At 42.1% G+C, this 65,527-nt stretch overlaps 6 protein-coding genes across 10 annotated transcripts; 4 read left to right on the top strand and 2 right to left on the bottom strand.

Annotated features, from left to right (window-relative positions):
* Window positions 1-5,160: 5,160 nt before the first annotated feature.
* On the bottom strand, window positions 5,161-17,284 carry trim46a (tripartite motif containing 46a). Its single transcript, XM_086218416.1, has 13 exons — window positions 17,088-17,284; window positions 16,578-16,801; window positions 15,489-15,747; window positions 14,697-14,847; window positions 13,818-14,016; window positions 13,596-13,742; window positions 13,411-13,506; window positions 12,612-12,865; window positions 12,402-12,523; window positions 11,974-12,303; window positions 10,727-10,956; window positions 10,373-10,440; window positions 5,161-9,848 (listed from the first exon to the last, which is right to left on the bottom strand). Exons 2-13 carry the CDS (start codon window positions 16,635-16,637, stop codon window positions 9,401-9,403), a joined length of 2,364 nt encoding a protein of 787 aa, XP_086074542.1. The 5' UTR covers window positions 16,638-16,801; window positions 17,088-17,284; the 3' UTR covers window positions 5,161-9,400.
* Window positions 16,942-19,808, top strand: LOC147253308 (transmembrane protein 107-like). 2 transcript variants are annotated; one of them, XM_086218418.1, is made up of 5 exons: window positions 16,942-17,843; window positions 17,954-18,021; window positions 18,159-18,259; window positions 18,934-19,030; window positions 19,149-19,808. In XM_086218418.1, the coding sequence occupies exons 1-5, from the start codon at window positions 17,757-17,759 to the stop codon at window positions 19,216-19,218; spliced, it is 423 nt and encodes a 140-aa protein (XP_086074544.1). In that variant the 5' UTR covers window positions 16,942-17,756; the 3' UTR covers window positions 19,219-19,808. The 2 variants fall into 2 exon arrangements, with proteins under 2 accessions (XP_086074544.1, XP_086074543.1); XM_086218417.1 differs by lacking the exon at window positions 18,934-19,030 and adding an exon at window positions 18,784-18,880 and having other exon boundaries at window positions 16,947-17,843.
* A 169-nt stretch (window positions 19,809-19,977) lies between these two features.
* Window positions 19,978-21,939, top strand: krtcap2 (keratinocyte associated protein 2). Its single transcript, XM_086218419.1, has 5 exons — window positions 19,978-20,130; window positions 20,828-20,982; window positions 21,172-21,235; window positions 21,332-21,398; window positions 21,497-21,939. Exons 1-5 carry the CDS (start codon window positions 20,127-20,129, stop codon window positions 21,615-21,617), a joined length of 411 nt encoding a protein of 136 aa, XP_086074545.1. The 5' UTR covers window positions 19,978-20,126; the 3' UTR covers window positions 21,618-21,939.
* Window positions 21,940-22,809: 870 nt separating this feature from the next.
* Window positions 22,810-32,078, top strand: LOC147253306 (uncharacterized). The gene is made up of 7 exons (XM_086218780.1): window positions 22,810-22,964; window positions 23,648-23,803; window positions 23,896-24,051; window positions 30,404-30,491; window positions 31,121-31,203; window positions 31,441-31,596; window positions 31,700-32,078. Exons 2-7 carry the CDS (start codon window positions 23,666-23,668, stop codon window positions 31,886-31,888), a joined length of 810 nt encoding a protein of 269 aa, XP_086074906.1. The 5' UTR covers window positions 22,810-22,964; window positions 23,648-23,665; the 3' UTR covers window positions 31,889-32,078.
* Window positions 32,079-42,895: 10,817 nt separating this feature from the next.
* Window positions 42,896-56,242, top strand: snx27b (sorting nexin 27b). Of its 4 annotated transcripts, none has more exons than XM_086218413.1 (13): window positions 42,899-43,596; window positions 48,292-48,523; window positions 48,629-48,821; window positions 48,947-49,011; window positions 49,167-49,271; window positions 49,355-49,433; window positions 50,133-50,296; window positions 51,907-51,996; window positions 52,588-52,737; window positions 52,930-53,058; window positions 53,316-53,375; window positions 53,460-53,487; window positions 53,599-56,242. In XM_086218413.1, the coding sequence occupies exons 1-13, from the start codon at window positions 43,265-43,267 to the stop codon at window positions 53,664-53,666; spliced, it is 1,695 nt and encodes a 564-aa protein (XP_086074539.1). In that variant the 5' UTR covers window positions 42,899-43,264; the 3' UTR covers window positions 53,667-56,242. The 4 variants fall into 4 exon arrangements, with proteins under 4 accessions (XP_086074537.1, XP_086074536.1, XP_086074539.1 ...); XM_086218412.1 differs by having other exon boundaries at window positions 42,959-43,596; window positions 53,460-53,501; XM_086218411.1 differs by having other exon boundaries at window positions 42,896-43,596; window positions 53,316-53,487.
* A 2,319-nt stretch (window positions 56,243-58,561) lies between these two features.
* LOC147253304 (neuronal acetylcholine receptor subunit alpha-7-like) lies at window positions 58,562-64,955 on the bottom strand. Its single transcript, XM_086218414.1, has 10 exons — window positions 64,775-64,955; window positions 63,615-63,754; window positions 63,113-63,157; window positions 62,826-62,935; window positions 62,652-62,731; window positions 62,234-62,401; window positions 61,370-61,564; window positions 60,892-60,978; window positions 60,710-60,819; window positions 58,562-60,632 (listed from the first exon to the last, which is right to left on the bottom strand). The coding sequence occupies exons 1-10, from the start codon at window positions 64,824-64,826 to the stop codon at window positions 59,793-59,795; spliced, it is 1,827 nt and encodes a 608-aa protein (XP_086074540.1). The 5' UTR covers window positions 64,827-64,955; the 3' UTR covers window positions 58,562-59,792.
* Window positions 64,956-65,527: the final 572 nt, after the last annotated feature.

Raw genomic sequence — 65,527 nt, 5'->3', positions numbered from 1 at the left:
AATAATAAGTATGTAAACATATATACCACATAATTCTTAGTTCTGAAAGGGGAACGTGCCATTTCCCAGTTAGTCCAGTCATCTCGAACTAAAATCATCTCGGCCCACTAGAATAAATTTCATCTTCACCAACTACATAGACGGTTCTGCTGTGCTTCCTCTATCAACTGCTGTTCTACAACAGCTTAGATTAATTTGTTTCTGGTCAAGTCAGGTCAGTCTTATTTGTCTAAAGCCAAATCACAACAAAAGTGATCTCATGAATCTTCACAAGTGGAGCAGGTCCAGCACCACAATCCTTCAATGAATTTACACCCAACAATTCTCCATTAGCAAGCACATCCTGCAACAGCGGCGACGGAAACCTTCCTTTTAACAGGCAGGACCGTGGAGCAGATCCAGGCTCAATGGGGACGGCCTTCTGCTTTGACCGGTTTGACGGAAAGAGAGCAGTGGCAGAGATGAAGACAGAAAATGGAGAAACACTGATATACAGAAGGAAAGAGAAGGACAGACATAAAGAGGAGAGAATGATGGACAGACGGGGACGTGAGCATGTGATGCTGAGGGTGGCAGCTTGAGCCTCTTTAGGTCTGTAGCCTCCTCCAGCAGCAGCATCAGTCAGGGATCTGGGAAGTGGGGAAGCCCAAAGGTTTCAGAAAAGAAGACGAGTTAAGTCTGGGGCATATGGGGCCAGGGTTATGCCTTCCAGGGTACCTATCTCATTAGATAGGGTGTATCTAAGGTGTTTTGGGCCCAGCACAATAACTTCAGTTTTATCAGAGTTTAATAAAAGAAAATTGTGGGTCAACCATGTTTTTATTTCCTTTAGACAGGCCTCCAGTTTAGTCAGCTGATTTGTTTCATGTGGATGCATTGATAAGTACAGCTTCTTATCATCTGCATAACAGTGAAAATGTTTCCTCATAATGTGACCTGGAGGAGGCAGGTATAGTGTGAAGAGGACTGGTCCAAGCACAGACCCTTGTGGAACACCATAACTGACTGTAGGGGTTTCAGAAGAATTATTGTTAGCAAGTACAAACTGAGATTGACCGAATCAATTTGACCTAAACCAGTCCAGTGTGGTTTCTTTAATGCCGATGACATGCTCCAGTCTCTTCAGAAGGATATGGTGGTCAATGGTATCAAACGCTGCACTCAGATCTAATAAGACCAGCACAGAGACCAGTCCCTCATCTGATGCTAGTAGGAGGTCATTGGTAACTTTGACTAGTGCTGTTTCTGTGCTATGATGAACCCTGAAACATGACTGGAAATCCTGTAATAGGCTGTTGCTGTGGAGAAAGTCACAGAGCTGTTCAGCAACTGCTTTCTCCAGAATTTTGGAGAGAAAAGGAAGATCTGATATTGGTCTGTAGTTGGCCAAAACTTCTGGATCCAGGGCTGCTTTTTTGAGAAGAGTTTTAATTACTGCTACTTTAAAGGACTGTGGCACGTAACCAGATAACAGTGACACATTGATCATATCTAAGAGAGAGGGGCTGACTAGGGCTAGAGAGTCTTTAAGCAGCTTAGTTGGGATGGGGTCTAGAAGACAGGTGGATTGTTGAAAAAAATCATTGTACCAGGTATATCCAGGTATATGTCTGGGCCTACAGCTGCCTCGAAGGCTTCTGAGATTATAGATGACTGTGGTGTGAAACAGTAGTTGAATGGAGCTGGTGAAATGTCAGCAACTTGATCATGCCTTACATGGTAAAATCCAAATATAAAACGATATCTGAGGTGGTGGATTAAAAGGCAAATGTCCAAGTTAAAGATAAAACAGTGTTCTAAGACTTCATGGTGCGCGTGTGTGTTTGTTCATGTTTTACAACCTGAGCCAGTTCACACAACAATCTTGACATCAATACAGATTTCATGTAAATGCGTTCAAAACCACAAAGGTGAAACTCATTGTGACGCTAGAAGAATGAATGTGCAAACTTTAAAGTACTCAAACCTTTTTCGGTCCTTTTAATGAGGAGGTAAAGTCACTACACTTGCTCGTACATATTCATTCAACATAAATGTGAAAATTCCATTCATGTTTACATCTAGGGAGGCATGGTGGTGCAGTGGTCAGCACTGTCGCCTCACAGCAAGAAGGTTCCAGGTTTGAGTCCCGGCTCCATCACAGGATCTTTCTGTGTGAGTCTCCATGTTCTCCCTGTTCCTGTGTGGGTTCTCTCTGGTACTCCAGCTTCCTCCCACAGTCCAAAGACATCAAGAGGGGACGAGGCTGATTGATACTCTAAATTGACTGTAGGTGTGACTGTGAGTGTGAATGGTTGTCTGTCTCTATGTGTTGGCCCTGTGATGGACTGGTGACCTGTCCAGGGTGAACCCCGCCTCTCGCCCAAAGCCATTGGGATAAGCTCCAGCCCCCCGCGACCCTTAACAGGATAAGCGGAAGAAAATGGAAATAGAAATGTTTACATCTGTCAATCTGGACCAGTGTGAAGATCTTGACTCCCATTACCAACTCTGCAGCTACACTGCAGGCTAAAAAAATCAATTAAAAAAACTTGATACCGGATAGTAGAAGAAATGTAGGCCAGTATGTTCTGATAAACAACCCAGTTTCAGTCAGTGAAAAGGCTCAAATTGAGTCATTAAGGAGGAAAAGAACATTCTGTGTGTGTGTGTGGGGGGGGGGGGGGGGGGTGTGTGGCAGTGTTGCAGCTGTAAGAAAAATGAGTAAGTGATGAGTCGTGGTGAAGATGAGGGAGGATTGGGTGTTATCCGTTCTTCTGGTGAAGGGAGACAGACATCAATAAGGTTCGGAGGAACAATACGTGGAGTCAGACTGGCTGGACGCACCCCTCATTAGAAGCCCCTGCTTGTATTGTGAAGAGACAAACGTGCTAAGTGTTGGACAGGAAAATCAAAGTCCTTACGCTGATTTGTACAATTCTTTGGTCCACAGCCAAATAGTAACATGAGGCCTGTGTTTTGTGTACGAGTGTGTGAGTAGAGTTGATGATGGGGGGGCAGCTGAACAATGAATTCAACTCACAAACAGGATCCCTCTGTTTCCTGGCGTAGAGTCTCCCTCCTTAAACAGCACACATGCGTGCTGACTTTTAAAATCACAGGCATATGCTGAGTGTGTGTGTGTGTGTGTGTGTACTTAGTGCTGTCTCTTACAAACACATACTCCCACAATTCCACCTCCCAAAACACCATGTGTGGATTCAGATGTCTATTTTTATCATTATGGGCAAATTCTGAACTATGGGTTTTGTTACCCCGTAATTACACACAACAAAGTCTCTGCTAACGTGCAGTGTGCTGCCAGAGTAGTGTGCACACTCAGCGTATAAACACACACACACACACACACACACACACACACACACACACACACGCTCCACCATCAGTAAAAGCACACCTGTCCCAGCTGCTGTTTTGAAGAGAACAAGAGGGAAAGAAGGAATGTGCTTCTCTCAGTTTTCCTGTCGGCCCTTCACCCTCTCCAGACGCCTCTAGTGTCCACCTCCCTCGTTCATCTCATTATGGTCATTATGGTCATTATTCTTCCTCCTCTTCTTCTTTTCCATGTCTAACTCTTCTCTTCTCTTCTATTTGTATCATTTCCAAAATCTTGTCCTTAAATCTTCTTCCATCTCACTCGCAGTTGAAAAGGTTAACAGTCCTTATAGCAGCCCATACCATGATAGCTACTCTTTTCTCTTCAATTTTCAATGTAATGATAGCTGATAATAGAATAAACGAAACATATTTATGAATCAATAATAAAACAGTTTAATTTGTTCATACATTGTTAGCTGGCTGCATTATTGGCTGGGTAAAGACGCAGTGGATGACAACATAATCTTTTTTTCTGTTTTTGTTAAAATCTTGATTCAATTATAGTTAAAAATGTAATGAGTAACCAAAAGTTATGAACCTAAATCATGATATTAAGGAGTCAATTATGTATTAAGGGATTATTGGTGAGGAAAAAAACCTAGCTGCCAATAGCTGCCGTGTTTCAGGCCCTCGGTGATCACCATATCTGTGAAACTGAAACTTCCAAGATTTACACAGATTTTATTTCCAGTGAACAGAGGAGTGCAGACGCTTCGTCACCCACAGACACACCCAGTGCTTTTTCATATGCAGCTGATTTCTGATTGGCAGAACTCATAAAAATCAGCAGTCATACTGAAGCTTCCTGTCCAAGCTTTTTATTGCTGCACATGTAAACACGTGCATTCCCTTGTTCGTGCGAGAGGTCCATGCTGCAGGCATTTACGGGCGACCTTTTGCGGAGAGTAGCAAGTGGCATTCTATTCCAGTTTTACCAGTTTCTCCACCTTAGTTTTGGTTTGTAATCAGCATTTTTCTCCACGTGGGTCTGCACAGCTGAGTAGCAAACACACCAACTTAATGCATGCACCGTAGGTGACACACAATGGCCCCACACACACACATACACACAAGCAAAAATGTGATTCTTCAGCTTTTTCACGCTCTCCAGTTGGCGCCGTGAGACCTTTTCTCAACTCTTCTGCCATGGAAATAGATTAGCAGGCAGAACCTCCAGAGTGCCCTCAGGGTTTGAGAGAGTGTGTGCTGCTTCACCCTCCTTGCGGATTGTTTTACTCTCTCATGATTCCTCCTCATCCTCTTCTTCCTCGGCACTCTGCTTCTGCTGCTGCCCTTCAAAATGGGAACAGTGAGACAAGTGATATGCGGACAGCTACTCATTAGGCTGTCATAGGGCAGTCTTCAGAGCAAAACACTGTCAGCATGGATGAATACACACATTTCATCTTTAATATAAATCATTTGTCAGGTATCTCACTGACAACACAGCATGCAACAAAAGCAGCTTTTGCACAAAACTCATTTCAATAAAGTTGCATCTGTGTTTGCTAGCAGGATGATTTATTTAAATAATTGCCTTTAACTCGGTTTATTCACGGTGTTCTACATATTTTCACTTGTGCAGTGCAGCAGATGATGTGACAAACACATTTAAGAGAGAAACAGGTGGTGCAATAAGGATTTTATGGAGAGCTAATGTTTTTCCAGACAAAAAAAATGACACACACGCAGACATCTTTGGTCCTGTCGTAGCATGCTTGTTCACCCAGGCATTCATGCAACACACACAAACACACACACTCAACAGATCTGTGTGCATGTCAGTGTGGACTTAGAAGTGGTTTTGAATAACCTTATAAAGTGTCTATGTGTTTGATTTTGTGTGTGTGTGTGTGTGTGTGTGTGTGTGCGTGTGTGAGAGAGAGATTTGATGCAGTGACAGACAAAAATGTTTTCTGTTCACAAACCTCTGCCTGCGGCGCAGATCCATTTTGCTTGACAGCTTTACTGATTCCCTTTTTTTTCTGTGGGAAGAAGTATTGAGCACATTTTGAACACGTAGAGTTACTCAGGGGTTGTTATTTTGGGGAAGAATGTGTTTGTGTGTGCGCGTGTGTGTGTGGGACATACACCACTGCTGTGATGTGCAGAGGTACTGGGGAACGACAGGAGAAACAGCTGTTCAGGCTGTGCTTGCAGCAGCAAAACATTTCTGCAGCTTCTTGCACTGTTTGCACATTTGAGGCTGCATGTGAAATTTACTCTGCATGGCACTTTATCTTCAGCCAACTCAACACAAAACCGACTTTTATTAGCTTTCAAACGCTTTCATCAAACACAAACATAGGGATGCGTGATAATATCATCACATCATTGGTATCTGCATATATTTGTCTTTCTCATATATTGGCCCAGTTTTGCTCAAGTCCTTTGCTCATCATCTGTTTTTTATTATGAGGAAACAATGTTTGCAAATGTTTTACAAATAAATTGCAAGTATATTGCTTCTACCCACTGAAGAGTTATATCTACATTATAATGACTCATTATCCAAAAATCCTTTTGTGTTTATACATGGATATATTTGGTCAAAAATAACATTTTATCACCCAGACCCACTGCGGGGGAATATGTTTCGTCTTTCACAGTTCCAGTAGAACGTGTTCCAAAGAACACAGCCAAATTCAACATTCCTACAGACGTATATATTAGGTTCCACTCGTGTATTATTACTACTCCTGTTTTTGTGGGTGTGTTATGCCACCTTTGTATGTTTGCTAAGAATGCAGGTGTGTTCTCTCAGACAGATGAAAATGAGTCAACCATTTCTGTTTGAGCCGTGGAAGGATATTGTGACACAATGAAAAGACTGTTTGAGAACAAACAATCTGAAGCTAAAAGCTGTGGAACTGTAATATCTGACATGTCACCGCAGATTTGTTAGTCAGCGTTGACTCGAGGTGCACCTGTTGCTGAATCCTTTCACAGGACGGAGCAAATCTGGAACCAAGAGGCAATGTCGCCTCCTAGTGGTGGATTTGTAATGTTGTACAGCAGGACACAGTTACAAAGAGCTGCCTATTCACATGATAAGACAAATATTACGCAATGTGTGTTTTCCTCACCTCTTCTGGGTGGTAACAGCTTATTAAGACAACCTTCTAAGTACCAGTCCAACTGGCTGAACTGTCCCTCGTCTTATCCTGTAGTTGACCTCTCTCTCTCTCTTTCTCTCTCTCTCTCTGCTGCTGCTGCTGGGGAGTGAGGTGAGTCCCGACGCTCCACAGAATAGGATTATTAGCACTGTAGCTGTGGCACACTTGAGTAATTACAGGCACGCTTGTCTTTACACGCAGGAGGGAACTACACACTCATGAAGACATGAGTTCTCCCGAATCCCTGCTTACGTACGACTCTGCTGTCAATCACAACTCTGTAGCACATTACAATTCTAGCGCCGGTTGCATCTGGCCAGAAAAACAGAACATTTTTGCTTGGGGGGCATGACAGGTGACAAAGACAAATGTGTTTCACAAGAGGAGGAAGGTGATGATTGATATCAGTTATACATGATGATAATAATAATAATAATAATAATAATAATAATAATAATAATAATAATAATAATAATAAAAAGAGGCTTTAAATTTATTGCTTTACTGTCATGTTTACTGCATCTATACAAGAATTGCATATTTCCTCCTCATGACTTTAGCTTGTTGTTTGACACAAATGTACTCCACGTTACACTCAATATTTATTTACCGTTTTATTTTTTTCCATGATATGATAGAAACATTCTGCCAGCAAGGCAAAATCTAAAGAGGGAGGTTGTGTTTTCGGAGATGCTACAATCTAAAATCATTCAAGTGCTGTGCTGAAGACGTCATTCAGAGAGATATGATACGCACAACAAAGCAGAAAGGACTCACAACCTTCCTGCTAACGCACAAACTCACCAAAAAAGTCATATACCAAAATACTACCAGGCCATTTGAAACTATATTACAATATAGACAATCTCTTGCATTGAAGTACTGACATAACTGAGCTGTTACATTCCTCAAATATACATTTATTAGTTGCACAAAAAAAAAAAATTCAAACTTTATAAAATTGAGAGCTAATAAAATAAATAAGCAGCTTATGCTTCAACTGGGTAGCTTCTCATCATTTCTCTCCTATCACGTCGTCACGCATAAACCTAAAACACACCACAGTTTAACAAAGAACGCCATCTACATTTCACCCAAATATAAAACATCAAGATGTACCCGCATGTTTCCAGAAGTCGCCCGGTATAGTAAGAACATTACTTTTTACTTTGCTGTCACTTTCGCAAAACACTGTGAGCATGTTTGTGACAGCGTAACGACACGCGAGTTCTTCTGAAATGCAGAACGAATTCCTACTGAGACACAAAAACCTGTGATCCTGCGAGAAGTCAACTCCAAGTGTACGCGCACGTCTCTAATTCAGCTTTACTCCTCATCTGGTATCGTTATTCCAGTATAGAAATGAATCCAAGTTAAACCTGCATGCGACGTTGGTCCGACTGCTGGATAAAGAGTAGTGTCAAGGGTAGAATTGTCATACGTTGCGAACAGATTTTCTTTACAGGTAGTTAAGGTGTTTGACGTTCCCTGTTATTTATGCATAGTCTTAATTCACTTCAGCCATGATGTCCGTAAGAGAGAAGGAAAACAGGAAAAGAAACAGAAAGAAATAAACAGCTCGGAGACGTTATATATCGTGCAAATACACCTCGTACACAGCAGCGCTCCTCTCCTGGGCGCCAGCTGGTTGAGGGTAAATTGAAGTAAATCGAAAAAACAATCTTCTAGTGCACAACAGGGAACTCTGATTGACACTTTCTTACTGTTGCATTAAAAACAAAAGGAGCGAAGGACAAGTTCGGTACACGGCTCACTCAGGATTGCCATCAGGTGAACCTGTAATATCATCAGGTGCTGACTGTTCTGCAGAACTGGGCTTTCTGTCTTATTCCATTTCTTCAGACTGCTTTGTATTCAGTTATTGTCAACTTCAGATTGTGGGCCAGACGGCTCTGCTGCCTGGAATTAAAACATCAATCAAATCAGTTATTGATGAGGGAGCATATTGGATATGGACAGCCATCAGGTGGGCTGAGGCCATCACACTGAGTACTTGTTTAAAACAGGTTTGATTGTCTGACTGTGACCTGCTCTGTAAGGACAACCCGACACCCTCCTGGCACAGCTCTGCCCCCACCTGCGAAGAGGAGGTATTACACCTAATATCTTCTCCGTAATAGCAATTACCTTCTATGATTTTTAAATGTATGTCATTTATAGCTTCTTTTTTCTTACAAATATTTTCCCAATATGATGAGTGTATTTTTTTTTACATTTTGTGGAAATGAGCGCCCCCTACAATCAGTCATACTGTTCATCATATGAAAATGCTTCTTGTTTGGATCGTCTTTAAACTCCTATACTGGACACTTACAGGCATCAGTGTCTTTTATTTTTTTGTCTTTTTGAGATGTTGCTCTACCGTGAGCTTTTATTGCTTTTGCCAAATCCTGATGAAGAACAAAGTTGAAGCCGTGTGATCACCTGGGTTGGTTTGTCTGTTAGCAGGATTATTCAAAAATCTTGGAAAAGACATTGATGAAATTTGTTGTTTGAAGGAGAAAATGTTAGGGAAACAATTGATCCCGTTTTAAAATTGATCTGCATCTGATGAGGGCGTGTTGCCTCGGCGGGGGTTTGCAGTCTCAAGGTGTCCTCTGGTTCTGAACACATCCTGGTGTGCACTTAAAGATTGTTGTTTGATTTGATTGAGACATTTTATATCATCGGGCCCAGAATGGCTGCAGGAGAGAACACATCAAATATTTGCAGTGAGATCGAAAAAATATGACATCAAAATGAAGATTATTACTATGTTAGCAGATGTTCAAGGCAATTCATTGCTAGAGTAGCATCCGTCTGGTTTCTCTCATTACTGTGAATGAGACAAGAGACCCACTTTGATTACCCTGTCAACTGCACTGACATATTATTCCTCCCTTAATTCATTTACTTCGATTTGTTGCTCGTGTTTGGATGGTTACCCTCCGTGGCGGGGGCTCCTCGACGCTCCGATTGGCCACTAGATCCTGCAGCTGCAAGGCCCCTCCTCCGATGAAGCAAAAGGCTGGACACACAGGAGCGGAACAATCCACAAGTCCCTCCCACAGGATACGCAACGAGTGGGCATCGTAGAAGGTGACCCGTCCTTTATCGCAGTCCAGACACACTCCTAGTCTGGGTGGTAGCGGAGCCGTGTGAGCGTGTGGCAGGTTGCTGTGGCTGCTACTGTGGGAGTGCATCCCCCCCTGGCTCTGACTGTCCCCGTGGCTCTGGCTGTGTCCATGTCCTTGGGGAAGCAGGATCTTACCCATGCCCATGGTGAGGAAACAGAAGGGAGGGGAGTCCTGGCCGTCCTCGCCTCCGCTGTCATGCCCGCTGTCTGGGTCACAACTGGTGGAGGCAGATGGGAAGAAGGGAAAATTTGGCTGAATAGGAGAAATGCTAATGTTTTGGACTACAAATATGAATACCAATGTGAAAAACTACATAAAGTGGCCCATTTCTCTTGGATATCTGTGATTTGATTTCTACGAACTGAAAAGTATTCCAAACTATAATAAAACACCATACTACCTTTTTATATTTACAGTCGCAAACACTGTAGCACTGTGATTAACAACGATTACTGTAAGTGCAAATTAGTGATGCACGATTTGGGATTTTTTTTTCTTTTGCCAATATCTGAAAAGCCAATATTTTACCTCAAACACAAGAATGCCACAAAATCAATAAATACTGCTTTACACTATGTAAAGTACCAATTCTGATTGGGCCACAAATGTTTTAATATCACAGTAAAATCAATTCTATCAAGGTAAATCACTTTGTTTTCCAGATTGATGGCGGTGCATATTTGACAACAGATTTGCTGGCGATAATCTCAAGACTATATTAGAACAGAGGGAGTTACTTACCGAGGACTGGCCATGTCCTGGGGGAGATGGAACCATTCCTGAAGTTTAACCTCCTGTCCTACTCCAACCTGCATCAGGGGGAAACAAAACAGAAAGACAGAAAGCAACAGCTGTGAGGAATTCCAGTCAGAGTCTATCAACTATTTTATTAAACAGTAGGTTACAAAACCTGATCAAATTTGATCTCTTTCAACCATTGCACATACACTCAAGAAACTGGATTGAATTGTGTGTACAACATGTCCAGAAAAATACTGCTAATATCTAAATCTTGAGTCTTTGTTCAATGTGATATTACCCTTCTTGTTATCATATGTCATCCAAATCTGTCAAAACCAACAGTATCCCTCTCACCTTGACCAGGTAGGAGCCGGGCTCCACCGAGCATGCCCAGTAATGTCTCCCTTGAGTGACAGCCAAGTCAGCCACCAGCAGGTCAGATGTCAGGTGGCAGGAAGTAAGGGTGCGGTCGGCGGCCTGCAGGAGGGAGAGGCCTGGCACGCTGCGGGCATAAGTCTGGCCTCTACCTAGAGCGAGCCTGTCAGCATGCAACCCCCAACGAGAGTCCAAGGAGAAACTCAAGACTGGGAGGGGAGGACAGGAGAGGAGAGACGGCATAACAGGAGGGAAAAATTCAGGTAAAGAGGGACAGAGGGAGCAAAGCAAAGGAAAGGAGTCGAGAGGGAGGAAGAGGGTTAGATTCTGCAGCTGAGACAAAGAAACGCTAGTGTGAAGATCTAAAGCTGAGAAAAACAAAGACTGAGGTAGACACATAGAAAGAAAAAACATCTTTGGCAGACAAATCCACATTGATTCAATTAATATGAAAATTATGAGCATATGAATTTGAGAAAATAGTGAATGACAGACCTGTAGCAAGAAAGAGAAAGGCAGAAATAGTCTGACTGGGATGAAACTGGAATCCAGAACAAATAAAAGTAGAGGATTTGATGCAGAATGTGAAATTAAAAAGGTGGGAATGGAGAAAATCAGGGGATGGAAGAGAAAAAAAATAACATTAGTCAACCAATTAAAATGAAATCACTACAAAAATAAGCATTTTAAGACATCTGAAAAAAAAAATTCACTTGGGCTGGGAATTAGCAAGGACCTCAAGCTTCGATTTCAATACTTTTGGGTTCACTATTGATTCTACACTTTCAAAAGTCAATATTCTTAGACGTGGCTGACAGATATACTCATAGAGTGTACAATAGCGCCTTATAAGATTTACACTATTTCTCAGTTAAAGACTTTTTTTTATTGAGCAAAGAATGAACAAGTCAAAATATGCTGTTTTATGGAGGTCGCAGGATTTTACGCATGCAAAACAACAAATAATGTCATCAAAATTGTCTAAATCCATATTGAATCGCAAAAATGTATATTTCACTAGTGATTAACACATTTTTAACCCATCAGCCCTAGTTTTACCTTACTTCCAAATCAAAATCATTTGTTTAAATCAAATAGACAACATACAATACTGTTTTCTTAATTCATGAGGAAAAAATACATATAAAAAAAGATTCTACTTGTTTTTAAAAGAATGGAACATGTATGATATGTGAAAATTCCATACATGGTGTTGACAGTCTCACCGGGTGCTGGTGGAGTGTGGAGGTAAATCTCTTCACTGTAATCTCCAAACCCAGCCTTGTTGCAGCCTCTCACCCGGAGCACATAGACGCTGTCCATGTGCAGCTGGTTGATCACCGCACTGGTTCCTCTCACGTCATCCACGCGCTGCCATGCCGTCATGGTAGTTGGGGATCTGGTGCCGCCCCACGTGGCTCCGGCTACGCCTGCTCGTCGTTGGTATTCTACAGAGAAGTGCCAAGCTGGGGCTGAGTCCTGAGGGAGGCGCCAGCACAAAAACAGCTGGTCGTACGCTAGCGTTTTCTGGGTGTCGATGACTGGCGCCAGTGGTGCTGTGAAAAAGGTAAAGCCAGGGAGATGCACTGTCCATTAATGTGTCTCAAAAATGGAACTCTTATCTGGTTTGCTTCAGGAAAGAAAATGTCCTCACCTTGTATAAAATCCAAGCTGCTGATGAGCTTGACCTCTTTTGATGCATCAAGGTGAAAGTGTCTGAAGGAGGGATCAGCAGACAGAGAGAAACACTGGAGGTGTTCGATTGCCTTCACCAGCCTTAAAATGAGAAAGAGTCATAGTCAAAGTCTGAATAAAGCATTCAAATAAGAAGAAAGACGGGCCAAAAGGCATCTGCGAAAGCTACCTGTTGTGAGTAACCCTGGCAGCCTGCACAAAACAGGGTGGGTCTGTCTCCTTGAGCAGCTCTTGAGTGTAAGTCATCATGCCAGCCTGGTCCAGCAGGCTTTGCCTCTCTGAGACCTGTCCAGACAGGGCCTCTTCCCTCCTGCTGCGGGATCCCTCCAGCGCAAGAGCCAAAGTTCCTTGACGCTCTGCTACAGCCGCTCCGAGCTCCCGAATACAGTGAGTCAGCTGCCGTAGAGCTACGGCGCTGTTAGCCTGCAGAGACAGAAGGAGGAGAAAGCAGAAGAAATGATGCAGGGGTGGAGAAGCTGTTGGTCCTGGGGTCTGAGATGACAGTCAGGATGACGGACTGAGATGACAGTTAATTTGGTGCTGTCAATCTGTAGGTCATATTGTGGTAGGCTGGCTGGTGACAAGGACTTAATAAAAACAGACAGATGCACAGATATTTTGGGCTCTTTCCTGACTGAGACGAGAGTCAGAATGACCAAGATCAAAGTCAGAGATAACAGCTAGAATTCAAAGACCAAGGTGAGATGCTTATGTCACACAACCCGTGGCCCCACCCAACAGGAGGTGCTTCACTCGTTCAATCAAAGGAAATTAATAATCATTGTTTTGTTAACTACAGCATATTGTCAGTAACAGAATGTTAGTTTACCACGAGGGATCAGACATCCAAACATTTGACACCCAACAACAATCAAATGACAGGGGGCCCTAACAGGCATTACTACACATGAAGGCCAATATTTCCGCACATTTCCATGAGGAAGATGAGCAAAGCAAAAACAGTGCACCTCCATTTGTTTGATGGCAGCTTCCACTTGAGTGATCTGACTCTGTATCATCTCCTGGTTGGCCAGAATGTAGTTGACTTCCTTGGTGACCTTGTCCTGTGGAGCACCAAGGACAAGATTCATTGTCATTATTTTATTTCAAGAGAATAAATGCAGTGATCCTGACAGTCAGCACAGTCAGTCACCTTGAGGGCCTGGTAGGCCTGTGTTATGGGTAACACTTTGTGTCCATGGTGGACACGGCGGAGCTTACAGAGCGGGCATAGTAACCTCTGGCAGCTCCGGCAGTACCACTGGAGCCTCTCCTGGTCATGCTCTGTGCATGTTAGGACCTGCGGAACCACAAAGGATTATGGCACCATAATAATAGAGGAGGCACCCTGCAGCGTACACACTGACGGACAAACCTTTGGCCGGAAGTTGTTGGTAGGTAGAATATGCTCGTGTTGGGCTCTGGGAGTTCCCCAGGGGTGGTAGAGTTTGAAACACTCATTGCAGAAGTTGGACTTGCAATCCGCACAGCCCTTAGTGGCCTCCAGGGACTGAGGAGGTTTACAGAATCCACACATGATGGCTATGCTGCCCAGACTCACAGTGTGTCTGTACCTGGAGGGAAAACAGGGAGGCAACCAGACTGTGAAGTGCAGTGAAATGAGAGAGAAAAGACTGAGCCTTCTAATTATAATAGCAGGGGGATGGAGCTGGCTGGTGTTTGTGCTGTTCTCTTTTAGAAATATAACTCTTTAACTGCTGACCTGGATACATCACCAGCAGCTGCCTTGTTAGTACATCCTGCGAGGCACAAGATGTTCCTGACCAACATAACCATCGCCTGGGAAGGAAGACTCATCAAAACTGATGCGTGTGAATCTGTCCTGACATCTCTGACTACAGATTCAAATGCACTTTGATCTTTGAGCTCTATTGGAATTGATTGATGAAGACGAATTATATTTATTTTTCCCCCAAAAAACTTGCTGGTCTGATTCATCCATTTTCCACCGTTGTGAAACTTTTTTGCTGTTAGGTTACGCCTCGGCTCAGGAGCAAATGAAAGATTCATTACTAAAACTCCTTCCAGCAAATGATTTCCTGTCCCATTTATAAAGCGGCATCGACTAAGAGCTTCACTCGCCGACTTCAATCCTAGATTGCATGACTGCTTAAAGGGGGTTTTTCAAAACCCCCGATTGCTGTGATTCTGAGACGACATCATCAAAGGGTGAAATAAACCTGTACCGCATTTATGAACGAGCCTGTCTTTGCGTCTGTGCTTGTGTATTTACCTCTCAACAATCCGCTCCAAAGTGAGGTTACGGAGACAGTCTGCCAGGCCTTTCTCACCAAGCTCCACGTCCTGCTGACAGGAAGGACATGGGAACAGCATGGGGGGAGGGGCTGCGTCCTTCCGCCTTCGCCCTGGGTATGTTCCACATACTGGGAGAGGGATGCAGGTGAGGAGAGGATGAATGGGAAGGGGACAAAACACAAACAAATGGAGGAAAATCAAAGGCAAGTTTATGAAATGACAGATTTCAAAGCGAGCGATTCGTAATAGAAGTTTTTTCGATGCTGGGAAAAACCCGCAAACTTGTTTCTATTATTTATAGAGTTGCAAACGGATGAAGTTTCAGGTAAATTTCTGACAAGTTCGGAGTCATTTTTGGTAAATGGGAAAAAAAAGCATATATCTATCTATCTATCTATCTATCTATCTAGATAGATAGATAGATAGATAGATAGATAGATAGATAGATAGATAGATAGATAGATAGATATGGGAAGTGACAGGTATATCTAGAAATTAAAGTGAATTAATGTGAATATATGGTAACTGGGGTAACTCATACTAACTCTAGTTAGAAGTGTACTGTGGATTCTTCAGTGACGTGCACTGATAATTAGCGTCTTCCATTTCAAAATGTGTACCATAAATATTCACATGGACATCTGTTAACGAGAATACACAGTGCTTATATTATAGATAAATACAGTTTAAATTGACCAAAACAATGCTTTGGGGGAGTCTCCAATTTGGAATATTCCTGGAATTTGTATCATATGTCAATCAAATTCACCTGTTCTCAAGGTCCGGTCCAGACGGTCAGGGGTCCTGGGGGTGGGTCTGCGTGCCTGTCGAGGTGAGCGAGTGTTGGGTGTGGAGGCTGGTGAGTTTGGCTCTGGGGGGAGGTCCGGAGGGGGATAGCCTCTTTGAACCAGCACCTCAGCCGCGCACAGTAAACACACACTGTGCTGGCACGGTAGAAGGACAGGCTGCTTCACCATCTCATCACACACCGGGCAGTGCAGCTCCTGCTCCATACTCTTCATGTTGGACTGGAGAGGAAAGGGAGAGGAGAACTTAGTACTGAGTCGGATCAGATAAAAGGCTGAGTCACTGGAATAAGTGAAGGTTCCACTGCTATTTACATTCTCTATCTACTGGGACCTAAAAATGTATTAGGGTGTGTAGGAGGCGGCTGCTGGAAAAACTGTAAACGCTGGTTATGTAGGCTGGAAAAGGAAATACACAGAGCAGGGAGGGGGAATGTGGAAAAACTACTTCCCAGAAATTGGTTAGCCAAACCACGAAGGCAGGGTCCTCCAACTCCAACCTTCTGTATATTCGCTTGTAAGCTCTGGAGTGAGGCGGTTTTAGAGCATCAAATCAATAGGTTTTCTTTTTTCCCATTATGCTTTTACACGAGCCATGCAGATCGAGGTCATGCATCATGTGTTGCATCTGCTAAAAGCAGCATCCCGTTTCTATGACAACGTGCATCATCTCGACTCTCTCATCCTGCACGGCCCGTAACCCACGACGGCGCTAGTGCAAGCCAACATATTGGTGACATTTACACATCAAGTGCTTCGTCCGATTCAACGTTTAGGGTCCGGTAGGAATCATCGGGGGCCTTCACTATTGTGTCTCTCTGTGGCCCACAGCTGGGAGGCGGTCTGGGGCTTAAAACAAAAAACATATCAATTTTTCAATAACTGCAAAAAAAAAATGCTCGAATGGAGAATTGTGCTAATAGTCCAATGCAAGCACAGGTTGGGACAGGACGTATGTTAACACTGATGGAATTGCCTCTCAATGAATACAACAAATATAGATTTTTTTTTTTATAAGCAATTGGAACAGAATAAACGAGTGCCGTACTTACACTAATTCGAACCAACGCGTCCATGATAGAGGTAAAGGTTTGTAACTCTGCTTCCGCCATGCTTGCGCGATGCCCGGCTTATCCGTGAGACGGACTCTGTGTTACTGAAGAGAACCAGGGGCAAGTGTACCCAGGGAGGCCCCTGACGAGCACCGCTGCAGGCACAACAGTATCGTTCAATTGCGCACACGTTCTTCGCTGCTGCTGCTCCTCCACGCTGACTCCTGGGGGGAACAAACGAATTGGGGGGGGGGGGGGTGATCGCGGTCAAGGGAGCAGTCGTTGGCAAATTTCTGGTCAAACCACAGACTGAAAAACAGACGCGGTTTCTATTTGATGCGCATCTACTCGTGCACTTACGGCGTCAGTACTACGGGTACTTAAAGTAACCAAAACAGACCACATTCGCAAAACAGCACTTCAATTAAATTTCCCTCTGCAACAGACAGTTGAGCATTAAAATGTGGGAGATGAAGGAGAGTAAGATGATCCGTGACAAATACGTTATACCTCTTCCGTTGTAGGTCTTTGTCCTTCGGTGCAAGACCAAAGACTGTGAAATGGTTTAAGTCAGGGTTGGTGACATTTTTCTGGTCGATGTTGCATCCAAGACGCTCTCATGAAGCCACAGTAACGAAAATGTGTATGTATCATTAGAGAAATTTCGATGGTTTTGGTGCATTATCTCGATGACAATAGTGTCAATAACGTGCAGCAGCCTTTTGTTCTAGCAAGTCTTCAGCAGTTCCATATATGACCGCTAGATGATAGTGTTGTCCATTTAAACAATTCTCTCTTATTGGCGTCTGTGTTCGGTCGGAACTTTTGAACGATAGTTGTTCGACCGACCAATAAAGACAAGAACGCACTGACTCGCCCGTTGTCTTAGCAACCACAGCGCTGAAGTCTGTTTTGCTTTGTTGGTAATGTGTTGGCTTAGTCTCGTTAATGTCGCAACAAATGACTTAATCTCTTTGTTCACGTGTCTAATATTTGCCGCGAGCAATGGCGCTGTTTTCGTCACGATTAAGGTTATCTTAGATACATTGCTGTAGTTAGGAGCTAACTGGGTAGGATGTGTAAAGCTAGCTAGAGGCGAGGTACATCCACCAGTGTTCGCACGTTGCGATTTACTTTAGCTTAAACATTGGCTAATAAAACTAATAGCAGCAGTTTAACATGTCGGCTGTCAGCAGCCTCATCCCTGCACGCTTCCTGACTATAACAGCTCACCTTGTCATTGTGATCACTATCTTTTGGTCGAGGGTAAGTAAGACTTTTTTAATTTAAAACAGTTTTATTCATTTTAAAGCAATAATTCATTTTACCCTCTCATCGATTTAAGAGAGAGTCCTTTGTCCGTCCCTTCTTCACAGGAGAATAATGTGAAGGCCTGCTTGCCTCTGGATTACACACAAGAGCAATATGACGACGAAGACAGAAAGTGAGGGAGTTTATGACACACAATATATGACACACATATAATATATACATACTCGTCCACACACACACTGTGTGTGTATGTGTATATATGTAGACACAATACAATGCTAATATTATATTTCTCTTTCTTTGTGACAGGTTGGTGGTAGGATTGGCAATCACGCTCGCTCTGTTTGCTGTTGAGTTGGCTGGCTTCTTCTCAGGAGTGTCCATGTTCAACAACTGCCAAAGTCTCCTGTGTATCCTTCATGTTAACCTACTGTGATGGTGAAGTTGTTGACATACTGCATGTGTATGAAGGATGACAAGTATACAGATCTTGACCAAAGCCTGTTTTTTTGTGGGGTTTGCTTGTTTTTTTTATACTTAAAAAAAATAATCATTGTCTCTAACCTACTACATGTCCCGCCCATTTCCCTTGTTGTGTTTGTTGTTTGATATCACAAAAGCTCCCTGGTTACTGACCCTCAAACTTGCACTGCACTTCCTCAGAGTACCAACATTGTAATAATATAACTGAGATGTTTTTATGAGCCTTAAACTGAAACTTTGACATTTTAACTCAAGGAGCAGCAATTATGTATTTACCTCCTGGACAGAATATTTAGTCCAAATTCATTCTAGCTAGTTGTCTCAAGACAGCCCAACAAATCAGTGTCCCATGTGGAGGCCTCATGTGTCGAGTACAACTGGACACGGGACACAGCGTATACATAAACTCAGCTGAGTCCTCCGTTGTAATTCCATGACTAATGTACGAAAGCAACAGGAGTCCATGCCAGCGCCTCAGTGGCTCTGCTTTTCTTTCAGTTTGAGCAGTGGGAGTGTCACATCTACTGGTGGATCCTCGCCATCTGCAGGTTAGTGTCAACATTCCTGAAAATGTTATTTCCCTAACAGATGTTTGACCCAGCACTGGCAGTCCACTGCAGCGCCTCCGTCTCCTTGTCTTACTTTGTGTTTGAGAGGTGGGAATGCTGGACATATTGGGTTATTTTTGCCATCTGCAGGTTGGTGTATGTTTGTTGATGTGTAATTGGTGGTAGAGGACGAGGGTTTGAATAAAAGCAGGACAGTTATGTGTTGTGGCTGTCTCCTCCTACATTTCCATCTCTGTCTCCTGTCTAGTGTGCTGCCTGCCTCTGTGGAGATTCTTCTGTTTATTGCCATATTTGGATTGAAGAAGAAGCCAGTATGAAAGACAGTCCTGATGTAGAGGTTTTTGGTTTCAGTACATCAAAGAGTTCACAGATGTCCTAGAACACAGCTGAACAGATTTCCTGTCATTGAAAAAACACGTGGAACATCAGAAGAACAGGTTGGCTAAAAAATTCAGCAGACTTCTCCAAAGTTGATTATGTTGCTGGCATGCCAGCTATTGTAGGTCACTACTGTAGGAACCCTGCACCAGCACAAGGTAGGCCAGTTATCAGTTTGTCAAGTACAGAGAATTGGGCTGCCATCTGTGGTATACTCTTGACAGCAGACATCAGAGGAATCTGTAAGCCACTTGGTCGATTTTTTTTTTCCAACAGTGATAAGTTTGGTGAATTGAGTTTCTATAGCATTTTTTTTTTTTTTACTATTTAGCTTTTGAAATGTTTCATTTGTAGTTTTAAAAAGATGTATCAGTTGTTACTTTATTATGTCAAGAAATAAAGCAAATTCGTTTGTAAAATGCAGTTATGTTTGCTGTTAGACTGTCAAAATTCTCATGAAAACATAAATGCTTTTAAAATGCTACTTTGTACACCAAATACATTTTCTACAATGTTTCCTTGTCAGTGGTTGTCTTGTTATTTTGTCTTTTCTGTCGGGACACAGCGTGTTCACCAATGTAAAGATTAATAATTCATTTACAAATCGGTACAAATTATTTCGTGCTCTTGAATTAAAGTCGCAGAAATGCATGTGATTAAAAAGGATGGTGTTGAAACAAAAAGTCCGCGTTCGCAATTTTTAGCTCCGCCCACTTGTGCCACCTGTCAATGGTACCGGGTAAAAATCGTTTTTTTTGGTTCCTAAACCTCGGTAGTGTCTCAGCCAGCCCAAGAATCATCCTGGCCAAAATAATCTCCCTGAATTCTAACGATCAGATATCGAATCATGGGTATGTATTGCACGCTTAAATGGTTGTTCCATCTGTGAGTTTGTAAATGTGAAGCTTCATCAAAATGAAGCCCCCAGAACGATCAATCAGGCTAACAAGCTAACAGGTCGCTAACATCTAGAGATACAAAACGCATGCTGAGTGATGCAGCCTAGGGGTGTTTACTCGACATGGTGGCTGGATGCCACAGCAGGTTGTGAAATGTATGCAGATTTTTATATGTATGTGTGATGAGTAGCCGCTAACGTTTATTAGTTAGCTTCCAGCTAAAGAAGCTAACGTTCTGCATAGGATCGGTTTCCGTGCGAACACTGACGTGTCATTAGTTTTACGCCCAGAAATTAAACGTAACTTATAAAAAAAGAATTTGAAACCATTATTGAAAAGCTGGTAGTTACAGCATTAAACCTCCATTATTTTCATCATTATCAGTAGTTGACTGTATTTCCAGCTTCAGCTGTGGTAAAAGCGCAAGTGTCTACTTTGTCCTCCGTAAAAAAAAAAGCCAATCGAATATTACGCAAAGTTGTTCGATACCATTTTTTCCTTCCCGACACTGACACCTGAACTTGTTACAGTTACCCTTCTTTTTTGTTCAGATGTTCCATTACTAATGAACCAGTATCACTTGTCTCCCTTTTCTGTATTGACGTGTTTGACTGAGTATGTAAAATCTTCTGATGTTCTGTCCTCGTAGCTGTCAACACAGGCACCTCTCTCGTGCTGTCCAGCCTGCTGTCCGTGCTGGTGTTTGCGGGGATGCAGATGTTCAGTAAACAGCTGGGCTCCACCGAGTGGCTCACCATCCTGGGAGGTTTCCTGGGCTCGATCCTCTTCATCTGCTCCCTCACTGTATCCTTGTGCTTGAACTCCTGTCGCTGATCAGGACTTGGGCGTTTGTAGAGGCAGCTGTGACGTGCGTGATTGACATGTCTATTAGTATTTTTGATTACTTGATCTCTACTACATTGTAGCGTTCACAACCGAAACAAGAGATTTTAACATCGCCTTGCTGTGCTCTACCTTAACTTTTCTCTCCAGGCATTTAATAATCTGGAAAACTTGTTTTTTGGGAAGGGATTCCAAGCCAAAATATTCCCAGAGAGTAAGTGGTGCAATGTAGAAGTCAAAATCACACATTCAGTCCAGTGTGTCTTCCTCTTGTTCCTCCTAACCTCTTATTCTCTCTCCTGAATTCCAGTTCTGCTGTGCCTTTGCTTGGCACTGTTTGCCTCTGGCCTGGTGCATCGTGTCTGTGTCACTACGTGGTGAGTAACAGCAGCTCTGCAGCTTTATACCGCATCAAATTTTTCATAATGGATTCCATTTTCATTCATTTCTCTTACTTCAACTTCTTCCCATCCAGCCTGATATTCTCACTTTTCGCGCTGTACTACATCAACAAAATATCTGCCGCCCTGTACCAAGCAGCTGTTCCCTCCGTAACGCCTGCCAAGGTTGCCAGCAAGGGTAAAAGGAAGAACTGATGGGTCACGCTTGCTTCCAGATCAATGCCACCCAGTTATATATTTGGCTATGTTTAATTTCTTTAGTACCCAGTCCCCATTCAAGGTAGTTTGGGATATTAATTGGATCACACATTTGAAAAACACACATTTTTCTATTGAAGCCCATAGAGCGTAGCTCAAACAGCTGCCTACATTCCATTGTTCCCCTCAGCACTCATGTTTAACTGGTTACAAAGAGATTCATAGACCCAGTGGATTTTTTTTCTTTTGTATATCCAGCAGCAAATTAAGTTGCTTTTATTTTGTTTGAATCATTTTCTAATTAAACTTTGTGAAAATCTTTGAGTGTGGTGTTCTTTTGTCTTTGCTGTCAGACTGGTAAGGCGTGGTATCCTGATATTGTGAGTCGAAGGTCGACCATGCCAGAAGAAGACTGAGACCAGCACGTTACTGTTTGCTGCGTTACACTGATTAAGAACAGAGAGGCTGCGTTACTCACTTTCAATGCAGAATAAATGGATATCTGAAATGTGTGATGTACAACAGGATCTTGATTAGAGGTGGCACGACCATGGGAAGATACTTGGAGGGTGTAAAAATGAGAATGCCAGTGGATGATGCACTTGAAGCGGAACATGAGAAGGAGTGGTAAGTTGGAGGGAGCAGCCTCGAGCTGTGAACGCTGGACCAGACCCGCATGAGGAAAGTGAAACCCCTGAGGCGGACTTGAGTAGGTGCGGTGAGTGTGGGGCCATAAGGGTGTGGCTGTGAACACACAGGCAAACTCTCCTCAACAAATCAAATGTGATGAAATGTTACAGACATGTTTTTAATAGTTTGAAGCCATGCTGGGTTTGAAAAGTCAGTATTTTGATAGAAAGCAAGTTTGCTCCATCTGTAACTCTCCCAGCAGCCTGAATGAGGCATCAATATTTGTTTATTTTTCGAAACAAAATGTATATTTATTTTAGCTTGCCCATATTTCAAGTTTCTAATGTGTTAAAAGTTCATTTGTGTGTGAAAGTCAGTGCCAACAGTGTGTCGCTGGACACTTTTGGGGGGAGAATCTCTAAAAGATAACATCTTTGTTCAGCGCTAGTGTTACTTTTACTCTCGTTCCGCTTGAAGTCTATTGTTTCACCCCAGGGCCAATCGATCGGGGCAGGGATGGACCGCATCCCCATGATATCACAGGCACGTTGAGAGTGTTTGCTCGAGCCTCCAGAGCCCTCCCCCTTACTCTCCTCTCCTCTACCTCCCATCTAATTGGGCGTTGCCTTGCTGAGTATAAAGTCTCGAAGAAATTCTCAGTTACTTTCTGCTCTCCTCCCTGAAATATCAGCTTCTCTACTCCTCCGTATCCCGGTAAGTTCCTGGTTGTCTTTTCTAACGGAGTTTTTGCAGGTTTTTGTTGGCTTTGGTTTCATGCGTCATTTCTCAAGTTAACATAAAGGGATGGGTCATGGAGCTTCAGAAGGATCTGTGCTACTCTTGGTTGTTATTTTATGCTGAACACGGAAGCTGTTAAGTCAAATCCTGAACATGCGACCTACTATGAGATGTTCGGTCATCTGCGTCTTGGCGCATAAAAATAGACATTCTTCTGTCTGACAAGTAGCGAATGGCCCGCCGTTTGCCCTCCTTCCGTTAAATTATTTCACCCCTTTCTACTCTTTGTTCTCTTTCTGAAACTCCTCAGAAAAGAAAAAAAAATAGCATAGTGGTAGTATGGGAGCCTTGAGATAAGGATATCCGTTTGTGCCAAAAATGGTGTGTAACATCTAAAGAATTTGCTCTGAGTGCCAGTAAAAGTAACACCCACGTCCTCATCCTTCAAATGTTAGTTTTGGATGAAGCACAGCACTGATTTTTACTGCTGCTTCATTGTTCAGTCAGCTCAGGGTTTCCCTGGTGTCACTTCGAATGTCTAACGAGGTTTGACACTGTTGCAGAAGTTGAAGAGGTCAAAAGAGAAGATTGAGAAACTTGTCCCACGTGAGTGTATAGTGAAGTTTTATTTGCATTTTTTTCATGGACTGTTTTCCTAGACTTGTCTCTCTGCAGCCATGACTGAGTTAGAGAGATGCATGGAGTCCCTGATTATGATTTTTCACCGCTACGCCAATGATGATGGCCATGGAAAGACCCTGAGCAAAAAGGAACTGAAAAAACTGATGGAGAACGAGCTGCCGTCTTTCCTCAAAGTATGTATCGTCTTTCATCCACTAAATCTAATTCTCCTACTGAGCTCTGATGAAGCGCTAAATGTCACGACTCTTCATTTTTGCTCTTTCAGAGTCAGAAGAACCCCAAAACTGTGGACTGTATCCTGAAGGATCTGGATATAAACAAAGACGATAAGTTGGACTTTGAAGAATTTCTCCCCCTCGTCGTCGGCCTCTCCATGGCCTGCGAGAGGTGTTACATGCTCCATGAGAAGAAAGGCAAGAATTAGAGGAAATAGCTACCTTAAATGTCTCGGAGAAAGACAAAAATGTATCGCACATACGTGTGTAAGACGTATAATGAGTAAAAATGTTTGACTTCATCTTCTTTTTTGACTGATTCTTCCTTCACACCAAACTATCTTCTTGAGTACTTGTTCCTGGAGCACATGGAAACGTTTGAGTTCTGGCAGGGCTACAGGGATACCTCCGATAACTGCTGATTTTGATTAATAAAAAAACATCTGTCAGACATCACGTGACCCATAAGTCTTCCTTGAATGTCAAATGCAGGCAGCGATTTGAAATATATATTTGATGTGAGCGATTCAATATGGGAATGTGCTGGGAAGGTGGGCGTGGCACACCCGAGTTATGAGTTGTAGTGATGCCAGACGAACGTGTGCTCAGAATATTTTGGTGGGGTTTTGTTTATTCATTTGGTTTGGAGAAGTTTCTGTCTTCCTTCGGGGTAGATGACGACCTGCTCCTCCCCTCAGGTTTGCACGCTACCTGCGCATTTTCTTGTATATTTTAGCATAATTTCAGGCTGGACAAACAACGAAGTAAGGATTGTTGGCCTAAAGTCCCTTTGCAACTCACGCCAGACGATGAATTACAATAGGACTGGAAGGGCTGGACCAGAATTTGCTTTCCTCAACACACATATTTCCACACAAGAATCAGTACAAGAGGAGTAATTTGAAAAGAAAATCCACCCGAATACCCCCTCTGTGTATATTCTAGGTCGCTCACACTTAAATAAAGAAAGCATTTAGTCAAACAAAGAAGGGAAATGCCACAATATTCAGTATATTAGAGTTCCCCTGCAAACAACAAAACAAAACTCCACCGACTGAACGTTCCAGAAGAGTTCAGCATGTGCAATAGACTTTCTTACTTGAGTGAAAGCAGAAATACAATGTTAAGATACTGCCCTAGTAAAAGTCACCACATCCTGCTTCAGTAGTATTTGATATTATGTTAATTTAAGAATCAAGAATGAGAGTACAAATTCTGTGTACAGAGATAAACGTGTTTTCCAGTACTTGGGAGTATTCAGAACGCTGACCTCTGCAGGTCACGTGAAAGCTGTGTGTTTTCCTGTTTCTCTGATTATGTCCTCTTGTTAAAGGCCATGTTTTCTTTACACTTCTTCCCCTTCACAGTAACCAAGGGGCTCAGGTAAATGTAGAGAAAGAAAAAGAACTATATTTTCTTTGAATTTTTTTTGGAGTGTTAGTACAAAAACCCCTAGAATACATAAATACTCAATCAAGTAAAGTACAGGTAACTGCCCCGGCGCAAAGAGGCAGGAATTGTTGCACTAAGTATATATGTTTAATGATCAAAATAAACAGACAGATACTATTCAAAACTAACAAAACACTGGAGGAACAAACAGGCGGCGGGGAACAGGATGAACTAACTGAAGACAGAACCAGGCTCGACTGATCTCAGAACAGAGAATGTGTGTGAAGAGGAGGGCGGGGTAGGGAGACACACCGGGATCAGGGGTGCGGCTGATGGTGCCTGACTGACTCACGGATGAGATACAGGTGATTCAGTGGAAGAAGAAAAAAAAGAAAAGAAAGGTGGGACAACAGACAGATCATAACGGAGTCCACCACCACAGTCCACATCTGGACCGGAGTGAAAATACTTTGTTACTTGACAAACGGCACCGCTGTAAGTCACGGAGGACAGATGACGTAGAAGCACTCAGTGAATGTCCTCTCTGCTGCTCAGCTTGGCCATAGTCTTCTCACCTGGTGCTCCCACCAGATTTCCCAGGATCTCCACTTTTCACCTCAGGGTTCCACAGATGCGGGTGTGAGTAACGTATACTGCACATAAAGAGGCTGAATTTAAATTACTGCAAAAACTAGTTGTCTACTGTGTTACATGCGATCATGTGATGGCAGCAGGGAGATGGTTATTTTTTTCAAAGCTACACAGGCAAGAAGCAGAAAAGCACCTTTTTAACATAATTCTTGCAGTTTACAGATCTTGGAAATCTTGCTGTGACAATATGACTCAAGCTTGAATATAAAAACAAAAACAAAAACAAAAACACAGAAGAACCATGATGCTCTAAACACTGTAAAATCAGTTGATTAATCAGTGTCGCGTGTAGCACGGTCACCCTTTCAGCACAAAAAGGGCTCTTTTCTTACTGGATACATCTCGACCCTCACAGGTTTCACTGACAACAGCACTCACTGACAGTGACTCTGGACTTCCTTTCTCCTGTGTTTTTAATATTGTTTGATATCAAAATGGTGAGTGGATTAAAAAAAATTAAATCTATGGAGAGACATGAGTTGAGGCTGAAGTGCTGCAGCAGGACAGGTCCTGGTTATACTGACTGCTGCAGCTTGCCCCCCCCCCCCCCCCCACCCCGATAATATCTTTATGTCTTCAGTACCCAGAATTTTCCTCCGAAGGGCAGGATCATAGTTTGAAACGTTACTTGCAGTGCATTGTAAGCTGGATTTCATGCTCATGGAAAGACTAGAGACAGGAAACAGGAAGGGGAGTTGGGAGGATGATATGCTGCAAATGTTCCATCCAGGAATCAAACCAGAAATTCACTCTTCAGATCACTTGCACCTGTGTGAGCCTGCAGCACTCGGCTACTGAGTCGCCCCGGCGCCCCGTTATTCTTAAAAAATCTCACAATCAATATTTGTTCAAGTTCCCCAAATGTTCCTCTTTTAGAGGAGAGGACTATAACACACACGTTTTAAGGCCTTGCTTAGAGGTTATGAGACAACAGTGACTGTTCAATTTCTAATAATTTCTCAAAGGAAATGTTTAAATCTAAGGTATAAAGAATGATAATGGATGTTTGTTTTTCAGATAATATTCATACAAGGTCGAGCGTACACTTAAGGCACTCCGGGGATTTCTCAGGGACATTTTAAGATGTGACACATCCCTGAAACACCCTCAGAATGTTGCAGTTAAGATCTATTCTGTAAACCATTCAACCCTCTAAGAACATGATTTAGATGAAGATCATTTAAACATTCTCTAAATGAAGATATTCATGAGAACTTGTCGGTAACAGCCAAAGTTGTGGGAGTGCCGCCTGCTAGTTGGAGGAGTGTACAGGTGCAGTAAGGGTCGATGGTTTTATAGATGAAAACCAGTGGTTACACGTTTGTTCGGTAAAATGACGAAACATCAGCTAAAACGCAGCGCTGAGCGTTGAAAAGGCATCGACTAATCCACCCTCTGAGGCGGAGGCAGTGTCTTAGCTTTGATTCACCACTAGATGTCAGTAAAGTACAAGGCATCCAGGAAGCCTGCTGGCACGCCCAATAACTTTGAGGAGTTTTTGGAAAACTTTTTTTTTACGAAAATAACGGGTTCATTGCCATCGCAAAAATTCCTGTTATGTCCCAACGAAACGCTTGATACATCTTTAAGAACCGACCCCGCTCTCCTCAAGAGGCTCTTGCTGCTTGCTGGTGAAATAAAGATTAAAATAAAACGTAGTTCAAGTAAAATATTCTATCAATAGAACAGAACACACAGAGGAACTGGAGTCATGTTTTTTGCATTTACATAATAAATGTATGAGTTTCTTCGTGAGTATTTGTTTATAACACTCCTCATTACTGATTTATAATGATTATTCGCAAAACATCCAGAAAAGAACAAACCTTGAACTCCTGCGCACTTCGTATTTTTATACCAAGACTTAGAAAACGTCCCTGAGATTAGAGCATATTGAGGAAACTCCCTGCATTTCTTCAAGACACTTCTGCGTGTGTCAAACAAAGCTGTTGCACTACTTTTAGACAGGGTTTCTGGTGTGTTCCAGTGTGGCCTACTGTTAATGAGAGGACAGCATAGCTACAGATGTGTTGGTGTCCGTGGGGCGGGCCACTGCAGGGCCACACTCCCCCCGTCACGAAACCGTAGCCTCAACCCTCGCAGGAGCGTTGAGAGATGAACTTATTGTTATCAACACATGATCCATCATCTCATTTTCCTTTTTCAGCCACCGCAAAGACAGTTTGTATTCAGGAAGTGAAAATAATATGGGTGACAGAAGAGAGGCTGGCCAAGAACAGTCAGAACTGAGCTACAGGGAGGACTTTGCAGGGGACAAGAGGAGAGAATGCTGCCTCCCTGTCGACGAGGGGCGGAACCGAGTGTCGGAATTCACTCTTCTAAAAGTCAGGAAGAGCAAAAGGGAGGGGCTTCAGACTCAAGCACGCTAGAACGCCCATCAAAGAAAGGCCACGTGACTGTCGCAGATTACTTTTAATCAGACGACATTCAGGAATGGAATACGATTAAGATGAAATGGTGAAATAGAATGACCTTTCAAGCTGTGTGTGTGTGTGTGTGTGTGAGACAAATTCATCTCTGGCTCGAACACGCATCTGTAGATTGAAAGAAAGTTTTCACGAGTAAAAGAAAAGTTTTGAATACAGTTCAATCGTCCATGTTTGCAACATTAGCAAACATGCAGACAAACTGTACTGTGTAAACAAACAAACAAGCAAACAAACACTCATTTTCGCTCCGTATTTTTCCACTGATGCGTCAGATCCTTTGAGAAAAAGGGACATTCCCATCCTTCAAACCAGTCCAGGCAGTGTCTTTAATCCACCACTAGATGTCAGAAATATGATCAAATTTAAATAACTGCTGATTATGACAGGATGAACGTAGGAGGCCAGCATCAGACGAGGAACTCTCTTCTAACCCACCATGGATTACAACCAAAGCTTTTAACATCTGTCGACTGTTTCAGTGTTGTAATAAAATGCCAGTTAAGATCGTTTGCGTGTGATTTGATTTGGGATGACACCAGATGTTCCGGTTGGTATATTCCAGGGTCATTACCCTTGGATCAGTGTGGTGTGTATGATAAAAATGACAAGGAATGAAAATTCTGATTTTCTGAATTGGGATATTTCTGTTCACAGCTGTGTGTGCAGCAATTTTTTATGCACAAGTGCATTGTTTGTAGTTTATGGATTTTTTTGACTATTATTCTTTTCTTATCTTATTATATTGATACAAAATACCATGAGGAAAAAAATAAACTGGATGCTTTCTACCATCCGGTGACCTGACAATGGTGTTGGGCTCTGTTGGTTAGACCGGATCATCTGCATTTTAAAAACCCTGTTGAGTCTGAACGGCTCTGGCTCGTTCCCTTTAGCAACAGCTGAATTATTAAGGCTCTGTTAGCTGAGCTACCTGAAAGTTGGAGTGGGGTCCATTGAGGTTTGCCAAACCTAATATAATCATAATCAATTATAAAAATAAAGGCAAAATAGAAGGATAAAATGGGGAAAAAAACTGTGAATGCCATTTGTTTGGAGGGGGGGGGGGGGCAGGAGGTAATTCATGGGCCATAAAGGGAGCAGCATCAGGTGATCAGCCAACCATGCGGTAAAAACATTATCTTCTGGATAGGTATTTGTTAAACCAGTTCAAACTGGAGATTTGATTTATATCTGGAGGCAACTGGCTAACAAATACCTCCATCAAAGAAAATTCAAACAAACATTTGTCACAATGTTGAAGGGATCCACCCCAAAATTTGATGGCTTATTCCCATGTGACACCTCTCTCCTACGTTGAGTGCCTCACTATGTTTGTGTGTCTGCTGACAGACAAACACCACAACCATGACCTGCTTGGCGGAGGTAACAACACTGTCGTATCTCCGTGAATCTCTTTTATAAAGCTTTTTGATGACATGCAGTGTGTAGATTTTTTTTTTTTTTAAACGGTTCTATTTGTCTGAAGATAGTTTGTGGGACAGGCTTTGGGCTCTCTCATTATTTTTTTGGTGACGTATCGGTTTGATTCAAGGGGGACATTTCCTTTTTCTAGACACTATCACCATCTTAACTGTTACAGTCCTTCATTCCAAAGAGGATTGTTTGTAGGAGCCAGATTTTGGGTTAAATTTTGCAACGTATTGGGGATTTGATTGAGTTGGGCTTCACTGGGATGGTAAATATAGTCAAAATAGTCAGTAAGAGGACAGAGGGAGATGAGTAGTTTTTAACAAACTGAATGCACGATGCCCACATCATACATTGAATGCTGATGAAACGGTCTTCTTTAGTTTATTCATAGCTTTAATAATAGCCTTTGAAACATTAGTCTGAACCGAACTGCTCATACTGGATAATCTGCATTTTGAAACCCTGTTTGGTGTGAATAGATTTGGTCATTCCCTCTGCTGTAATTATTTTTCTGTTTATTGAGCCTGTGAGTGTGTAGCTGGGAGGGTGGGTGGGGTTCTGATTTGCGGCTTGAAAAAAAACCTGTAGTTAGAGCCGTATCCAGGTGTGGTCTCTTGTATTTGGATGTCTACAGATTGCTGAAGAGGTCCACGCAGCAGGGGAAGTGTTGGGGCGAGGGTCCTTCGCGATAGAAACACGGGGAGAAGACGATAGCTGGGCAGGTTAGGAAAAACCCTCATCTTTGTCTGAATGACAAACAGACACCTGAACAGGTGTGATGAGCTGGACGTGAACGGGGGCTGGGGGACTGTGTGGCATATACGGACACATGAAGACTGCATGTCTGTGCACTTTACGTCTGTATAACCATGTGGATGTTTTATTTTTATTTCTATTTTTGTGGTTTCTTGTCTGCCCCAGAAAAAAAAAGAATCTTACTGTATTTCACTGACCCTTCATGAAAATGGGAGAGTTTATGCAGTGAGACATAGATTTAATGATTTATCATGTTATTTTAAGGCAAGTTTCGTTAGATCAGCAGTGTCCCGAGATCCATGAAAGCATATTGTCATTCTGAAAATAACACACACTTTTTTCATAATATGGTGGAGCAGACCAGAAAGACAAGTAGAGCCTGTTTGGGTGGAGTGGAATACGTTTTCAGGACATGAATTACTTGTTTGTACCTCTGCCTGTGTGTGTGTGTGTGTGTGTGTGAGTGTGTGTGTGTGTGTGTGTGTGTGTGTGTGTGTGTGTGTGTGTGTGTGTGTGTGTGTGTGTGTGTGTGTGTGTGGTTGCAAAAAAAATTACCAGTGTGAGTCACATGGTGTCTCTCGTCTTTAAAGTGCAGGCTTTCGGCTGAGTCTGACATCAGTCTCACCTAGGATCTACAGTGACACAGACAAGGTCTTTCCACACCTGCTGAGCGTCAAGGTGAGTGAACATAGAAACTAGCATAAACAATAGTCTTTAATTCAGATGCTGTTTATGAAGAAGTGAAAGAAAACCCGAAAGCTGTGGTGCAAACTTCTGTAAACTTGTTTTTAATGATCGTTCCTCCAAACGCTTGTAGCTACATTTGGGCATTTGTCAGCCTGCTTCTAATTAGAATTCTTAATCATAACAAGTGATGTTTTTCTCAGAACCCTCTCATTTGCTTCTCCATAACAGGAACACACCAACACTATGGCTCGTCTGGAAACTGCTATTACCACGATGGTGGAAGTATTTTTGGAGTACGCTGGTAAGGAAGGAAAGAAACGTCAGCTAAACAAGGCTGAGCTTCTAAAGGTGCTGCAGGAAGAAATTAAGAGCCCTGAGCTACAGGTGACTCAACACACACACACACACACACACACACACACACACACGGCAGCTTTTCTGCATTTCAGTGTTGCATTGTTTTTAACAGTGAGATGATACCTTTCAGGGAAAAATCAGCGCCGCAGACATTGATGAGGCCATGACGACGATTGATAAGAACCAGGATGGTGAAATCAAATTCAGAGAGTTCTGCAGATGTGTGTCAATCCTGGCCAAATGCTATTTTCAAAACAAGACAGGCAAGGGTGGCAGGAAAGGCAAGGGGAGAGACGATGACGCGGAAGGCGACGACTGAAGTGTGGGCGCAGCACTTTGTCAAACTTGACACAGCTGGTAACAGGCCATTTACACGTATCCATTACGAACCTAAAACCAGTTAAAACATGATCATATATTTCATATAACTGATTGTCTTTGCTATCTGTAATTTGGTTTTTAAGGACATGTCAGTCCACTGATGGCAATAAGAGAATAAAAATATTAAGGTGGATTTGAATTGTGATTTTGTCTCTTTGTGGTATTCAGTGGGTGTCGTGCCATGAGGTATTTACTGCATTAGGCGACAAGCACGAGCCTGCAAAACACTTAACAGACACTGTGCTGTCGAGTACAGATCATCACCAGTGCTTCTTAAATGTCTTACCCATTACTTCCAAATCGTGCTAAACTCCTAAAAACAAGCAAAACAACAACAACAACAACAAAAACTTTGGCCAATATTAAATTCTTTGTATCTATGTATACGTTTATCAGTGGCACGGCGTTGCAGTGATTAGCACTGTGGCCTCACAGCAAGAAGGTTCCAGGCTTGAGTCCTGGCTCAGGTACAGGATCTTTCTGTGTGAGTCTCCATGTTCTCCCTGTTCCTGTGTGGGTTCTCTCTGATACTCCAGCTTCCTCCCACAGTCCTAAGACATCAAGAGAGGACGAGGCTGATTGATACTCTAAATTGACTGTAGGTGTGACTGTGAGTGTGAATGGTTGTCTGTCTCTATGTGTTGGCCCTGTGATGGACTGGTGACCTGTCCAGGGTGAACCCCGCCTCACGCCTGAAGGCTGCTGGGATAACCTTTAGGCGTGAGGCGAGGTTCACCCTGGACCTAGTCAGCTCAAGCTGGATAAACAAAAAGCACCCGTCTAGTATCTGTGAGTTTGTTGTGGATGTTTCAGGAAATACTTGTGCATCAATAGCAAAGGTATGACATCATCTCCTCATCTATCAGACAGTCTTTCCCAAACTATCATGTCAGCACACTTTAATAAAGCAATGATTAAAAGCAAACTTTGCAAAGAAAACACCCTGGTAATGTGGAGAATTATTAGTGCGTAAAATGTAACCTGACTCCACTCACATTCAAGCCTTTCCAACTATCATTTCTATTGGTTCTTATAAGCCTTTTTCCCGCCTCCCCATCAAGGATGTGTGATTGGCTGAGAAGGCAGACAGTTCATCACACTTGGCTGTGGGCAAAACCACAAAGGAACAATGCAATGCTTCAAACTCATGAGCTGTCACGGTATGTTCTGGACGTGTACAGTCAGGGGTACAGAGGAAGAGCAAATTGCCTCAAACACTGATTACAAGGTGGGTCAGAACTTTAAAACTGAATGTACCTGTCATTTAAGCTTCACCTCACATAAGTCCAATTTACATATTGTAAACTGTAGGAAACATGATGGGGCTGCCTGTTAATACTACTGATTAAATTCAAGATTCAGATTCAAGATTGTACTGTCAATTCTGACACGCATTTTTTTGTGAGTCAGAGAACTCATTATGTTCAAGATTTAAAAAAAAATATATACATGCATGAATTTAAACCGTAGCGCTAAACTAAAACTTTAATGCTCAAGTCAAGCGTTTGGATATTTGGGCACAGTATGCCCTTCCCCTTGTTCTAAGACAATACCCAAGTGTTGCCCATCCTGCAAACTAAATGTATTCTTGGAGTCAAAGATCAGTTACTGTATAAGACAGCTTTTCTAGCTTAGGTGAGCTTTGCTACTATCTAGATGTCCAACCACACCCCATGTGAAACCAGAAACCACACCATCGTACACTGAAAAGGAAAAAAAAGCATAAAAAAAACAAACCAGTACATCCCGTCGCACCTCTGTTGTTTGTTTTTACTCCCAGCTGTGTGGCAACAGTAAAGCCGACTCCTCTAATTTGCAAGTTGTATCTGACTGTCAACGTCATATCATGTCATGAAAAAATGTTTAAACAAATGCTAAACAAAAGTGACTAAGGTGGAAAAACCTCAGCCCATCCTGCCAGTCACAAGTTGTAGAACGCATGTGATTATACTGGAATGTAACTGGTCTGAATGCAGTAAATATCCTGTTAAGTTTAGTTTAGATTAGCAAAAACTGAAAATGCATCTCAAAATTCTACAGAAGGTCTTCAGGGGTCAACATTGTTAACTACTTACATTTTCACATTGGAAATAAGAAAAGAACTTCCAAGAACATTACCCCACACTGTGAAACATTATTTGGACAATATTTTACTGCAGGATTATTCATTAGCGTAGCCTAGCCTAGCTTAGCAGTAGTCTAGTGTCCCTTCTAAGATCTAGAATTATAAGTTTTCACCAAAGTCTGGCAGTTTACCACAGTAAAAATATAGGCCTATACAGTGAGGCCACTTTGAAATGGAAGCAAATCTTCATTCTCTACCTTTGCCACATTATTCACTGCACTCACCTTCAGCCTGAACACAAAAACAAGAGGAACAGACATTAAGCAGAGGAGGAGAGTTAGATTAGCGATGAGAGTTTGCTGTTTCCTGAGAAGAAATCAGAGATACGCTCTATAGAAATGTTGATATATGTAGATGCTTGTGCCCCAGATGTTGTACAAGAGAGAGCTAATCCATAGGCTAAAACAGCTGGACCAGCGCTTTTGGCTTGTAGACCTGATTCTCAGTGGGGTGAATATGTACTCTCCAGTTGCTGGGTGTGCCTGTGTGTGCACAAGGAGAACAGTCGCATGGGCTCATCACATATATGCCTGACACGTTAGGTGATTTCTCTGTAAAGTGCTGATGTTATCAGCAGTCAAAAGAACTTACATTTGTTCATGTACTGACTTGCAAACATTTATTACAGTTTTATATTCATATGCTACTCTTTTTAATGGAAGTTTTTTGCAGATTTCTGTCTTTCTACTCATTCATTTCCATGCTGTCCTCTGTTCAGTTTGAAACCTTCTGCACATTTGTTTATGAAGCATCTTTTTGAATCCGTCAATCAGCTGGAGCAGAATAAATATACTGAACCTGGCCTGTGAGCATGCGCCATGAAGACATAAATACTACAAAGTGAATCAGTCGTCATGTCTCATCATGCTCTAATGGAAAGAATCTACTTTAAAACACAATCATACTCTCCATGTATTGTTGACTTACTGCTTCATGCTTATTATAACCCCGGTAAAGCTTTTGAAATAGCAATGAGAAAACTGGCTCGAAAAAAGAGTCAGGGATAGGTGTTATATTTGTACCAATGAAATAATCAATAAATGATCTGACTGAGGGTTTTTGTCGTTGACCCTCTCATGTTGTTCTGCTCAGGATCCAAAATATTTCTCTGGCCGCTTAAAGTCTCATCCACTCGCAGCATTTGTTTGGGTGAGAAAGAACATTCACAGTCTGTACAGGAGAGCAAGTGTCCACGAACAAAAAGAAACCGCCTTTTGACTACTGCTTTTCTTATTTGCCTTGTAAATTACCAGCCAATCACAATTTGTAATCTGGATCAGGCCTGTGTCTTTGCAGATGTTAACAGCTGCTTTACAGTGTGGCCTGAAATAGAAGAAATCTAAATGCCTAAAAACTAGACACATCAAAACTTTTAGAATGGATTCAGCAGCAGTGTCACTGCAGCGACCAGAGAGGGGTGGAGCAGCAGGATGAATACAGCGCCACAGCCTACTGAAAACACCAGTCAGCGTAGAAAGAGAAGAGTGGGATGGGCTAAAAAAAGAGGTGTGGACCATGAGAATATGACTAAACAGGCAGCACGAACACCCATCACCCACTCTGTCTGACTGGACTCAGTTGACGACTGAATATTTGTCACCACCAATGTCCTAACATTCTTTTTTTTATCTTTTCAAAGACAAAAAATGCTACAATTGCAAACTGAAGATGTCTGAATCATTAATTCAACACAATAGAAAACGCCCTTTAGTAACTTCAACCAAAAGCCGTATCTTGTCTTTTGAGGAATGTACCACTTCTTTGTTACTCTGGAATGCAGAGAGGGCCAGACACATATAATTAGCTTGAAGCTAATGGTGCCACCAGCTGAATGTAACAGCAAAACTGTCCAAAATGTTAGTTTACAAACTCTCAAGTAATCCTCCAGTACAATTGATGTCTTCTTTATCCAGCCGTATGCTCAGTAATCAGCAAGCACTGTCATTTGAACTAAAGACATTAGATAATCCTTCTGCTTATGACTAGATGGCATTCAGTTGAAACAACTTGTCTGTTTTGGTCTGCACTCGTTTAGGATAGTGACTAATTTGAAGTTTTCTGGTTTATTCAAGCTCAAGCCGAAGTGTATGTGGATTACGGAGCATATGGCTGAATAAGGAAAATGTGTCTGAGAGTTTCTAAAAGGATATTTTGGGCAGTTTAATTGTTAATATTTGGTGCCAACCAGGATGTCATGAGCTTCAAGTTAAATAGATGTGGCTGGCTGCAGATCTGTAACCAACGTTTGCAAACAGGAAATTCATTTTCCTGTCCCGCTTAAAGCTCCTGTATCAAAAAATACCGATTCAGCCTCTGCAGAGAGCGATTAGAGGAAGGTTTTTTTTATTATTATGATTAGATCAGTGATGCTCTTTTTCAGCTACACTGCATCTCTTTCTGAATATATGGTTACCTGCCTCTCATCTGTGCATATGAAGGGATGTTTCCAGCATATAATTCAAATTGTAAAAGCAAAAACTGATAGCAGGCTCAGCATATGTAGTTATTCAAATGGACGAATCATGTCACAGAGACCAAAGAAGGATGGAAGAAAGAAAGAGTAGGACAGTCAGAGTCACAAATCCTTTCAGTCTACTTGATTTGTACTCTGAGGGATTCAAGTTCCTTGGTATTTGATGTAACTAAGCTCCATTGTTTCCTCTCAGGGACGCATCAAATAATATAAACTATGGTGAACTCAACACACTGTATTGATTTACTGCAGTACAGATGTGAACAATTTGCTGACGTCATGTACGTGTGACATAACCATCACCCCAACCCTGTTACAGGAGAAGCTCTCCCGGCTAAACATGCCTGACTCCACCTGCAGGTGGATTACAGACTCCCTGTCTGACAGGAAGCAGTGTGTGAAGCTGGGGAAACACATCTCTGACTCTCGGACCATCAGCACCGGATCCCCCCAGGGCTGCATTCTTTCTCCTCTGCTATTCTCCCTGTACACGAACAGCTGCACCTCCAGTCACCTATCTGTCAAACTCCTGAAGTTTGCGGATGACATCACCCTCATCGCACTCATCTCTGATGGTGATGAGTCCGCGTACAGGTGGGAGGTTGACCACCTGGTGACCTGGTGCAACCAGAGCAACTTAGAGCTCAATGCTCTAAAGACAGTGGAGATGATTGTGGACTACAGGAAGAACTCAGCCTCACCTGCCCCCATCACCCTCTGTGACTCCACCATTGACACTGTGGAGTCTTTCCGCTTCCTGGGAACCATCATCTCCCAGGACCTCAAGTGGGAGCCGAACATCAGCTCCCTCATCAAGAAAGCACAGCAGAGGATGTACTTCCTGCAGCAGCTGAAGAAATTCAGTCTATCAAAGACAATGATGGTGCACTTCTACACAGCCGTCATTGAGTCCATCCTCACCTCCTCCATCACCATCTGGTACGCTGCTGCCACCGCCAAGGACAAGGGCAGGCTGCAGCGTGTCATTCGGTCTGTAGAGAAGGTGATTGGCTGCAATCTCCCATCTCTTCAGGACCTGTACACCTCCAGGATCCTGAGGTGCGCTGGAAAAATTATGTCTGATCCCTCCCACCCCGCACACAAACTCTTTTGAGTCTCTCCCCTCTGGCAGGAGGCTGCGGTCCATCAGGACCAAAACCTCACGCCACAAGAACAGTTTTTTCCCGTCTGCTGTCAGCCTTATCAACAAGGCCCGGACCCCCCCCCCCCCCCCCCGAACACTCTTACTCTCCACTCTACCTCTGTCTCTGTCTACCTGTCACATCGACGGTACCCGAACTCTATGCGCTACATTAACGCTCAACTTGGACTACTTGTTCATTTAAACCTTTTCATCTGCATATTTGTCTGTGGTATTTATTACTGCCGACTGCACTGCTGCTTTATTCATCATAACAGACTGTATATATTTATATTTATATCTTTATATGTTTCTGCACTTTAAGAACTTAATTCAGTTTAGTTTAGATTATTGGACTGCATGCACCAACAGCACCACAACAAATTCCTCGTATGTATAAAACCATACTTGGCAATAAAGTCTTTTCTGATTCTGATTCTGATTCTGATTCTGATTCTGACTCTGATTCTGATTCATTTTCTGTGAAAAAGAGCAACGAGTGCATGACTTTACTAAAGCATCCAGCTGGAAGGGCACTTGGGGCAGCATAGATTTCTGCAGAAATCCCACAAAGTTTCAGGGTGGAATGGCAGTTTTTCCTGGCAATAAACAAACCAACAAACTATATATGAGTTTGTTACCCATCAAAAACACCTAGGTGCAATTATGAAACTCTAGAAGTTCAAAATAGTTGGTGCTTTTCTCAGCAAGACACTGGTGTGTGTTGAAGGTTTACAGCCCTTTTGGGGATTAAGATCCCCCCATGTTAAAGTGTGTTTTCTTTACATGGTAATAGATACTGTAACTGTAAATGCTTGTTTTCAATCATGATCTCCCTGAAAATTAAATGGTTTCTTCCGTGGCCCGGTAGTTTTTGTGCTGAGAGAAAGAAAAAAAAAAGACTACAGTTTTCATGAAGTTGGTTGTGCTCGTAGTACACTTCTGCCAACACCAAAAGTTGCATAACAACTAACAATCTACCAATCAGTTTGACTAAAAAAAACAATTGACGTGAAGGGAAAATCTTCTTTGCAGAAGTAAAACCATAAAAAGAACAAGACTGGCATAGGATCAATTTTTCTGTCATACTTTCATTCTTTCAGCCTTCTGTTTGTGGTAAACAAAAACACACACACAGAAAGGCACAAACACACGCACATGCATGTGTACACAAACACGAGTACACACATCCACGCATGCTATCCCCAATTAACTGTTCTTAAATGTGGTTTGTATTGCAAAACACACACACACACACACACACACACACACACACACACACACACACACAGCGAGAGAGCTATGAATCAACCACTGGTTCTCAGTGGAAAGTTTTCATTGGTCTAGTCACCATGAGGAACAGAAAGCACACAACAGAGGCTTGTTGCTGCAAGAATCAACGTAGTTTAAGGCATCATAGCATTTCATTGACCTAAAACAAGTTATTTCACTCAATTATAAGGCTACCACACATTTCAGATTCGAGGAGTTTTGTTTTCATTCATATACTTTAGTGTATATTTAGGGAATAGAACAAAAACAGTTCGGTGCCTAATCTTTTAAATGTGTCCCACCTGCAGAGAATTAAACCAAACCATGGTGGAGGTTTTTTTTTGTTTTGTTTTTTTTAATCACAGCCGAAACGGAGGCTCCCTCAGTGTTACATAATGAAACACTGTACCACCAGAACATTTTGTACTTTTTGGACCTTCTTGTGCAGTGCTTCACTGACTATACCTAGAGTACAGTATATAAACTTCACGGAGCAGAGATGCTCTGAACTTCTGTCTGAGAGGATCTGTTCAGCTAAACATGCCCGACAGACTGAACTTCTAAATCATAGACGCTTTCCAGGAAGACCAAGTCAAGTTTGATGCGTTTGGCCTCAAGACCAAGTCAATTCTCAAGTCTTTAAACAAAAGTCAAAGTAATGGCAAAATTCTTTGATCTCTAGCCCAAGTAGAGTCTTCAGTATTTGGCCACAAGTCCAAATCAGGTCTCAAGATTTTGGTCTCAAGTCCAAGTTTTAAGTATTTGATTAAATCTATAATTGCTGAGAGGCAAATCCGAGTTAAGTGACATCAAAGTTAACATCTGGTCACAAGACCAAATCAAGTGTCAAACCCGTTCTCAAGTCTAAGCTGAGTGTAAGGTCTTTGGTTTCAAGTCCCAGTCGAGTCTGAGGTCTTCAAGTTAAGTCTCAAGTCCCTCATATGTTCTCCTCCGGTACATGTGGAGTAGCGTGAAGTGGTCAATTCATCATCCTTTATTTTGACATCCCAAACATTTCATGTTGTGCTTCTTCTGTTTGTGCTTTGTGTCCAGTTTTTACAGGCAATTGTAAAGACAAACACACGTGTGCTGCTGCTGCTTGCCATGTTTTTGTTGCTGCCGTTTCTCTGTGGCCACCAAACAGATGAGTAAGGCTTCACGAGGGAACAACATTCAGCTCATCAGATGGGTCCTTAAAGTTCATGTGCCAAAAAAAGATTGTTTTGACCGGTCCAAGTCTGAGTCTGAATCAAATCTCAAATCTTTTGAGGATGTGTCCAAATCAAGTCTGAAGTTACATGTGTAAAACTAAACCCGAGTCCAAGTCTCATACTCCACAACTGTGCTCTGAGCAACTCTCAAGAAAAAAAACTGCATTTACAGCTCAAAACAGTGAACAATCTTGACTATCAGTCACAACATTTATACATTTTTATCCAAACCTTTTTGAAAGTAAAATACACTAATAAGAAGAGGTTTACTGGAATTGCTTAAAGTGACTCAGTGTTAAATAAAGTAGCAAAGGTTTAGCTGAAAAAATAACAGTTCTGATTACAGTCCACAACATAATGATTTCCAGTTCACTAATTGTAACAAAACGGGTACCTGGTGATTGAAATTGTTAGTTAACTACTCCCAAGTGCCAAATTATTGCTTATATGTCATTACGCATTTCATTTTCTAAGATTTAAGGGAGGGCAGAAAGACACAATGAGAAGAAAAGAAAGAAAAAAGTGGGGAGGGGCCTAGAAAGAGGGTGCATTGCTCTCTATTTAAAGACATCTGTGCCCATGATCTTTTCTCATTTCCATCTCTTCACCCTCTTGACTTTGCAAGTTATCATCCAATTTGGGTAAGTGGAAATTCATTTTCAAAGCTTTTTGTTTAAAAACAGCACATTTTTTGCATCCATCTCCATAGGTGCTATGAAACAGTTGGCATCTAACATGAGATGCATGATTTCACCACTGGGTGTGGCCGGTGTACTGTGTGTGTGTGTGTGTGTGTGTGTGTGTGTGTGCGCGTGTGTGCTGCTGCATCCGATTTCATCTTTTAAATCCGCTGAAGTCTAATAGAGCGTATGCAATAGTGACTCTTGTGTAATTTGTTGAAATTCATAGCAGTGAGCTGACCAGGACATTCCCAGGGAAACTTGGACGAAAAACTTTTGGAAACTCTAACAGGAAATGAGTCAGAATGGATTAAGATGTTTGCTGGGCAGCTACTTTCCTGCTTTTATTTTAAAAAGCGCTTCATGTAACCCTTAAACTCTTCGGCCTTTATTATCAAAGGAAAAAAAAAAGTGCTTGCATTCCCGTGTCGCCACTGAAATATTCTGTCTTTCTAGCCATCATGCCAGGACTCACAACAGCCATGTCAATCCTCAAGACAACCTTCCAAAAGTATGCTGGAAAAGATGGAGACATTAACAGTCTGACCAAGGCAGAACTTGCTGAACTGCTCCGCAATGAGTTTCCAGGAGCAGTGAGTAAAAAAAATAAATAAATAAAAAAATAGGCTACAACCCAATGCTATGAGACCTTCTTGGTCTATCAACTTTTTAACCACCTGCTTTCACATTCATCCTGTTTTTGCTTTTCCTTTTTAGTCTGCAAACAAAGACAAAATGACCAAGTTCTTCAATGATCTCGACTGCGACAAAGATGGTGTCGTGGACTTCCAGGAGTATGTGACTTTTGTAGCGGCCCTCACCGTGTTGTGTGACAGCTGCTGAGTAAATACTTATTGGCAATATTGCTTCAGAATCTTCTTACCATCTTTAATTTGATGTAAATTTATAAAAACTAAAAAAAAAAAAAAAAAAAAGCATGGTAAGGGATTATATATGTACTGACTGAAGTTATGTATATAGCCGATTCATTTGTATGCCACATGTGACCAATAAAGAAAGATCTGGTTATGCTTTATGAATATTTTTTGCTGTGTGTTTTCTTTATATTAAAAAAAAAACACATCTCTGCCTCACAAACGTGTATATATCACATATTATCTCATCATTCAGGGATCCAGACTGCAAGTTCAACCCTTTAATGAGGAGGAAAACACATGCAGACACCAATGTCAACCATTTCAGTTACCTTCCATTGCAAAGGGATTGCCATTGGCTTAAACTTGTAATTTAATCAAAAAATTAGAGCTCAGTGTGCAGTCATCCTCACTTTGTTACGTGCCACCCCCCTTTTCAGATCCTTCCTGATTTTATCCTCTACAGATGCTTTAAAAAGTGAACTGTTCCAATGCTGCCCCCGTGTGTTTGGTTGTCTATTTTTAATCTTTTCTTCTTTTTCTTTCTAATTTCCGTCCTTACATTATAGAACACATAAAAATACTAATGTATAAATGTGAAAATACTAAAATAATAATGGATAGAATCTATAAGGCGATAGAATGTAGCCTGAAGATAGATCTCTAGATCTGTAACGATTTACAGTATTTAGCATTTCAACCTGAAGTCACGAGAGAAGATTCAGAAAAAAAAAGCTAAACCCGAGAAGATGGTGGAGGTTAATTAGTCGTAGCCTAAAATCAAATGGAACACTTTCTGAATTTAATTACATTTTTTTAAATACAAAGACAAATTCGGAATAAATGCAATTTATTATAATTCGAACAAGCTATCTTCACACTTTGTTACACTTCTCTAAAAGTGGATACAGAACAAGGAGATTAGATGAAATGATACCCACAAAAACAGAACCATAATGACACTTTTTGCAAGGTTGTTAAGTGTGAAAATATTTGTCAGATTATATGTTTGGGCTTTAATTTTTCAGTGAATATTTGATGTCTTAAAACAATTAATGAATTATATAAAAAAAAAACAGTTGGCCAATTGACAAATGTTTCATTGCTTCTTGCATTGCTTCGAGTTTTTGTCTCTTGGCAATTAAAATGTCAGCAGTGAAAAGAAGGCATGTTTAATTAATCCCTAATTACAGGTGCATGGTTTCATAGGAATTGGGAATATTTCACAGATTTTTTTCTTTTTCATTCACAGGGTTGTAATCATTGTGTTTCCCCAAAAAATACATGATAGAAGGAACTAAACACTATCTATCTCTCAGCCTCTACGCCCAGTGTTGATGTTTTCCTCAAAGTGAGTCAAGTGAGTGACCCACATGGACCCTCCGGGACGGGCTCGGGATAATCGGACTCCCTCGGCTATTTCCGGTGTATCTCGACAGTAAGCTAGCAAAGCTGATTAGCCTGGGACTACCAGCTAATGTTCGTGAGATATCTAATGTTAGCGTAACTGGAGCGGATGATAGAATAGTGTAGAAAAATGGCGGATGTCGAGGGACAAGGGTTTTGTTCATCGGTCCCTCCGCTGCCTCAACCTTCTTCCAGTAACGGCTCCGGGAGCGGTAACGTTACACCGGGTACCGGTGGCAGCTGCCAGACGACAACCACCGTTACTTCAGGCCCGCGGCTAGTGCGAATAGTGAAGTCTGACTCGGGCTATGGGTTCAATGTTCGGGGGCAAGTTAGTGAAGGAGGGCAACTCCGGAGCATTAACGGGGAACTGTACGCTCCCCTGCAGCATGTTAGTGCTGTTCTACCGGGAGGCGCAGCCGACAGAGCCGGCATCTCTAAGGGGGACAGGATTCTTGAGGTGTAAGTGGCTACCATTCTGTCTTTGCTCACGCTAAGGATGCTAAGCGGTTTTAATTAAGTCATGCTGAACTGACTTTCATCTCATATAATCAATGAAAACCAAGTAAGGTAGGGGTCATTTAGCATGTGTACTGGGGACACTTTCTCCATCTAAACGGCTGCACTGGACCGGACTGGGCTTGCTGGGGAGAGTAGCCCTTAATCCTAATCAAAGGGGTGTTTGTGCCAGAGAGAAAGGATCCTGGGATGATTAGCCATTCCCCTCACACTGAAGCCATTCCACATCATGCCAGACATTCTCAAGTCACCCCTTGTACACCAGAAATAAGTCTGCATCTGCTTTTCCCTAATAGTCCTCAAGGTGAACCAAGTCAACATCAGCATTATTGAATTTGGCTACTACTGCTGCATTGGAAAGCAGTTTTCCCCACTGATGTGTTAGTATGCATGGAGATGGCTTGCCGATGTTAGGCTTTGTTGCTATGGAGAGGAACACGCAGCAACACAGCTCAGCATCACCGCTGCCGCTTCACCCTGTTTGTGTCTGTGGAACAAGGGGATGCAGGGAGGGAGGGGGTCTTCACTTCAGTTCTGATTGGCTTCACTCTCACAAATTCTGGGTCTTATTGGCTGGATTCTCTAAACTGCTTTGTTAATGGATGGCCTGCAGTAACCTGGCAGTTTGTTGACCCCATTACATCTGTGTGTGCAAGCATGTGGATTTATTGATAAATTGATTTGCTTAATAGCATCTGTTGATTATTGGCTTTATTCAGTTTGATGAATGAAGCCTGATGTTTATTTTCACGTCTACCCTTCACACCATGAACTGTATTTAATATGCGGAGGATGAAATTTGCCCTAATAGAGCTTTACATACATCTAGGTTTATATGGCTGGACAAAAACTGTAAAAGTCCCAGAGTTTGAAAATAGCAATATTCAAGCCTAAAAAAAGTGTTAAAACGCTGAAAATAATCTTATATTCAGGTGAAATTGATGTCAGTGCTTAGAGCCTTTCAGCCCCGTGTAAGCAGGGTATGTAGGTAACTAAGTGTGAAGTAGCTGCAGTGGTGTAGAGCCTCTGCCGTCCCATGCTCTGTGTCATCAATGCTCCTTTGCACGTTTGCACACACCTCTCACATCTCCTAATGCAGAAGAAAGTATGGGATGACATGTTTTCTCAAAACACCGCTTCACAATTATTAGAGATGGGTGATACTGGATTTATTTGGCTGATATCTGACGCCTCAAGATTCAAAAACAACATTTTGTCCGGTAGCTGATATTTGAAGATGCCGATGCTATCTGTTGAAAAACAACAAGTTTATATGGTATCAACATTTTATTTTTCTTAAAAAGTGAATTTGAAAGTGAAATATTTTCTTTATGTTGGAAACTTTAAAAAAAAGCCCATTTCTTATTACTTCCCTAATGATGACAACCATGGGCAAAAATGAAGAAACAATCGAATCTTAATTTTCTATTGTCCACTACTGACTTATTTAAATAATAACCGATATCTGCTGATAATGTCGATGTGTCAGTGTCATCATGCGTCCCTCGTTGTCACATACGCTTAAAGACTATTACATGTGGGGTGGTATAAAGTGGTGTAACAATTTGTACAAATACATATTGATTCAGTGACATACGATGCAATGTTACAACAACGAAACTTGCTATTTACAGCTTGCATGTGTAATTACTCGTAAGCCTTTCCAGTGGCTTTACCTGCGTAGCGTTAGGTGATAAGCGGGTGTGAGAATGTCTATCTTCAACTGTTCATTTTATGTGTGTGATGATGACGTATGAATTCATTCAGTACAAAATATAGAGCTCTCTACCAGTCATCCACATCAGTCAAAAAACAAAAATCGGTATTTTGAAGTATAACTAGTAAGGCGAAAATGTTTGACAGCAAGGGGGGAAAAAATGCCTCTTAAAACTAAAGTGCTGAGGCAGCAGGTAGTCTGGCCCTGACACCAGGTGCTTATTATATAGTCATAAAGTTGAAAATGAAAGAGCAGCCAAAATGCTTAGTCTGTGTTTCTGTAATGTAGCAAGATGGTTTTTATTTGTGTTTCATGTCTCCTCTTTTACTCTGCTCATATTTCTACCTACATAATCATCTTTCCTCATCTACATCAATTTGAACTTGGCTATGTGCGCGCTCGCTCAGGAAAAACCTCGCTTCATACTTCTAAAGTTGTATCGTTCTTCAGAGTGATTGTCTCTACAGCGTTCTCTCGCCCTGCGCCAACTTCAGACGCGCTGTGACATCACAGCTGACATAACAGCTGTCAGTCACGAGCTCTCTGAAGCATTTCCTCCCCTGGACTGATAGTGGCAGTGTGTTGTTCTAGCACTTGCTTGTCTGGCTCCTGTTATTTATCGGCAATGGTGGGGCAGTGTTATAATATTGAATGGCTACTCTACAAATGAACATTAGGTCACTGTGGGAAATAATTTAATTAGCATTTGTTAAACTATCACATTATTAAAGTGGAAGGAAATTCCGAGAGGGCAGGCATTTATGAAGATTTCCCCCAAGGTGTTGACATAAGTTACTTCGTTAAATGTTCGAATAGAAGTTTTGCCAGCTACATGCTAATTTAAGTTAATTGAGTTCGTTTGTTCCCCCAGTGCCTGTGAGATCCTCTGTCTTCCACTTTAGAAACAAAAACATGCAAGTTTGGTTAATTGGGACTAAAGTTTCCTAGAGGGGTGTTTGTGTGTGTGTGTGTGTGTGTGTGTGTGTGTGTGTGTGTGTGTGTGTGTGTGTGTGTGTGTGTGTGTGTGTGTGTGTGTGTGTGTTAGCATGTGGAAGGATTTACTGTCTCTGTGTGTGTCAGCCCTGTATAGGCTTAGTGTCAGCTGGGACTACGTTCATTATATGGCAGATAACTTCAGCCAATGTGACTTCAAAGTGAGAAATAACTCTCAGTACAGCAGGCGTTAGCACTAAGTACTTCATCAAGACAATGAGGTAGCAAAGTGCACACAAAGTGTGAGTTAGGTGAGTTAGATGTGTGCGGTTGTAATCGGCTCAAGTCAGCTGATAGCTAATTTGCATAAATCGAGAAATTCGTGTAAAACCTAAAGCACACAGTAAATCTGATAACCTGAATTTAATACCAGCACGGTTTAGACTCAGTCTGTGTTTGTAGGATTTGTTCTAGTTCGTTTGAAGAGCAAGAAACAATAAGAAGTACGTGCTGCTTGTGTTCGGAGTGAAGTTAACCAAAGGTCAGATTACTACTGCACTGTCATCAGCACGGGCCTGTGACGCATGCCTGGCTGGCAGAGTGCATCCACTGTTGCTCATGCTGAGCAGGCCTGGCGATATAAAGCAAAGGTCCTTCTGCTGAGTAGGGAGGTGGGATGACAGGTGATTCAAAGCCTCTTTCGTTCTGATGTTAAAAAAAAACAAAAAACATAGCCACACTAATTCACTGTCTGCCATTTTATTCTGAATTCATGAAGGGAACTTTCATTCTCAGATTTTACTGACACAGTCCATTCTCAGAATCCAATAATGCAACGCCTCGCACTTGCTCTTGACTTATCAGACATGTAAATTACAGGAATGGGACATTTTGATGTAACCGTCTGGTAATAATTGTATCATCATACAACAGGGATTTTAGTTCCTTATTCGACAGGCATCGGCATTCCAAAGAGGCCATTATTATGATTATTATGCTTTTTTGCTATGCAATGTTATCATTTTTATAAAACTAATCTCATTTTCATTTAAAAGTCATTAGAGTAATCATTATGTGATTATGATGTTGGGATCTGTATTGAACTCAGATGTGTAGGCAGGACGTATCTGCACCACCACAGAGTTTAACTAAATTGGTATTTTGATACAAAGCTATTCTTAAACAAACATTTGGTGCTTTCCTACGGTTTAAAGTTGCAGTAGCCCTAATAAGCCACTCGTTGGCCGAGAGCTGCTGACCCAAACGCTACAATGGTGCCTTAGCAGTCGCCAGGCCTGACAACAGCAGTGATAGTAAATATAATTTTTTTTTTGTTTTGTTTTTTGTCAGTTCATGTATATTTTAATCACAAAACCTCTTTGAAAAAATACGATTTTAACTTTACAAATGTAGAATTTGAACTTTTTTTTTAATCAAAACCCAGAATATTGTTTTACTCCAAAACACTCAAAAGTGTGTACAAGAACTGCAGTAGTTGTTCTTCTACAGATGTGGTGTGTTTTGCTGTTACTTTGTCTTAACTTGATAAGAGGCTCATTTAAAAAGAATCGTTGTTCTGTTTGCACTCAAAAAATGAAAGTATTGGAAAGTATGGAAAGGCCTTGGGCTGGATTTTTATAAACACAGAAAAATAATGGACTTTTGGGTCAGTAATATCCCCACACACTGAAGACGTGTGTGTGAATCCCATCTTAGACCTCTGGGCAGCATTAGAGGACATGCTCATGTGTGGGCTGGTGCTGAAATCCAATAATTCCCCTTGTTTGTTTTAAGGGTGTGTAAACACACTGCCTTCCTCTATGCCGCCTCCACCCTTTTCACATGAAATATGCAGGAAGTGTGTCAATGCTCTAATGTGAGAAGTTTCTGAGACTGGTTATATTTTTAGCATTTGTTGATATTGCAGTATTTTCAAATTGAATGATCCGGCCTCCCTGATATCTACATCTCTTTCTTCATTCTAATAGTAACGGGGTGAATGTAGAGGGAGCGACTCACAAGCAGGTGGTGGACCTGATCCGGGCTGGAGAGAGGGAGCTGGTCCTGGCAGTGCTGTCTGTCCCACCTCAGGAGGCTGACTGCCTGGACCCTGGAGATGATGGTTCAGCCCAGTCTTGCTACGACTACTCCGACAAGCAGGCCGTTCCTATCTCTGTACCCAGTTACAAACACACTGAGCTCAACCAGGAGAAGTTTGTGGTGGGTACATGTATGGATGGGTGGATTTTGACGTGTGAGTGGATGTCTAGGTTGAAGCTGAGATGATTTCGTTCTCTGTCTCATCCGCCACTCTCTCCCTCACAGGTATATAATGTGTACATGGCAGGCAGGCAGCTGTGCTCCAAGCGTTACAGAGAGTTTGTGATCCTGCACCAAAACCTCAAGAGGGAATTTGCTAACTTTGCATTCCCCAAGCTTCCTGGTAAATGGCCTTTTTCTCTGTCAGAGCAGCAGCTGGATGCCCGGCGCAGGGGCCTGGAAGAATACCTGGAGAAAGGTGAGAAGATGGAAGGAGGCGCAGGGTTGTGTACTCCATAATAGCATCATTTTTGGGTTAAAGTATAAAATTACAAAAGGACTGTGAAAAAGAGTTCTTCTGCATTATGTGTGTTTTGTCTGTAGTTTGCTCGGTGCGGGTAATTGGAGAGAGCGACATCATGCAGGAATTCCTGTCTGAGTCTGATGAGGTAAAATAGGAAAGTGTGTGTGTGTGTGTGTGTGTGTGTGTGTGTGTGTGTGTGTGTGTGTGTGTGTGTGTGTGTGTGTGTGTGCATGTACGTGTGCGTGTGCTGCTCGGCCTGTGAGTCACCATGCAGCACATTTTTTCCCTTTCTTGAACTAGAACTACAATGGTGTGTCAGACGTGGAGTTGAGAATAGCCATGCCTGATAAGACCACGCTCACAGTTCGAGTTCGCAAGAATTCTACCACAGACCAGGTCTACCAGGTAAACACACCTGTGTAACGGTTACCACTAATAACCATTGCACATGATTTATTTTCCTCACCCTCTGTGTTTTTCTCTTTCAGGCTGTTGTTATGAAACTAGGGATGGACAGTATCACAGCCAGCTACTTTGCTCTGTTTGAGGTCATCAACCACACCTTCTGTGAGTCAGGATGCGTTTCCGTGTGTGTGTTGTCATGCATGTTTCCACTCTGAAAACATTTTCTATCTTCGTCGAAGCACAGCACACATTGAGACTCCAGTAACGGCCCCTGTGTGTTACGATCCCTCAACAATAGACCTCAACAAAATGTTGTGAAACAAAGTCTTCTGCCTTTGTCGATGGATGTTGTTACTAAAAGAGAAAACTTTTGAAAAAGAGAGAACGTGACAAAAAAGTGATGCCAATTGGACTCTCCTCTACAAAGATAGTTTGATAAGAGGATATGTCATCTTAAAAATGAGCAACTAAAAGGCGCCCATACTGGAGTTAGGTCTTTTCATCCCACGCATCATTATTGAATTTATTCCACCACCAGAGCCATGTGCTCCGTCTGTGCCTGCCAGCACTGGATTTCTATTTGTCTGGGCTGCACGTAGGAAAGCTTGCATGGGGACGCTCTGAGACATCTGTGTGACAGTTTGTTTTTTTTCGTCGTCTATTTTTTTTTCTTAAAGTATATTAGCATTTCTTTTCATCTCTGTTTTGCAGACAAAATCAGAGACACACAGTTGCAGATGCTCTCTACAGTAGCTTAAGTGCAAAAAAATGTCAAGATTTTACTAAGCTTTTCTCACGACATAGGAGTGGGGTATAACTGTGGCCCCATTCTTCACACTCTTTCCTGTCCCTCTCTTCCAGTGCGTAAGCTCGCCCCCAACGAGTTCCCCCACAAACTCTATGTACAGAACTATACCTCAGCCATCCCAGGAACCTGCCTCACCCTTCGAAAGTGGCTCTTCACTACAGAAGAGGAGATCTTGCTCAATGACAACCAGCTTGCTGTCAGCTACTTCTTCCACCAGGTGTGTGTTTATCGGCACTACCGTCGAGGTTACGCTTCCACCTGCATCTCTTTGTCCCGCTGGATGTTAGCAGGATTAGAACCCATTAAACCGGAGGGCAGGTCTGAGTCGAGGGATGCAGGCATAATTTTGTTGACATTAGAAGATGGGGAATTTAATTGACTGACTGCTGTAAAGCTCGAGTGGGTGAATTTACAGCTACAGCGGAAGAAGGTGTTAAACTGTTTTCAAAAATGTCTGTTCAACTCATCCTCTCAGGCATATCTTTCACTTTTCACACATTTTTTGCCCGACTTTTTTTTTTTTCTTTGTAAAAATCTTGGCAGAAAAATGAACACAATTTGCTCAGTGATACTCAAAGTGACAAGAAGAACCACCAACTGCTTCCTAAACTCCAGTGATAACTGAGAGAGGGAATTTTAGAAGCGAAACTAAAAGAAAAAGAGCGTCGAAGCCCAGTAGGGGAACTTTGGACTATAGTGCTGCTGCTATTTTGGACTGAATATGTCAAAGGAAACAGCACAGTAGACATGACCAGGATAAAACTCAAAAGTGGCGTCACTGAATACTTCAACAAGCTATTTGCACGTTTGTCTAGTTTCAGCAAATAATGCTGCCTGCCGATCTCACTATGCAGCAGTGACATAACTCTCACTTCGTGTTGGTGTAATTTCTTTGCTGAAAGGAGGACTTTTCTAACTTTATTTACCACTTTTGTATGGATGTCTATGGCTTTCACTTGACAAATGAAAGCAGTGGATGTTTTTCTTTGCTCTTTTTGAAAAGATATCTCATTAATTCAGAAAACCTTTTTTATGGAAAAACATCACATCAATTCAGAAAGAAATTATTTCATTAACTCAGTACACAGGGAGGCTTTTCTGAATGAACAAAATGATAAATAAAATTATTCAGTCTTGTTTTATGAATTGAAATGCACTCTGACGCCTCCCTGGGGAGGTGTTCAGGGCACGTCCAAACAGTAGGAGGCCTTGGGGAAGACCCAGGACACATTGGAGAGACTATGTCTCTCAGCTGGCCTGGGAACTCCTAGGGATCCCCCATGAATTGCTGGACGAGGTAGCCGGGGAGAGGGAAGTCTGGGTCTCTCTGCTTAGGCTGCTGCCCCCACGACCCGAACCCGGATACACAGAAGGAAATGAATGGATGATTGGATGGATGGACTCTCTTTATTTAGTGCTTTTTCTACCTTGGCCATGGTCAAGGCTCTCTACAATGTCATCTAATCCATCCACTCACACACACACTCACACGCCGATGGTTGAGGCTGCCATGCAGGGCCCCAAGCTACTCATCAGGAGCAATTATGGATTCACAATCTTTCTCAAGGATACTTGACAAGGTCATCGAGGGAAATGAGGATCGAACCATAAACCCCAACGTTGTTTTTTTTCCTCAAGTGAATGCCAGAAGCGTCCATAGTTTTTACACCAGCTAGTAATGTATAGTTTATGTGGAGTGTGAACGTTTTCGGGGACTGTGGGGCCCTGGTGGAGGTGTACACACCACTTGCTGAAGGCCCTTCAAGTTTGTTTTGTTTTTGTGCTTGTTTCATTTTCTAACTGTGTCGCGTCCTGGCCCCTTTTCAGGCTGTTGATGATGTGAAGAAAGGTTTAATCAAAGTGGAGCAGAAGTCTTACCAGCTACAAAAGTTGGCAGAGCAGAAGAAAATCTCCATAGTGAGTATTTCACACACCACACTGCCTCTCCAGCACTGTTTAAGTCCCATACATGAAGACAGAGGGCCCGATTTTAACAGTGCAAGCACATCAACAAGCACAGTGTGGAAGGTCTTAGGCACAGACTGTGTGGGCGTCTTGATGCACAGCTGCTATTTTGGTGCAATATCTGGTTAGAACATTCAGGTATGCTCCACACACATCATCCCCAGCCTCCCACCAGTTCAGTCACTCCTCACTGTGAATGACTGAACAAAAAGGAGATGCTCAGTCTCCTAGTGATGAAGCTACTCAAACAATAAGAGTGTAAATCTGACCGGGATGTCTCTACGCATTGAGAGTTCCCTTTTGTCTGAAAACATAAAACAGTGAGTCTTTGCTTTGAGGATGAAACCTGCCCCGACGGTTGAATATGCAGAATGCAGAGAACAACTGTAACATTTGTGTCTAACTGCGCCCTGCATCATGATTGTGAAGAACAGTGACTTTTAAAAATCAGAAGGTGCATCCTGCGTCGAAGCTTCAGGCTCGTAACACTAACTCTTCACTCGTCATCTGCTGTGCGATGTCTTCTCCCTCTTTCTCTGGCAGTATTTGAGTCTGTTGAGGAGCTGCGAGGGCTACAACGAGATCATATTCCCCCACTGCTCCTGCGACTCCCGACGTAAAGGCCACGTCATCACAGCCATCAGCATCCACCACTTCAAGCTTCATGCTTGCACCGAGGAAGGGACACTTGAGGCAAGCGCGACTCTTTGTTAATGTGTGTGATTTAGTTTACACATATTTTGTGTTGAGTAAGTATAAAAACCTCTTTGTGCGCGGTGGTGGCTCAAGAGGTGCAGCGGGTCATGGCATGTGTCAAAGACACTCAATATTTGAGTAGTTTAAAGATAGAAGAGAGTTTTACAAATGTTTTCTCTGTGGTTTCAGAACCAGGTAATTGCTTTTGACTGGGGGGAGATGCAGCGGTGGGACACAGATGAAGAAGGCATGGCTTTCTGCTTTGAATATGCACGAGGGGAGAAGAAACCACGCTGGGTGAAGATATTTACACCTTATGTGAGTATTGCATGCAACAATTGTATTCTTGGTAAAACAGCTCCTGCAGTCAAGCACTGCGGCATGACCTGGTGAATTATTTAATCTGGTACTGAAGGAAATGAAAATACAAATCGATTAAAAACTTAAAGACTAAGTTCACTGGCCACTATTATGAAATTATTTTTAGCTTTAATTTGAATTCTTGTTGCACTCCAGCAGTTCTGTTAATGTAAATCAATGTCTCTCTGTCTTTGCTATGAACTGCCAATGTTCAGTTTAACTACATGCACGAGTGCTTCGAGAGAGTCTTCTGCGAGCTGAAGTGGAGGAAGGAGGTAATGAGTGTTTACTTCCAGACTCACCACTCAACTACAGATCGTGTGCTTGTGTCCTTGACCAGTGCCCCTCTCTGTCCACAGGTGGATAATAAGAACTGCGGTAAAGATGGTATGTGTGGCAAGGTAAGGCTTTGCCTGCCTCTGTCCCCTTTATGATGCTGCTTAGTCATAGCTGTCCTCCCTCTGTGACTTCATCCATCTTCATCGTTCTTTGTTGCAGAATATTTTCCAGCTGCTGAGACACAAAAGGGATGGAGGCACCCAGGAAGGGAGATCGTTACCTCTTAACTACACACCGTCGTCATCCACTCAGCTCAGTTCGGCGCTCATCTAGCCCAAGAAGCAGAAACGCTCAACTATTAACTACGTGGTCGTCATTTACACTCCCATCAACCAGAGAAGCTACGCTTCCATACATGCAAACCAACAAGAACATGAACAAATCAAACCTAAAAAGCTACAGAAACAGAAGTCTCAAATCCAGCACACCACAATCATACATTAAGCAGAACCTCGTCAAGAAGTAGTTAGTCGTCTCTAAACTTGAAGTCATGGATTCATGCAAGCTCCTCCTACTGGCAGAGACTTGAAGTGGAGAGGAATATGACATGCACATGAGGGGGTGTTGAGCCTCCATGGAGGTAAGTCCACCTCAAAATTCTCGCTGGACTAACAAGGGAAAGCTGTTGATGTTGATCAGCGTGTGTGTGTGTGTGTGTGTGTTTTTGGCCAGTTAAAGGGGACTTAAGTGTGCATGTTTACTGAACTGCTTGTCGTGAGGTCCTAAAAAAGCGGGAGTCACCTGAAGTCACAGCTGAGTCACATCTCATACATTTGTTCGTTTCTAAAGCTGCATTTATAAACTATTAACATTGTAATGGGGAAAAAGAGAGATGGGAGAGCAAAAGCTGTAATGACAGTTTGACACATGAGCAGGAACATTATATACGTTGCACTTTATCCAACAGTATTACAAACTTCCAAACAAGGGAACTAGGATCTAAGACGCAGATAGTGGGCATGATACTGGAAGAATCCTGCAGTTAGTTTACTGTTGTGTTTTTTTGACTGACTGGCTAATACACCGCTGCTTCATCAGACGGAGTGCACGCCACGTGAAGAACCACGCATTAACGTATTTATAGTATTATGTGAACATTTCATTAAAATGCTGTTGTAGAGCATTAGAGGCTGATCAGTTGTACAATATGTGCATTACCTTGAAGAAACAGCAGGGGTCCTTCTCCTCCTGCCCTCTCCGCCCAGCAGTGATTACTCACTAAAAACTCCCAAAGGATTTATAACAGACCTGTATTTCAAACAGTCTTTACACTCAACCCTCCTTTCTTTGCGGATGCTTCTTTGCACTCCACGTTTCGGTTAAGTTGGAGGAAGATTTCTAAGCAGATCGAATCCGCTTGAATCAGCGGCATGATTAATGCGGAGATAAACGGCTCATTCAATTAGGGCTTCGTGGCAACTGAAGGCATAAAAAGAGTATAATGTCATCATCTGCGTAATTTGATGTCCCTTCTAAATAAGCCCTGTTAACGTTGTAGTTACCGGTGTAATGTAATAAAAATGATAAAGGTGTTTAGCAGACGATGCCGTGGAAACTGACTTGACATAATGAATGTAATAACATTAAAATCAGAAGAATGTAATTACAGTCTATCGCACCATTCAAACTTGACACAACCCCATGCTGACATTACATATTCATCATTGCTACGTGCAAGCTTTCTTTTAAGCAATTTTTTTGAGCAATTGAATATCGTTTTTCATATTTATAGAGGGACATTTGGATTAAAAGTAGGGCTGAACTATATATGGATATTGAATTCATTCTTATTTGCTAAATGAAATGTGTGTCAAAATACCATTCTAAATGAGGTATTATGGTGCTGAAGCGATATCCGAGCCTGTGCATCATGCGCTATACACGTAAGAAGGCGTCTTTGTTTGAATCAGATCTCGCATAAATCACACCAAAATAACTTCAATATGGTTTTCAATTCAAATAGGAATCATGACACAATAATGATAATTGTAATCCATCAGGATCATATTTTTTTCCTAATTTTTCAGCCCTATTTGAATGAGGTTTTTTTCAGTATATACTTATTCAGTTGCTACAGGCCTTTTGGTGGAGAGCTCTCTTTTCTAAAATCAATATCTCTAAATCATGATCTCACTCATATATGCAGAAGGGCATATAGAATCATCTGTCGACATATTAGAGACATTTTCTAAGGTTTAGTCACAGCTTACGCCACATCATCATCAATAACATGACTGAATGTCAATATTGAACTCATAATAAGAATGTTAACAATATTTTTCTTGTTATATACAAGCAAGTAAAGATACTTAGGTGGACGTCAGTGCTTTAAAGGTTCTGTTCACAAGAATCCATTTCGGATGATAAATGAGCTTCAGTGGACCTTGGTGGCTGTGTAAAGGAGGTATGATTGAATGTGATGAGCCTTGAATCCAGAGATTGAATGTTCAATCCTGAAGGCTGAACGCATTTCCAGGGATTCTTGTCTGTTTACTGGACCATGTCTGACGTGGTCGATTGTCTGACTGATCCGTCCAATTTCAAGCTCACATCTCTCTCTCTCTCTCTCTCTCTCTCTCTCTCTCTCTCTCTCTCTCCCTCCCTCTCTCAGCTAAGACCCACTTGTCACATTATTTATTTCAGTAAGATGTTAAATTAGGCATCTGTTTCACTTGGTTTGGCTTTGAAAGAGTCATGCTAAGAAGAATTTTGGACATGTCGAAATGTAAAATTAAAGACAAGTGTTTGGTTACGATGCTTACTGTAATAAATTGTAACATATTCTTTTAAATAAAACAAATTATTGATGCAAAGTTCTGGTTCTTCTGTCGATTCCTTTTAAACTGTGCTTCAAAATCATGAAAGTTTCTACACAAACCCCACGGTGAGCAGATGGAGATTGATCCTGTTAGGATGATTTTACAGCCGTACTCCCACTCTCCCTGTGGTAACCCTCATCTGTTTTCTTTTTCCCTCTCTTCTCATTTCCTTCCTCAAGTCCAACTTTTAATGAGATCAGGGAGACAATTACCCAACAGGCAGTGAAATGCCTGTTTCATATCGACCCACGTTGAGTGTCTCTACCTAGCAATCTAGCAATTAGAGGCTATTGGCTGCTGAAGGAGGACGATATTTAAAAGCTAAATCGAGTAAGAGCTTGCTAATGAGCAGACTTCATGTTGGAGGTCTTTACTGCAACATGATAGTGAAAGTCTTAATGTGGAGCTTCAAGGGTGATTTCATTCAGACAAATTTATTGTTGGAAAAAAAAAGATGTATTTACTGAGTTTTGTTCAAAACATGAACCACAGATAAATCCAAATTTAACAATGATGTGAAACAGAATAATTTTCAAGGTTTAGTGGCTCAGTCAACTTTTTTTTTTCTTCCTACGTCAACATCCTGAATCTCTGAGTGTTTCGCCTCTGCAAAATTGTTTCCAGAAAAAAAAGACTACAAAAAATTACCATAGTTTCTTGCGGGAAAAGTAATACTACAAACTATGATTAAAAAAAGTTTCTAAATTAAGAGGTCGCTTTAAATTTGGTCATTTGGATTGACTTATTAGTACACGTGTGTGTGTGTGTGTGTGTGTGTGTGTGTGTGTGTGTGTGTGTGTGTGTGTGTGTGTGTGTGTGTGTGTGTGTGTGTGTGTGTTGTTTGTATGCTTCAACACCAGGAGGCATCATGTGGGTCCTGAGCTGCAAGTTTGTGAACCTCCGCTCTACACTGCTGGGTCGTCCGCCCCCCCCCCCCCACACACACACACGCACACACATTTTAAATGCATGCATGTAAACACACGCTGAAGTTATCTTGATACCTAAACATGGCCTAGTTGTCGACTATTTTAATTAGTTCATAAACACATAAATATTGCATCACTGTCTGACCCTTTCATTTGCACAAGTGTGCTTTCATATTAATACCTGATTAGCCCCTATTTCTCCCAAAGCGATGCAGATCTGTGCAGCAGGATAAGTGAACAGCAGAGAGTGCATTAGAACTGCGGGGACAAAATGAGCCTCATGAGCCAGTGTGCAGGCTGCATTACATCTGCAGCAATGTCCTTACTTTATTATCCAGTGTTTGGGCTGATCTGTGTTTCAGTATATTTATGGGCATTTTTTTGACAACTCCAACCACAGTTTGCAGCCTCCCCTTGTTAATTAAGACACATTTTCTGCACTCTGCTGCTCCCCGCCTGCTCACATGTTTGCTTGAGTACGTTCGCTTCTGTGGTGGAGCAGCTGGATGACTGAGTCAGTTAGGAGGGGGAGGAGTAGGAGGATAGTATCTTAGATTTATTAGCTGCACTGTAGTGCATCTCTCAGCTGTGATAGTCTGCAGCCCCACTGATCACACAGACAAAAGAGCCCGGTGGGCTGTTGCAAAGCACCAAGAATTGATTCATTAGTACGCTGCCCTGTGGTCATCCACTGTATAGACTATGAAAAAGTTTAAAGCCAAATTAAAAGCCTTAGTCCTGTAGGTCTGGGTGCAAACAAGCCAAGACACCAATTAGCCAAATTCAAGCTTCATAAAGTGTTTTCATTATTTCATAGTCAGTCATTTTTACATGAGGTGGTTTGCCAAGTCTCTTCACATCAGTTCTGATTAATACACCCTCAGCCAAGTCAGGATAAATGTCCAGTCATGCCTAAATGCTGGTCCAAGTTGAGTTTAGCAGCGGCTGCATCCCAGAGAAAGAGCACCAGGGAGTCACTCCTCTCCCTCTCTCATTAATGAGCAATCAGTTAAAAACTTTATTGTCCCTTCTTGCGTCCTCAGCACATTTCCCTTCCCTCTCTCTCTTTCTCAGTCATGGTTTCTCTTCCCTTTCATTCTGCAACCTCTATGTCTCTGCCTCCGCATAGCCCTCCCTTTCATCCCCCTTTCTGTCTCTTTCTGCGTTTTTTTCCCGCTTTATTGCTGCGCTTCATTTCCTCCATCTTTCTTTTTTCCTCTTAGCTTTTCTTTCATACCATTTCTTCTCCAGTCCTCATATGTTCAATCTCGCTATCCATTTAAAACTTCAATCAAAGGAGGTGAGTCTAGGAAAACACATTCTAAAGCATCTCTATAGAATACAATTGATGAGACAGTTTATTTCAGGGTCACATATATTGTTATTCAAGTGTTCAACACTTCTATAGCCTTAGAAGTGTTAGATGTATATTGTGATTTACACTCAAAGTTGGGGTCAAAGAGATCACATTTTCTGTTTACAAGTGTGTTTGTGTGAGAGGTTGTACTGCAATGTGCATTCATAAGATAAAAGCTTTGTGAAATAGATTTCTTGTAAGCAAACATGACCTATGATTTCTCTCCTCCCCCTCAAACACTAGGCAATCTGTACAGAGAGAAAACAATGTTCCACAAAACAAATACAAGCATTACTTGTATCTCTACGGTAGTAATAAACGCAAATGTTTTTTCTTCCTATCTCATTATTGCAGTGTGGTAAATGACAATGGCAGTGATGCTGGGTATTCTTACGCTTCGTAACAATGACAGCAATCAGTTATGAGGCTAACGTGTCGTTAATGGGGGATGCAGAATGAATAAGGTCATCATCCCACCATATGGATAAAATCCTGGCTCTGGTACTGTGGTGACATTCTCATTTTTTCTGTTTTCATTCTCTGTAACAGAGTGTTCTGTCCCTGTCACGGGGGAAAGTACAGACTACAATGACTTTGGGAACTAGATCTTGGGGAAAGTGTGAAAACCTACAGAAATTAAATTAACCCCACAAAATGGGTCTACTGCAGTTTTGTTCATTTTTAAGAAAATGAGTAATATAAGAGTGCACTGAGAGTCTGTAGTGCCATCAGGAAACACCTGAGCCTTTCTGAGGAAAGACTAATATCTTTTATTGCAACTGTGTTAATTATAAGATCCTGTGTGAGTGTATGAGCTCAGCATGCAGAAAATCTGTGCCGCTTGGCTTTTTATAACCAGATGTCATCATGATGTGTCACGTGACAGCAGGACAAATATTTACAAGTCATGCTTCCTGGTTCTCACAAAAAAAAAAATCAGATTTTTTTTTTTGTCAAGGATCCTCAATCAACAAAATAAGAAAAAACAATGAAAGAATATGAATTTAAGATTTTGTCTGTTAGTCCACAAAACTGTCATCAAACATTCTTAGAAACCACTGCATGAATGCGTGAACAGTCTCTAAGAGAGCAATAAAAGCGTGACTGTGGCACAGTCTGCTCCAGCTGACTAAAGAGGAAATATTAGCTGCTTTATGTCCCGGTGTCAGCTATTGTGCTTCCAACAAACCCTTATCGTTATTATCCCTCCTCCCATCATCCCTTTGCTCATCGCTCTGTATTTGCCTCTCAGAGGAAGTCCTTCGACAGTGCCTCTCCGAAGTTGGGCGCAGCCATGAGGATAGCAAATGTACAGATGATGTTGAAAACACTGAATCCAACCAGACAAAGGCGGTCAATGACAGCTGCGGCGAACTGCCACTGCTCCACGATGCTGAGCTGACGGTCCTGCTCACGAACACGTTCAACTAAGAACTGTACCTCCACTAGAAGAGCTTGCAGCTGGTTATCAACTGGCCCACCTCGAAGGACACCGGTATGAGTGTGTATGGCTGCCACTCTACCCGCTCCACCCCCAGCCTCTAAGCCGCTGGGTCCTGAGGCTGAGGCCAGCGGGTCAGGCTCTGGTGACACCGGAGTTTCCTGTGAGGGGCTCCCAAATTTGGCAGATGATAAGTGGTGATGGATAGGTGTATCTCCAGCTGGTCCTGCTAGTCCTTCACCATCTCCTCCACTGCCCCTCCTGTGAGTGGCGGCTCTGTTCCTCTGAGCTGGTTCCAGTTCTGCAGTGGTCGGAAAGCTCTGAAAGCCCATGTATGGCAGGTGTCCATTTGGCTGTGGATTAGGGCTGGGATCTCCGTGGGTGGGATTCGGAAGGATAACAGCTTGGGAGTTGAACCGGTGTGGGTGGTTGAACTGAGCCAGGCTGGCTTGCAGGGAGCTGAAGCTTTGGGGGAGCATGGCGGGGACAGGGGTAGGTATGGTGGTGGTGGTAGCAGTTGTAGTAGGGGAGGACAGGGTCTTGCTTTGAGTGTCTGCTTGACTGTGGGGAAGTGTAGGGTCCATTCCTTCACCTGGACGCTTCATCCGCAGGAACCAGGGAACCCACTGCAGCAGAACCAGGTTCACCTGTCAAACAAGAGCAGCCACTTATAAGAAAAGAGACAAATTTTAAAAGAAAGAAGAGCAGGAAGGATCCAACTCACCCAACGCGGTATGTGATCACTTTTGGGGTTGTGGTGGTGGAATTGAAGGACGATGACTGTGGCCACAACTGACATGCCAACAATCACCATGGTGCTTGCAAAGTATTGACCTGAGATGGAAAGAGGAGCTGCTGTTAATGTGTTCACCTAAAATCTACTCACTTAGGCAAAAAGAGACTGACCTATGAGAGGTACTGAATCAGAAGTGGCAGGCATAATCTCTGCAACCATCAGCATGAAGACAGTCAAGGAGAGCAGGACCGTGATGCCTGGAGGCAGACATCGGGGAGTAGGACATTGCAAAGAAAATGAAGAAAGATACTTTAATATACGACTGTACATAAGTATATAGTTAGTGGAGCAGTGTACTTAGTATGCTGCACTTGATTCCACCACACAATCATCTGTCTTTCTGACACTCTGAGGAAAGCTCATTCGATTTTACTCTTTCTCATCTTCCCTCCCACCTTTTCTTTCTCTGTCTTGCAAATTCAACCCCCCTGACAGCATCTGCATGAACTTAACAGTTCGCACAGAGAGATAGGAAAAAAAACTTAAACAGTGAAATCAGTCTTGCTTCTACACAGAAGCAGTATAGAATATGCAGCTAGAAATACATCAAATTCTCACATATTTAGTATTCTTCCTTGTCATACTCACCCAAACTGATCTTCTCGCCAGAGTTGGCTGGGAGAAGGAAGACCAGCAGGGTCATGGAGGAGAGGAGGACACAGGGGATGAGGAGATTAAGGGCATAGAACAGGGTCCTCCTTCGTAAGGTCACCACAAAGGTGATGTCAGGGTAAGGCTCAGTGCAGCAGTCGTAGAAGACCTCATGACGACCTCCAGGGACCTCTGAGGGGACGGAGAGACACAAACATATGAAAGACAAAATCATAACACAGGAAATGCCACTGAGGGCCTCATAGAAAAACCTCATGGATTCAAGGAAGTGTCTTGTATTATTATTTTAGGTAGAAACATCAAGGGAGCATGGTGTTGCAGTGGTTCGCACTGTCGCCTCACAGCAAGAAGGTTACAGGTTTGAGTCCCGGCTCAGGCACGGGGTCTTTCTGTGTGAGTCTGCATGTTCTCCCTGTTCCTGCGTGGGTTCTCTCTGGTACTCCAGCTTCCTCCCACAGTCCAAAGACATCAAGAGGGGACGAGGCTGATTGATACTCTAAATTGACCGTAGGTGTGGCTGTGAGTGTGAATGGTTGTCTGTTTGACCTTTCCAGGGTGAAGCCTGCCTCTCGCTTGAAGGCAGCTGGGATAGGCTCCAGCCCCCCCACAACCCTTAACAGGATAAGCGGTATTAAATTGAGAGATGGATGGATGGTAGAAACATCCAACATAGTTAAATGATGAGCTAAAATACTGTTACAACAGTAGAATGAAAGCTCTAATTCTATTTTTTTTTTAAATTGAAAATATGACACATGCCAGAGTGTGGTAATAATATAAAACATCAAAGCTAACATTCATTTTATTTTTGCTCTCCGGGGCTTTAACAGCCTGTCTCACCCACTAGGTCCCACTCTCCGTTGGGCATGTATCCTGACACATCTGCCTCCTTCATCTGGATATCCAGCAGCCAACCATCAAATGTCCAGGAGCCAAACTTCAGTTCACAGCGTTGGATGTCAAATGGAAACCACCGCACGTCCACATTACACGTACTGATAAATATTCCTTTAAATGTAGAAGATGTTATTATAATCTTTTTCAGTAAATGCAAAGTAAATAGAGATCAGAGGGTAAAAACCTGATTAAAATGTGTAAAAGATTCAATGCAGCCATCTGGACATAAAAGAAATTGGAAATATTTGAGCTTCAACATTGGTAGAATAATTTTCTACATTATGAGTACTGCTATCTATATGGAGAATGACTTGAGGTGTGGCTGCTTTTGAGGATTTGACACTGATAAATGAAATCTTACCTGGAGGCAGATACTCACAGAAGCCGCTGGAATTAACCAAAACGTTGGTCTTAAAGGTGGCGTCGAACTTATCATGAGCGCTGCAGCAGGACGGCAACACAGTGATTAGATGACTTGGAGCAGCTTTGGGTATGTGTGTATGCAAGTGTGTGTGTCTGTTTGAATTGTGTATACCTATTATAAAGCAATATATCAGGTGTCCAGACTTGATCAGGAGTGAAACGAAGGTTTTTAACCCCAGGATATTCTGACTGATTCCATTGGAGGTAGTGGTCGTACCACTGCTGGAAGACACAAACACACTTCTGGTGTTTCAGAGAAATGTTCAGATTTGATTCCAGATGTCCTTGTAATATTTTTAACAAGCAATTGCGCATGGCAGGACAGATTTGCACTCTTTCAGGAAACAAAAAGTCTATTTAACTTGCACAGATTCCTAAGAAATTATCCATTATACTCACCATTTGCAGCCAGGCATTTGTGGTGAGGATCTGATTCTTTTCATCCTAATACACAGTCAATGACAGAAAAAAAAGAGACTTAATGACTTAAATGTTCTTGTTTTTCTCAAAAAACAATATGTGGATTTATAGTGGTTGCTAGAATTGTTCCTTCTGCTGGTCATGAGATTCGTTTCTAATGCAATTGCCAATGCAGTGTGAGAGAAAATATGTACAATCTTTATCATTTGTAAAAATGCATTTCTTTTTTAGCTGGGCTGAGGTTTTATAGTTGGGAAAATTGAGTGAATATCTTCTCAACTTCTATTGACTATTGAGTTCCCCATTTGTGTTAGTATTCTCTGCTGTACTATCCAGGGAAACTGAAATGAAGAGTTTGTTCTAAGTAATTCAGAGCGATCTGTTTAATTCACATATAGGCATTGATGCATTGTAGACATGAAACTGATTTTTTGGGTTTTTTTTTGCTTTTGTTCTATGTAACCGTAAAAATGTGTCGTACCACATCCATGACCTGCATAAGAGTGAAGGAGAACTGGACAATGAGGGTCTGTGAGTCGTTGGCCACTGGTCTCTCCATGGGGTTATAGTCCCTTAGCAGCTCCCGAAGCAGGAAGCGCTGGTGAGGACCCTGCACCGACTCTAGGGGAGGCAGATTAATAAAATGGAGAGAGAAATTTTGAATGGGGTTGGGAAAAAAAACCTGACAGTTTTGTGCAGAAAAACATGAAATTATAATGAGAAAATAGTGTTCAAATTTGTACATGAATGATAAACACTAAAAAGATTGTGTTTTAAAGATGGATACGGGCTTAAAGCGGGTCAAATATATAGAAGAGGGCATGACAAGGGACAAGAGAAGGAAGGAAATATTGATCATGTGAGGGTGAAAGAGCGAAGAAAATAGAGAGACAGAATCCCACTACTACTAATCAATTACGTTTCTGATTGATCACCGGCAGACAGACTCTTTCCACAGCTGTAAAGATGTCCGTTTCTTTCCATGCAGGAAATAGTGAGGCCATTAAACACTGAAACACCCCGGAAAGACACACACAGCACTCACGCCGATGAGAACTTTCTCTCTTCGCTCTATAACTCTGGTGGGGCTTCGATTCAGCTTTTATTCATTCTCAGAAAGGCAATCACTGGGATGTGGAGCGAGTTGTTATTGGATCATTTAAGAGCCATACTGAAGGCAGTACTTCTATTAAAAACATTACCTGCCATTTTGCAAAGAATATACGGCAAAATTGCTTTAATAAAAACAACATTAATGTACCTAGCAAACCCGCTTCTTCTTATCAATGTGACCTTACACACACCATGTCTTAGTGTCCACAATGTCCAGCCATAGTAAGTAACCACTTGCTGCACCATTATCATCCTCTTCCTCTCTTTCCCTCTCCCTCTCTCTCTTTTTCCATCTATTCATTGCAGTATTGTTCTATCGATAAAACACGCTACTCAGCTAAAATCAGATGGCCTTTCATATTGCTGCTTTCTCATCATAAAATAAATCTATTTTTTGTTGGCTTCACACCAACAAATACTCACAGTGAGAACTGCGTTCAACAGTCAAGGACACATATAACCAGCACATGTGGAAAACATACTTGTTCAAGCCCAATTTAACTCAAAGCATCAATGAAAGTCACTCACCACTGAGCAGAGTCACAAATATCAACAGCCAAAGAGCCACAGCTTGCCACATACTGCATTCCTCTCCATTAACTGAAAAAGAGTAGAGCGGAGTCAATGGGGGAGGAAATGGAAGTAGAGCTCTGAGGTAGAGGAGAGGTTGTAGAGTATGATACCGGGAGAGACGGAGAGGGATGAGAGAGAAGAGGGAGGAGGAGGAGGAGGAGGAGGAGGAGGAGGGAGAATGGGTGAGACATGCAGAGAAACAAGAGGGAGATGCTAAGTGTTAACCAGAAACTGAGAGCAGCGTATGGGCACACAACGTCCCAGAGCTAAAACTCACCCTTCATGCTTCTCTGCTCATTAGTCCCGGATTTACAGATACGGTCATCACGTGATTACGTCATTCACCTTTTGACCATTGATTTATCATATAATATTCTTAATGGGGAATACTTTCAAGACAGGCCTTTAAATATGGTTAGTTATCCAGCTCATGGAACATTACAGAAATAATATTCCAGTGGTCTTAACGGTTACTCAGGGGAAGATTTATTGAAGAAGGACTGATTTATTTGTGTGCATATCATTTTTTTATATATGCATTCAAAACAAGCTTATGATTTTTAAATAAGGAAATTAATTGTCGAATAGCAATTGATGAATAATGGAGAAGAGGTAGGATTCAATACATTTATACTTCCTCATACTCCTTTTTTGAGAGGTAAAGTCAGTTTTTGATAATTCAAGATTGCTATTTAATTTTGTTCGGTG

Source organism: Aulostomus chinensis, chromosome 11 (assembly GCF_037954235.1).
Source record: "Aulostomus chinensis isolate RoL2024-O1b breed Wild chromosome 11, RoL_Achi_v1.0, whole genome shotgun sequence".
NCBI lineage: Eukaryota > Metazoa > Chordata > Actinopteri > Syngnathiformes > Aulostomidae > Aulostomus > Aulostomus chinensis.
The sequence above is the reverse complement of the archived record's forward strand: the minus strand, read 5'-3'. Positions and strand labels throughout refer to the sequence as shown.

What these genes read in the sequence shown, in the direction of transcription:
- krtcap2 (XM_086218419.1), top strand. An exon ending in AGCCAAAATATTCCCAGAGA is followed by an intron (nt 21,236 to 21,331) that starts GTAAGTGGTGCA and finishes CCTGAATTCCAG; the next exon opens with TTCTGCTGTGCCTTTGCTTG. An exon ending in CGTGTCTGTGTCACTACGTG is followed by an intron (nt 21,399 to 21,496) that starts GTGAGTAACAGC and finishes CTTCCCATCCAG; the next exon opens with CCTGATATTCTCACTTTTCG.
- snx27b (XM_086218410.1), top strand. Translation starts at nt 43,265, where the DNA reads ATGGCGGATGTCGAGGGACAAGGGTTTTGTTCATCGGTCCCTCCGCTG. An exon ending in TCAGCTACTTCTTCCACCAG is followed by an intron (nt 50,297 to 51,906) that starts GTGTGTGTTTAT and finishes GCCCCTTTTCAG; the next exon opens with GCTGTTGATGATGTGAAGAA. An exon ending in CCGAGGAAGGGACACTTGAG is followed by an intron (nt 52,738 to 52,929) that starts GCAAGCGCGACT and finishes CTGTGGTTTCAG; the next exon opens with AACCAGGTAATTGCTTTTGA.
- trim46a (XM_086218416.1), bottom strand. Translation starts at nt 16,637, where the DNA reads ATGGCGGAAGCAGAGTTACAAACCTTTACCTCTATCATGGACGCGTTG. An exon ending in AGGCCTACCAGGCCCTCAAG is followed by an intron (nt 13,507 to 13,595) that starts GTGACTGACTGT and finishes GGTGCTCCACAG; the next exon opens with GACAAGGTCACCAAGGAAGT. An exon ending in CCGGCTCCTACCTGGTCAAG is followed by an intron (nt 10,441 to 10,726) that starts GTGAGAGGGATA and finishes CCCCTGATGCAG; the next exon opens with GTTGGAGTAGGACAGGAGGT.
- LOC147253304 (XM_086218414.1), bottom strand. Translation starts at nt 64,826, where the DNA reads ATGTGGCAAGCTGTGGCTCTTTGGCTGTTGATATTTGTGACTCTGCTC. An exon ending in CAAATGCCTGGCTGCAAATG is followed by an intron (nt 62,936 to 63,112) that starts GTGAGTATAATG and finishes TGTGTCTTCCAG; the next exon opens with CAGTGGTACGACCACTACCT. An exon ending in CGGAGAGTGGGACCTAGTGG is followed by an intron (nt 61,565 to 62,233) that starts GTGAGACAGGCT and finishes CCGTCCCCTCAG; the next exon opens with AGGTCCCTGGAGGTCGTCAT.
- LOC147253308 (XM_086218418.1), top strand. Translation starts at nt 17,757, where the DNA reads ATGTCGGCTGTCAGCAGCCTCATCCCTGCACGCTTCCTGACTATAACA. An exon ending in TCACTATCTTTTGGTCGAGG is followed by an intron (nt 17,844 to 17,953) that starts GTAAGTAAGACT and finishes CCTTCTTCACAG; the next exon opens with GAGAATAATGTGAAGGCCTG. An exon ending in GTTATTTTTGCCATCTGCAG is followed by an intron (nt 19,031 to 19,148) that starts GTTGGTGTATGT and finishes TCTCCTGTCTAG; the next exon opens with TGTGCTGCCTGCCTCTGTGG.
- LOC147253306 (XM_086218780.1), top strand. Translation starts at nt 23,666, where the DNA reads ATGACTGAGTTAGAGAGATGCATGGAGTCCCTGATTATGATTTTTCAC. An exon ending in AGCTGCCGTCTTTCCTCAAA is followed by an intron (nt 23,804 to 23,895) that starts GTATGTATCGTC and finishes TTGCTCTTTCAG; the next exon opens with AGTCAGAAGAACCCCAAAAC. An exon ending in TTAAGAGCCCTGAGCTACAG is followed by an intron (nt 31,597 to 31,699) that starts GTGACTCAACAC and finishes GATACCTTTCAG; the next exon opens with GGAAAAATCAGCGCCGCAGA.